Source organism: Mytilus galloprovincialis, chromosome 2 (genome assembly GCF_965363235.1).
Source record: "Mytilus galloprovincialis chromosome 2, xbMytGall1.hap1.1, whole genome shotgun sequence".
In the NCBI taxonomy this organism is placed as follows: domain Eukaryota; kingdom Metazoa; phylum Mollusca; class Bivalvia; order Mytilida; family Mytilidae; genus Mytilus; species Mytilus galloprovincialis.
Window position 1 is genome coordinate 872,915 of NC_134839.1, and position 72,089 is coordinate 945,003.

Sequence of the window (72,089 nt, forward strand, 5' to 3'; positions counted from 1 at the left end):
AATGTCTGTCCAAAATTGCAATAAAATATTGAACTAAAATAATTTGCTTTAAACTTATAACTTTTCTAATTTTTACTGAAATTAAGAATTTCACAAAAATAATAAAATCTGATCAAAGTGATACCATGACATTATGATTATTCTTTGTAATAAATTCCATTTTTTTATGAATGTGTATTTAGAATTATCTTAATTTTTTGTATGAGAATAATGTTCCTTGTTTCCCCTACGAACATATTAAATTAAAACAATTTTTAATATGACAAAAAGGAAAACATATGGCCAGGAATATCTGACAAGGATCTCAATTAAGGACTAGATCCTAACAACCACTTAACCTTTTATATAATATGGTACCGTAGACTCAGCTCTGTGATTCTATTCAAAGCAGAACCAAATGCATTGTACAATGAAAGTTCCAACCATGTACTTGCGTCCGAAGCTGCACATAACTCATTAGTGTACAAACAAAGATTTATTTCGTTTCAAGCCATTGTTTCCCTACTAAACTATTTATTCTATTTACTAAAATTGAGAATGGAAATGGGGAATGTGCCCAAGAGACAACAACCCGACCATAGAAAAAAACAACAGCAGTAAGGTCACCAACAGGTCTTCAATGTAGCGAGAAATTCCCGCACCCGGGGGCGTCCTTCAACTGGCCCCTAAACAAATATATACTAGTTCAGTGATAATGAACGCCATACTAATTTCCAAATTGTACACAAGAAACTAAAATTAAAATAATACAAGACTAACAAAGGCCAGAGGCTCCTGACGGGGTTAAACATGTTTGTGAGATCTCAACCCTCCCCCTATACCTCTAGCCAATGTAGAAAAGTAAACGCATAACAATACGCACATTAAAATTCAGTTCAAGAGAAGTCCGAGTCTGATTTCAGAAGATGTAACCAAAGAAAATAAACAAAATGACAATAATACATAAATAACAACAGACTACTAGCAGTTAACTGACATGCCAGCTCCAGACTTCAATTAAACTGATTGAAAGATTATGATTACATCATATGAACATCAGACACAATCCTTCCCGTTAGGGGTTTAGTATCATACCATCATAACATATATGAGAAGAACATAACCCGTGTCATGCCAACAACTGTTTTTTGAATAAATGTGTTTAGTTCCGATGCAAAGACCCTATAAGTGAATCAATATTAACACCAAAATATGCAATCTTTAATGACCTGACAACAGTATCGTAACTATATCCCTTCTTAATAAGTCTATTCAAAGGTTTTGTTAGTTTTTGAGGTGAATACTGACACCTTTGTGCTTTATAAAGAATATTTCCATAAAAAACTAGTACACTTGGTACAATCAAAAACCTGATAACAAAATGTACAAATAAGACCTTTGAAAAAGTAGAATAAATTGCTTTTGGAGTGTCAAAATTCGTTCGAAGTACTTGATAAATTGCATGCTTATAATTGGTGCTTTTGATTTTTCTGCCCTATATACCACTTTGCCTCATAGTCTTATTAAGAAAAATTCACACACCTCATTAGATAGTCATTAAGAAAAAGTCAGAATATTCAAACTCTTTTAGGTCATTTTTTTTTTTATTAGCAACAAAGGGAGCTTCAGTCAATATATATAAACAATACACCAACGTTTCATGAGAACTGCTGAAAGCTTTTTTGAGTTATTTTTGAAAACTAGAAAATACCACCTTTTTCTAATGAATAAAATCCCTGAACTCAATAACATAAAGTCTAAAATTAATAAAAATCGAAAGGGAGTTTACAACAATAGATATAAACATTTCAGCAAAGTTTTATGAGAACTGCTGAAAACATTTTTGTGTTAATGTCTAAAAATTGGAAAATCCCCCCTTTTTTATTAATAAAACCTGTTAACTCGGAAACGTAAAATCTAAAATTTATTAAAATTGAAAGTGACCTCATGTTAAAAGATATAAACAATTCACCAAAATTCCTTGCTTTGAAATATTATCAGAAAACTGAAGAAAAAAAAACACCAATTTTATTGAATACAAACCCATTACCCAGAAACTTGAAATCTAAAATTTATAAAAAAAAAAAAAAAAAAAAAGCAAAAAAGGAGCTTACGTCAATAGATATAAACAATTTCCCAAAGTTTAATGCAAATTGGTTAAAGAGTTTTTGAGTTAATGTCCGACATGTTGAGAACAGACGGACAACAGTATACCATAATACGTTCCGTTAACGAGCGTATAAAAAATATTATAATATATTGAGTTGTAATTTAAACACATTCTAGATACATAAATTAATACTAAAAACATAGTCATAGATAATGGAATGCATTACAAAGGATTATATCCGAAATAAGAAATACTGATTTGTCAAAGACTATATTGTTTTAATATTTCATTTACTGTTATCTGTTTTTGTCCATTTTAATTCCTTGTTATCTGTTATGAGCCAAATCAATTTGATGTTTTGCTGTTATTGGGACCCCCCTTGCCCCCCTCTTTATAGTTTATTTATATCTTTTACCGTTTTAGATTTTAAGTACATATAACTAAATATGAAGCTACACTAGTGCAAGTGCAAATTTAAAAAACCGCAATTTTAAAAATACACAAAGAAGAAGAAGAAGAAGAAGAAGAAGAAGAAGAAGAAGAAGAAGAAGAAGAAGAAGAAGAAGAAGAAGAAGAAGAAGAAGAAGAAGAAGAAGAAGAAGAAGAAGAAGAAGAAGAAGAAGAAGAAGAAGAAGAAGAAGAAGAAGAAGAAGAAGAAGAAGAAGAAGAAGAAGAAGAAGAAGAAGAAGAAAATGTTTCATAGAGCTGACAAAGTCTGCATACTTGCCAAGAAGAAGAAGAAGAAGAAGAAGAAGAAGAAAATGTTTCATAGAGCTGACAAAGTCTGCATACTTGCCAACTGTCACTATTTGCGGGGGATTTCCCTCATGGAGACTCTCAATTTGAACTTTTGAAAGAGCAATTTTGTCCACAATTTAAACAAAACAATTAATTTTACAATGACTGTATGCTTATAAAAGTATGAAGAAGCAAAAAAACAACATTAAAATGTACTTGCAGGCCCCCTTGCAGGTTTTTTTTAGGACTATGACAGCCATCTTGTACACAAAACCCCCATGGGCATTTTGAAAAGTTGGCAGGTATGAGTCTGCCTAATTTAAAAATCTCTTAAGCTGTTAAGGGTATACGTCAATAAGATATTTCATTCTTGGACAATATTATTTGAATGATATTGCATGTACCAGTCACAAGTTTAGTTTTTTTTAGAAAAAAAAATGACATGCACTCAGTATTTTATCTTTATAAATATGATTTCTTCAAGTCTAGTGATTATCAGTTGGTAAACCGTATATTTTCATACTGACTTTAAACTGCTTGTTTAATTTATTGATTGTTTTATATATTATGAAGTTTAATGAAATCGACATTTTTATCAAATAGTGATTCATCAAATGTGAAATCAAATATTTCAGTGAAAAAAATAGTACAGTAGTTCAGTTTATTTTAGTTTCTTGTGTATTCGTCCATTAATTGTGGAGCACTACCCAAAGGGTATAATTTTAGCAACTATCTACACCTTGAAACATAAGGAAACATTGATATCTTAAAACTTTTAAAAAAAGTACAGATCAACGTATTCCGTATTCATTTCGTATCCGTTTTAGTTTCGTATTTTATGTTGTTGACCTATATATTTTGGCGTCTACCGCTCAATTCAAATGTAAACAACTCTAGACTAGTCTTAAAAGTTATACTCTAAAGGATGGATTTAAACTTCATAACAGATTATCTAACGTCAATCGATGCAGATGTCATTCTTCCACTTGGCATTATTTTGTTTTTGCTCGTAGTACCATGGGGTCCAGAAATTTGGCAGAACTTTTTCACTTTTATGTTTGCTGTGAAAGGTTTCGCTTTACTCATATACCCAGAAGTAGTTGCAGGATATTTGGTAATATTTTACAAATGCTGAATTACAAAAGTTACTGGTCATATTAAATTGCAGAGGCGGATTCGGGGTGGGGACAAAAAAATGGGGTGTTCATGCCCCCCTTTTTGTGGGGAAAATTGCTGTAATCATATGGTAATATATATAGGTTGATAAAATTTTAGGGCAGCATTGCAGCATGACTGGAGCAGTCCCACTGTTATGAACATTTTTGGATCCGCCTCTGTATTGTTCTCATATATAAGATAAACTGATTAGCCAAGATATGTGTACATACTTATCATGTTACCTGTCCTGATTCAGTTATTGTGATAAGATTTCTACAGGTCATATACAAATGTACCACCTTAAGCATTTAAGCTTTGATGAGTACTAATTGGTGACATGTAGATGCTTCTGACTTCCTGTGCAGCATTTTGTTAAAAGATGGAAATCATAACCTTGTTGAGGTACATAGTTCATAGACGTTTATTCATGTTTCCCTACTAACTGAAATTATAATTCAATTTAATATAGAATTTATTGTCAAACATGTCAAAGGCTGAAAGCTAGTTGACATTAAAAAGCAAAAAACAATATTAAAGAGGTGAAACAGCTGAGTTTTTAAGTGGGAAAATGACAGGTTACCTAATTATATAAGGGTATGTGTTTCTATAAACAAGATTCAGAATGAAGTGTCTTAAGCATTTATATAATTAAATGTCTTTAATTCTCAGATCTGCAGTGACATCACAACATGTAACTGACCAATCAATGATTAGAATTTGTGTTATATAAACAATGTTGAGAGGTGATGCGGATAAGAATCCTCTTGATTTTCCATAGACTTCAATGCAAATTAATTAATAAAACATTGTAAGAGGTCATCAAAGCTTGGTATGGTATCTACATGATATATGCAATAAAAAGGTCTTAAATAACTCTCAAAAAAGTATGATGAAATCTGTCACAGTGTGTTATACATGTTACATGTATACATTAATCAGTTTATCTTACTAATATTGTTTGTTAAATTGTGGATTATAAAAAAAAAAAAGATGTGGTATGATTGCCAATGAGACAACTCTCCACAAGAGACCAAAATGACACAGAAATTAACAACTATAGGTCCCTGTACCGCCTTCAACAATGAGCAAAGCCCATACTTGTACCGCATAATAAGCTTTAAAAGGCCTGAAATGTCAATGTAAAACAGGCATATGCATACATAAAGTATCGGGGTTAAATTATATACATGTATTTTAACTGATCATTAATGCTTATTTCAAACATAAAACATTCAAATTATAAATGATGATTTTTCAGGATTTTTGTGCAGCATCTGTTGCATTCAGCACTGTAGATACATGTAAAGTATTAGTATGTACATTTTTCAGGTCAATTTATACATTTTCTGAAAAACAACGCTAACAACATATATCATGTATACAGTATATATATTTCAGATTCAAAACAAGGTTGATGCCCTCCATCTCCAAGAAATTAGATGCTTGGGTATAATTCTGCTTGCTGATGCTCTGTCACATATTTTAACCAGAAAGTCCAGTGACCCAACAGTGAAAACATCTCTACTTTGGTCCAGGACATTGGTAAGTCTATGAAACAACATGTACATGAACAAATTCCACAGCTGTGACTCATAGATGAAGACAAAATAACTTTGATAACAGGCAGAGGGTAAAAATTAGTAAACGGAGCTGAAGTACAAGCAAAATCATACAGTATAAAAAAAAATTGCCAGCAACTTTTGACAATGATTGAAAGCTAGCTCAAAGTACATGATCTGCTGATTGAGATAAAATGCCATCCAACACTTCACATGTCTAATACTTGTTGCTGAAGATGTCCTTTATAGTTGATTTCATATACATTTCATATATCTTGTTTATTTGTTTATTTTGTATTTGTATTTTGTAAATTTCGGCTGGTATCATTTCTGTATAGGAATTTACACCAATAAAATTATTTGATTTGATTTGATTTATACAGAAGCAACATCCTGAACAGACAGAATATTGCCAAAAGTAGATGAAAAATAGTATGAATCCAAATTTTATAACCAAGCTAAATATGATTTAGTGTACATGTAAATATCACTATGTACCGGTAACTTGCCAAAATGTCTCTCAAGTTAAGTACATGTATTTGAAATTTTGACTTTAATGGTTCAGAAAATACTTAATAGTCACATCCTTACATTTGTAATTTCAGAACCTTTTTGAAATATATAAATAAAAAATATTTTTCCATAACCATGCTAACAAAAGAATGTCCAAAAAAAGGTTACCAGGGCTATAATTTTATTTAAAAAAAAACATTGTAAATTGATTAAAATTTAGCTTATGAAGTTCAGAACAAATGTGAATGACTGTTTTGTATTTTTAACAGTACTTTGCTACCTTATCAATGTTGATGTACTTAACAATGAAAGCAGCACCAGATAACAAGAAGAATAACTTAAATTTGAAGGTAAGAACTATAAAGCTATGTATGTTGTATGAGAGGCAGTATGATTGCAAATGAGACAATTATCCATCAAATTTCAAATATTGAGTGGATGAAAGCAATTATAAGCAACCTTATGGTCTTCAACAATGACAAACACCCATACCATAAACAGTCAAGTGTACTACTTGTATAAGTTATTTATATCTATTTGAAGAAGTAAATGATAATATACTGTGTATCTTATACATGTATGTAAGTAGATTTGTTATATACTGTATTCATATTTTCTGATAAGGTTTGAATAATCTCCCCTTAGTTTTCTTTATAATCCCTGAAATTCTCATGTTTTGGGATGGAAAAACATGCCTGAAACATTTTTTTTCTGGTAAGCTCATATTTTTATACCCCACGCAACGGGATGCGGAGGGTATAATGTTTTTGACCCGTCCGTCCGTCAGTCCATCCGTCAGTCCGTCAGTCCTGTTTCTTGTCATCGCAACTCCTCTCAAACCACACAATAGAATTTCACGAAACCTTTTCAGATAATAAGGACATACTATGTAGTTGTGCATATCGACGGGAAATTGTGATTCAATTTTTTTCTAGGAGTTACGCCCCTTTGAACTTATTTACTTTAATGTACTACTGCAACAGTTTGTCATCGCAACTCCTCTCAAACCACACAACAGAATTTCACGAAACCTTTTCAGATAATAAAGACATACTATGTAGTTGTGCATATCGACGGGAAATTGCGATTCAATTTTTTTTCTAGGAGTTACGCCCCTTTGAACTTATTTACTTTAATGTACTACTGCAACAGTTTGTCATCGCAACTCCTCTCAAACCACACAACAGAATTTCACGAAACCTTTTCAGATAATAAGGACATACTATGTAGTTGTGCATATCGACGGGAAATTGCGATTCAATTTTTTTTCTAGGAGTTACGCCCCTTTGAACTTATTTACTTTAATGTACTACTGCAACAGTTTGTCATCGCAACTCCTTTCAAACCACACAACAGAATTTCACGAAACCTTTTCAGATAATAAGGACATACTATGTAGTTGTGCTTATCGACGGGAAATTGCGATTCAATTTTTTTTCTAGGAGTTTCGCCCCTTTGAACTTATTTACTTTAATGTACTACTGCAACAGTTTGTCATCGCAACTCATCTCAAACCACACAACAGAATTTCACGAAACCTTTTCAGATAATAAGGACATACTATGTAGTTGTGCATATCGACGGGAAATTGCGATTCAATTTTTTTTCTAGGAGTTACGCCCCTTTGAACTTATTTACTTTAATGTACTACTGCAACAGTTTGTCATCGCAACTCCTCTCAAACCACACAACAGAATTTCACGAAACCTTTTCAGATAATAAGGACATACTATGTAGTTGTTCATATCGACGGGAAATTGCGATTCAATTTTTTTTCTAGGAGTTACGCCCCTTTGAACTTATTTACTTTAATGTACTACTGCAACAGTTTGTCATCGCAACTCCTCTCAAACCACACAACAGAATTTCACGAAACCTTTTCAGATTATAAGGACGTACTATGTAGATGTGCATATCAACAGGAAATTACGATTCAATTTTTTTTTGTAGGAGTTATGCCCCTTTGAACTTATTTGCTTCAATGTACTTCTGCAACAGTTTGTCATCTCAACTCCTCTGAAAACACACAACAGAATTTCATGAAATTTTGTAGATAATAAGGACATACTATGTAGATGTGTATATTAACAGGAAATTATTATTCAGTATTTTTTCTTATACAATTTTTTTTTCTTAAACTTATTTAATTTCTCCAATGACAATGTGGGGACGTGGGGTATGTGAGCGTGCTCACTAAGGTTCTTTAATTTTTATAGAGTTCATTGTTTCATATCAATAATCATGATAATTCCAGAAAGAAACTAATTGCACAAATATCTTTAGGTACTTGAACAAGGCCTTCTATAATTGCCTCTTGGAATCTTTTGAAAATACATGTAACAACTGTACATAACAGACAAATGAAATTTGCATTGTCCATAACTTAAATCATGTAAATGATAAGTAAAGACATCTGCAAAGGAGAGACAATTAAAAGTTCTATTGGAGAATAGAAGTCCTGTGAATTTCAAGAAAAGAAGATAGTACAAAATGACTTTTTTACTTGTTTAAGTAAAACAATCTTAATGTCTAAGCATACTAAGCCATTAAAATAATTTACCTATACAAGTAAATAAGATACACTTGTATAAGTACATGTATCTTACAAATTTACTTGTATATATAAGTATACTTATATCTGCTTCTTCAAGTGAATTAGAATAACATGTACAAGTAGTACTCCTGTCTGATATAGTCAACTATAAAATGGCCTGGACATGAGAAAATATAAAACAATTCTAACGAGAAACCTAACAACCTGTTTAAATTTATAACAACAATTTATAATCTTTTGCTTGCATCTTATACTTTGAACCCCTAATTTTCATACCTGTTTATCATGGTTTATATTCATAATCATGAAAAGGAAAAAATCATAGCATTAAAACTTTTACTTTTATAAATATTATATATTACATCCATAATACTAAAATTATTTTATACTTCATACACTTTGATCCCACCTACCATGTCCTCTATTTTCAGTTGTATCAAGTGTCATGGCCTGCTACAGTATTGTTTCTTTGTGGATATTTATACTACTCCTTAGCAGAATCAGATTGGGGAGGATATTCAGAACAAAGCAGAACATGGAGAAATGTTAACATAAGGTTGGATTTCCTTATTTGGTTCCTCCATGGTATATTTTCCTTTGTTTTCCCACACATCCAATGTAAATTCCAGGTAAGATTACATATCAACATGTTTATTTGCTGTTTTTGATGCATTCAAATGGGTACCATTTTATATGTGAAATTGGTACCATTTATGTAGATAAACTCTTCATAGATAGGATTGAAATTTTGTATTTGTGCCGGAAGTGCGTTTCATTCACAAAAGACTCATCACTGACACTCGCATTAAAAAAACTTAAAAAGGCAAATAAAGTACAATGTTGAATAGAACAAGTAGTTTTTATTTGTTATAAGCATTTACTTACGTTAAAGAAATTTGTTATTCCTTAATAAAATTGAAAATGGAAATGGGGAATGTGTCAAAGAGACAACAACCCGACCATAGAGCAGACAACAGCAGAAGGTCACCAACAGGTCTTCAATGCAACGGAAAATTCTAGCACCCGGCGCCGTCCTTCAGCTGTCATGTAATGCATTATCATTCAAAGTAACACCACATAGTACACATACTTTTACATGATCATAAATGCATAAAAACTACCAAACCATGTATACACTATAAACTCATATTTTTTTGGGGGTCATCTGTATTACCTATACTTTTTATCTGAGTCACTGAAGGCCAAAGTAGGATCTGTCCGTCTGTCTGAAAGAAATCTTTCCTCAAACTTGTCTTGACTTCTTTGAAAAGGATTGAAATGATTTTTGGTATGGAGCTTTATAATGTTGAGCTGTATTATTAATATCTGCCCTGTATCTGCAACCTGTTTGCTAATAGGTTGAATTTAACAACACTCATTGCACAATTAAAATTTTTGTCAGAGTTTTCTAGTAATTTTAATATTTAGTCTGCACCTTTACAATGAACCCCTCCCCCCCAAAAAAAAACAATAAAAAAAACAAAAAACAATTCTGATTCACTGGCATATTTACACATCTTCTTAAAAAAAAAACTCTCATATTTTTTAATAAGTGAAACTAGTTTTTACATGAACATGTATTATCTAAAGAAATTTTTAGTCACTGTCATGTTATCATGAAGTTTCTATGAAATGATTTGTTATTCCTGAAATTTGCCTCAGAGTTTGGTAACAGAAAGTTATCTTTTGTTAGACTACCCTGAATGGTTTGGACACCGCTCATGGTTTCTTGGCCCGTGGACTTGGAGCTAGTTTCCTAATGTTAGCCATTACAGCAGGTCGCAGCGTCAACTTCCTGCGAGAGGAAGACAAGAAGTCCATACTGCTATCTCATGGTGTTGTATGTATATATATCTATCTTTGTTTTAATTTACATTTTTTTTACATACAATGTATGAAGAAAAACATTAAATATCATGTATCTTGTCAGAACTTTGAAAAGCTTACCGTACTGAAAAAACATAAGAAAATTGTTTAAAAAGCTATTATTTGTATGCTCTAGAAGTAAAGAAAAATAGTTTTGATCCAGTTACCTGATAAATCATTTTGTTTTGTTTCTAACTCAAAACTTCTATATCTGACGACATGAACCATGAAATCAGAAATAGAAAAATCTTAGTTGTTTTTATGCCCCACCTACGATAGTAGAGGGGCATTATGTTTTCTGGTCTGTGCGTCCGTTCGTCCGTCTGTCTGTTCGTCCGTCTGTCCCGCTCCAGGTTAAAGTTTTTGGTCAAGGTAGTTTTTGATGAAGTTTAAGTCCAATCGACTTCAAACTTAGTACACATGTTCCCTATGATATGATCTTTCTAATTTTAATGCCAAATTAGAGTTTTTACCCCAATTTAACGGTCCACTGAACATGGAAAATGATAGTGCGAGTGGGGCATTCGTGTACTGAGGACACATTCTTGTTAGATCTGTTTTTGACGTTTTCCACCAGGGCTTCCAAAACGGTCGTATATTCCGGACATTTGTATAATGTCCGGTAAAAGTCCGGCTGGGCAAAGCATGAAACGGTCATATACATTTTAGTTTTCAAGGATTTTTCGGTCATTTTAACATAATTCACGATCTTTTTGTTCCAACCTTTTGCCTTTAACATCCACACATTTCAGGTCATAAAAGTGACATGATGATTAATTACTATCAAAACAACCCCTACTTCAATACTTTCTAATTTTAATCAAGGCTAATTAATTGTTGGACAGGTGATATCTTCGTGTTTAGGTGACAGGTAAACTTATGTTCAGTACCGGACATCATATAAATTGATCGGTCTATTCACAATTATTTTCTTACATTTCAGCGGTTTGTAGCTCATTGATTTAGTCCAAAAGTTTAAAATTATAAGAAATTAGTTTATCTACCTGATTTGATGAAAAATTTTAAAAGTTTTAAATGAAAAATCATCAGAAATACGTTGAATGAACTAGAACATGTGTGCGCATGTGCAAAGGTGGGAAATTTAATTATGCATCCTTTATTTCTTCAAAATGCTAAAATTATCATTGATACCTGTATCTAAACATTCATTTCAAGTATTTTGTTGAAGAAATAATGGGAAAGAGCTTCTTCACTCAGTCATGCTTTGTAAACGTACCCAGATTTTACGTATCCATTTATGGTCCATGATTTACTATTGTCAAGTCAACATCTGGTTTTAGAAAAACGTGATTTTAAAAATGAAAATAAAGTTTTTGACATGTCATTTTACACAAATAAAGAGTCTATGGCAGATATGAGCACGCTGGTGTGCACACTTTGAATGATGCACTGCCAATTTAACAGTTTACATCCAAACATCAAATTCATATCAAAGTAAAGTTTAAAATCGTTTTTTAATCTAATGTCATTATCATTGGAATGGCCATCTGATTACCACAATTGCCTTTTGTGACTTAGTCTTAAGGTATTAAAATCGGGATCAGATATAAAATGTCCGGCTGCTCAAATGGTTTTTTTTGGAAGCCCTGTTTGCCACTGTCTGAAATTCAAATTAAATGGATTAAAGAGTTTTGGTGTATTTCATTTTATGTTCATTTGAATGACAGTTTGTTTTGATATAACCATGATAACCATCAGCATCAGAAATTTGTTTTAGTTTAATACATGTATGATCATCCAGTTCAAATAAAAAAAATATAAAATGAAAATATTTTATCAACTTACTGGTACCCGGCCTATTTTAAGAGTATCTGATTTTCATTTAAATTGTTTATGTCTAATTTGAATATAGATAACCACTTTAGTGATTCTATTGTTTTAGTTGCAGTAGAGATAAAAGTGATTGTTGTCTCTTCGGCACATCCCCAATTACCATTCTCAATGTTGTTCTATATCATAAAAATACATCACTCCTGCTATGTTGAGTGATTCCCTGTGAAAACAGACTGATGATAGCTTGTGTCTAATAGTTTCTGTATATCACCAGCAAGAATGTATTTTAACTGAATCATCTGGTACAGGGAGATAACCCCTGTTTTTAATTTCTTTTACAGGCTAATCTGCTGTTCCTAATGACCATGGCATTCTGTCAAATGTTCACCAAAGTTTTCTCTGAATGGCACCTGTACTATGGAATGAGTTTTGTAGCTTTGACAGCTGTAAATGCTTTCATTGGATGTGATCTTCCAAATATGGCAACATCTGCAAAATTTCAAATTAGAAAATTCTTTTCAACAAAGGAAGATTAATCTTATTCACCTGCATGTTTAAGATGCTACAAATGAATTATTTTGTGAATATTTATTTTGTGAATATTTTACAACACCGTCCTAATTATGGAATGTTTCTTGCTATTAAGAATGCCTACATAATTTTGGATGTTTTAACCAAATTTTTATTTTTTAATTAACAAATTTGATATAAGGTAGCAATTTCATACAGAAAAAAACAGCCTTTTTTATAAATTTTAAACACTTGTACATGTAGATTTTGATTTTGTAGTTCTAGCAGCTCATATTCCAATTATAATGAGTTTTTCCCTCTGTTGTCATCATATCTAAACTTAGGAATCTTTTTGAAGTGGAGATATACCGATAAAAATTATGAATACAAAAAATTATTTTCAATAATTGGTATATACATATATATATGTGGAAAATTATACTTCGTTGTTAATTTGATAAGGTAGATTCATATGTTTTCACATGTTTTAGGAAAGTATTACTCTTTTATTAGGTACAAAGTATGACTGAATTTTACAGTATATTGTGTTTACATTACAAATTCCACATTGACCAGTTAAATTTCATCTATTGAAACTCCTAAACTAAACATAATTCAAAATTTGACTCTTGCTTACAAACTTGATTGTAATGTCATCGTATTCTAACATATAAGGGAGATAATTATTTCACTTATGAAAGTCATATGCATTTGTATGTGTAGACACCATTGTGATTCAATGAGACTCAGTTTCATGCTGCACCAGGCATAATTGTTTTTGAGATTCTTTATTCAGTTGTATACAAATGCAATATTAATGACATTTTCATGTAACATATCTTTGTATCATTTTTGAATCTCGCATTTTATATGTATATTTGTAAATATTATATTCTATATGTACATGTAACAGTGATTAAAGTCTTCACGTATGCACATTGTAATCATCATTAGATTAGAGCAAATTATTCATCAAAATTTTCTTGTAAAGAAATGTATTTTAAAAATTGCAAGTTTTTATCATAAAAGTACATTTATATTTAGAAAGGAGCAATTATTTTTGGGATACGATTGCTTTCAAGCAATCTGTAGACTTATACCAGTGGCTCAGGACAATTCCCTCACGTCAACCGTTTTATTCTAAACATAAAGGACCATCTCAGGTTCTTATGATTGTCTTGATTTAAAAGGTAAAAACAAACAAAGGGATTGAACTTAAACAACTTTCCTATAATGTTCTTTTCATAATCTTCATGTTTGATATTTCCCTTGACTTATATGCGTGTTTTTAACAACACGGAAAATCAGAATCAAGCAGTATTTATATTTAGTGTTTTTATAAATTTAGAAACACGTCAGAGGGATTTCTCCAGTTGTGATAAAAATGCGAGAGTTCTCTGAATTCCGATTAATCTATTTCTGTCATATAAGTGAAGTGGAGTTTTACTTATATGTCAAAGTTATTAAACTGATATTTGATATTGTACTTCCATAAAAAATAAAGAACCTTTTAGGTTTAATACACGTTCTTACTACAGGGTTTGTTTAGGTAATTATGCGCATGCGTATAGTTTTCTTGACTCCAAGGGGTACTAGGTTAAATGGTTGCTCTGGATTCCTCGCTCAATTGATTAATTTATAACTCATGGGATCCTTTCTTTGTATATCTGCTATTTAGGTTCATTGTTGTTGCATAATTTTAAGTATATGCATCATTTAAATTAAAAGAAATGTAGTCCGTTACTTTCAACACCCCTTCAGGCGAAATGGAGTCGTCCATATTATCGTTTCGAGTTTCCGGAAGTCACTTCCGTGAATTCTGATTCAAAACATGTACAACACATTGAGAAAAATTGACTCGTTCTGTCGATAAACGTCGTATTATTTTAAAAACGATCGCAATTTAAACCGAGGAATGTGTATGAAAAGGAGTCATGATCACTGACCCAAAGGAAATTAAATATTCAAAGAGTTAGGCATGGGATTCCTCCTAGAATTAACGTAGGAAAATAGGTGATAAGATACGAAGTGAAATACTTCTCTCACTCTGAGTCGCAGTGACTGCTGTGGAAAGTAAACTTGGAATTGATAGTACAAAAATAAAACACAATAGGCCTACGTACATTGTTCATACACTTTTAACCGGGATTGGCTTTTTTGTAACTATTCAGATTACGTAAATATTACATTTTACATCAGTTGAATTAGTTTTGAAAATAATATTATCCAGCTACATGTATACATGTGTCAATGAAACAATGGCAATCGTATCCCTCAGAGCAATCTGCTCTTTGATTATTAACTGCTAACCATCCATGCACATGCTCAATTGTCTGTACCATGTCAGGAACTTTGAAAATTCATCAATGATTGTCACTTTGTATATCTGAATGTTGCTTTGTCCTTTAAATGGCATTGGTGTTTGTAGTTGCAGATCATGGAAAGTTTCAGTTCAAATTATTTACAACTTTGTTAAAAGCATTTTTGGGCTATGTAGAGCTTTTGTTGGAAACCATATATTGAATTTTAGATGTATTTTGTTTATTTGGATCATTTGGTTGCTTTCCCATTAAAATTGAATCCACAATTTCTTTCAGTCAAACTTGATTTTGCAAAATAACAGAAATAACAAAGTGAATTTTGTAATGTAAACAGCTTTTTCAGGGGGGATAAGTTGCTTAAATGAGTAAGTTTACATATAACTATTTTATTATTTACTTTAATTATGTATTACAAATGTTGATCCAAAATATATATGATGTCTTATAAATCAAGAATTACATTAAAGCTTGATAATATTTATTGTTGGTTAACATTAGCATACAGGTTTCAAGAAAGGGTCTTGCTGCTCTTTTAGAAAGGAAAAAAACAACAGTTGAATCAACAAACTATTTGTATGATACTGGTTATCATAGATATAAAAAACTATATTTCATAAATCATCTTTATAATCATTGTAAAATTTATGCATGTATGTTGATATTTCCAGAAAGGTTTGTTTTGGTAGAAATGGACTGATACCATATTTCCATGATGCATGTAATAAAAATCGTTTGTACCTACAATTTGTGTGTTTTACTTTTTCTTTTTTAAGCCAACCTGAACCAAAAGCTTTTATCATAACTGGCTTCATCATAAAGCATTTTAATAAAACTTCTTTACTCTGTAGCTATTTGGAAATTGTGACCAAATATCATGTAAATCCTGATCATGATCCTAATCAAGTGTTGGAACAAGATGAGGATGGGTAAATCAGTTCCTCCTCCATTGCCTTTCTAAATAAACTACCTATACAGCTTTTTTTTTTCTTTTTGTGTTGCTAGGTTGTTGTCTCTCTCTTTTCTTTTTATTCATATTACATTTACTGTAATGCTATCCAAGCGATAAGATCCAGTAATTATTAGATATAAGAAGATGTGGTATGAGTGCCAATGAGACAACTCTCATATCCAAGTCACAATTTGTAAAAGTAAATCATTATAGGTCTTCAACAAGCTATAAAATGCCCTAAAAATGATTAGTGTAAAACCATTCAAACGTGTCTATACTATATTAAATAAACGAGAAACACTTATGAACCACATCAATGAACATCAGATTATGGGTACATTGCAAAAAAGTGTATGAAAAATTGAAAGTAAGACATTTTAAATCATCATGACTTTGTAATACAATATATAAACTATAAATAAATGATCAAAAAGTCCCGGAAAAATATTTTGAAAGATAAAACATGGAAAAGATACTTAGGTAACATTCAAAAACCTGAATTTGAAAAAGACCATGGTAAAAAATGGGTGAAATAATAACAATATCCAAAACAAACACCAATCACCAAAGTTATGCGACAGGAACACAACCAAAATCAGAATGTAGATTTAGGACTCCAGACTGGTTATCAGCTTCAGCAGATACATAAGTTTGTCTTAATGTACTGTATTTGAAGATAAGTGAGTATTTGTAGATGATTTGCTATACATATATTTGAATTTCAGGAATCACCTTACATACTGCACAGTACAACAGGTAATCTTGAACACCAAACCCAATTTTACTCCTTAAAAAAGACGTACAAACCAACTTGAAGACGCATCAAGGATATACTATTGCCCATATAACATATTTTGACACAGCCTCAGGCATACAAAATGTGGTGAGCTATACCATTTGATTTTAGTGGTTTGGTCTATAAGGGATATTTATCATAGACAAAGAAACACTAATCCGTAGAGCAGCTGCCAAGGAGGTTCGGCGCTAACTTTGATCTAGGAAAAAACACTCATAATGTGGAAAGCAGTGTAAAAATGGGCTGGCTACTACAGGAAGCTACATCTGTTTGTTGGGTACTGCGGCGTGCCATTCAAGAAATCAAAAGAAAAACAACTCTTCAAGCAGGTTTTGTGTAATATAAAATTTAATTGAAATCGACTAATTTTACACTCTAATTTTTGATAGGAGAGATGTAGATACATATATATAAAATAAACCATGTTCCCAAATAGAGCTATCATTTGATTTTTATGAGGGGCGGAGGGTATTAGGATAAAAAATATTTTTCACTCAACTTGGTGCTGCCTTTCTTCTTCTTCTTCTTCTTCTTCTTCTTCTTCTTCTTCTTCTTCTTCTTCTTCTTCTTCTTCTTCTTCTTCTTCTTCTTCTTCTTCTTCTTCTTCTTCTTCTTCTTCTTCTTCTTCTTCTTCTTCTTCTTCTTCTTCTTCTTCTTCTTCTTCTTCTTCTTCTTCTTCTTCTTCTTCTTCTTCTTCTTCTTCTTCTTCTTCTTCTTCTTCTTCTTCTTCTTCTTCTTCTTCTTCTTCTTCTTCTTCTTCTTCTTCTTCTTCTTCTTCTTCTTCTTCTTCTTCTTCTTCTTCTTCTGATTCTGATTCTGAATCTGAATCTGAATCTGAAACTGAATCTGAATCTGAATACGGGAGTAGACTCCTAAGTAGGAGTGTAAAACTTCCCGGAACTTGTGTGCTATGTACATATGGACTTAATTTAAAATTATGACAAAAGAAAATTAGTTAACAATAACATATATACATTATGTACAGTGGCTTCGTAGTCAGTTAATAGAGGTTTCCCGATTTGCTACGTATCAGGTATGGTTGGTACGTAACACAACCGTTGGTGCTGTTTTGGAGGTATCATTTAATGCATGAGATTATTGTATTCATCATGATGAAAATAAAGAAATCGAATTACATATCAGCGAAAAAAACCTGTACAGTGGCTTCGTAGTCAGTTAATAGAGGTTTCCCGATTTGCTACGTATCAGGTATGGTTGGTACGTAACACAACCGTTGGTGCTGTTTTGGAGGTATCATTTAATGCATGAGATTATTGTATTCATCATGATGAAAATAAAGAAATCGAATTACATATCAGCGAAAAAAACCTTAATGTTTTATTTGATTACGATTTCACTGCTTCTTGAAAACTTGCTTGTGATTTTATACGATAAAATTTATTTTGTGCACAAGAGAATGAATCAAACAGTCCTTACTGGAACTGAGTTGCCTCGACCTTTATATTCTAAATATAGATTTGCGTTTCTGTATAGCTATGTTTTTGTTTTCTGTATATTTAGAAAAAGATTAGAATAAAGAATGTTTTCTTATACTTAAATATAAATTGAAATAGTTAGACCCCCCCTTTCGTGGAAAAAATTTGGTTGATTATATAGAGAATCACTGAAGCATGGCTGGAGCGCCATTCTTTTTATGTCAGTCAGCGCCCCTCCCCCTCCCCCCTTATAAAAAGTTCTGAATCCACCACTGAACTAGTACACGTGATAATGCAAGAAATGTGTTAAAAATTTTGTTGACTTCTCATTAAAATCAATTTTTATTAATTAAGCTATCTTTTCGATCTTTGGAGCAATATTTTTTTTTTAAAAACACACATTGTAATAATATCGATCTATCTTTTTTCTTATATTTTGTTACTGAACTTTTTAATAAAATTATTGGTTATATAACTTAATTTTATGACACTAACGAAAACGTTTTTTTTAGTCGAAATATTTATCATCACGATGTTAATTCATCTTGTTCGTTTATTATTATTATGTCAGTAGATATTGTCATTACATTGATATTGGTATTTATACTGCACTCGTTCTGTTTGAGCAGTCAAAATGCGTTGACCGTATGTTTCTATGTCATATACAGTCACTGACCTGATATCACTTTTCCTCATGAATATTTAAATAGAAATTGTCGAAATTATGTTTAATTATTCATACGACCTCTTCAACCTGTTCTTGTTTTCAATGTAAACAACGATGCGTTTAACGACTCAAACTTGTTTCTTTTTGCAATTTTCGGGAAAACATATTTCACTTTTTAATATTTTTTTGTTTGCAACCTATAAATCATTATGTTTTATGTTTATTGTTGATATTTTAGTCTGCAACGAATTCGTTCACCATTGATTGCGGTAATGATGTACATTTCATCGTGTTTTATATTTCTCCGTCTGTGTGATATGAGGCCTTTTTAAAGGGGAATTTTCCCAATATTTAAATAAAAAAAAAATAACATTAACACAATAAACAACAATTGAAAATGTTTTTTTTTTAGATTGCAGTATAAAGACAATAATAGTGCATTGACTTGACATATCAACGATATAAGGATTCGGCCCGAAACGGGGAAAATGCTCGGCACAGCCTCGCATTTCCCCGTTTCTAAGCCTCATCCTTATATCGTTGATATGTCAAGTCAATGCACTATTATTGTCTATATATTGTCGCGAGTAAATGGTCATAGATCTATGCCGAATTGATCAAACGACTTTGTCTTTTATTAACTTGATTCCGGACTACTTTAATAAACCTTGCACGGACAGGCTGTATTCTGATATTTGTTTTAAATTTATTTTAATATCATTATTCTTTTGTTATTGAGGTCAATTTATTTTGTTGAAATACATTTTATTTTTTCATGTTTTCTAAAAACTTACCAAAATAAATACAAAACTTTAACATTTTATAATGATACATTAAGTTATTACAAACAAAATCTATATAGGTTTTTAATTTGTTTTGTAATTTAGCTTCTTAATTGTGTCTATGTAGTTTCACGGGGAAATAACTCTTAACTAAACCTTTCGTACCAACGGTTACTTGCAACGGTTGCTTGAAAGCTTAATCGAGTGCACACAATATTGTTTCCTATGAATACAAGAAGTAATCACATGAAATTATTCCCAAATTACAGCAAAAAATTCTCAAAACAGTTCTGCATATGATTCCTAAAACATTCGTTGATATTAAGTGTAAACATCAATAATTTCCAAAAGTTAAATGACGGCTCCCACTTCGTACTACGGTTGGTACGGTAGCAAATCGGGAAACCTTTATTAATAAGCTGTTGTGGATCCTTCAAATGTTAGAGTGGATATGCCACTTTTGAAGGAATCCAGGGTGTCAGACATACCTATTGCTTCAGGTAGTGAATTCCAGTCAGAAATAGTGCGAGGATAAAATGAAAATTCATAGAAATCTTTAAGTTTGTTGATATTTGCCTAAATTTATGTTTACCCCTAGTACGTCTATCAGATATTGTTAAATTGTCCTTAGGAACTTCAACCAACCCCCAATTTATTTTATATAGCATAGTTAATCTAGCTTTTTTCTTCTTAATTCTCCAGGTGATCTGTCTTTATAATCGTTAAAGACAAACCTGGCTGGCTTACGCCGTACCTGTTTAACCTGAGTGATGTCGGTTGCTTTTTGTACGGATCCCAGACAGGGGAAGAGTATTCGACGACTAGACGGACAAGTGATGTATACATAAGGTTTTTAACCTTACGTGTGCAGTTTTTCAAGTTCCTACGAAGAAAACCTAAGGTTTTATTTGCCTTACAGGTAATATTGTTTATGTGTGTTCCCCAATCAAGATCATGGCTTAAAGTTACGCCTAAATATTTATTGTCTTTTACTGCTTCTAAAACATGATTGTGCAATAATAATCAAAAGCGGAAGGTTTACTTTTTTTTTTAGAAATATGTATAACATAACCATGATAACACTTTTCAGGATTAAAATTCATTTGCCAGTCCTCTTCCCATTGTACTAAACTAGATAAATCTTTTTGAAGTAATTGTGCATCAGAACTATTATTTACATTTCTATACAATAAACAGTCATCTGCAAAAAGTCTTGCATTGCAAATTACATGTTCTGGTTAGTTATTAATAAAAAGTAAAAATAATGTTGGGCTTAAAACTGTTCCCTGAGGGACACCAGAGTCAACAGCTAATTTAGCCGAAGATTTAATACCATTTAAGAGTACTTTCACTGGGGTAAAGCTGATGACCGTAACTGCATTCACGGTCATCCCAAGATGTCGGATGAAAAATTAGGTCAGTTTCTGTATTGTCTGTTAAAGTGTTTCTATATCATTTTCTTTACAAATCATACATTGAAACGATGTAAATTTATAAAAGAATCACTCGGAAATCACTAATTACTTCCGAGAAATGTGCATGAAACGGGAAATTCGATTTGAAAAAATCGTTAAGATGACCGTAAATCATAATCAAAATATTTTCAAGATGACCGTAACATAAAACAAGGATGACCGTGATTGGTAAAAAGATGACCGTAACTTGTAAAGGATGACCGTAATTTGTAAAGACTGACTAATTTATATAGGACGACCGTAACTTTTATAGGATGACCATCAATTCTAAGAAATATCCGTATTGTATTCAAAGCTTTGTCGTTGAGTTTGTCGATCTCAATAAGGGCTCGGTTAGCGGATATAAATATGTTTCATAAATTTCTTTTTAACCGGATTTTTGTGACAAAAATGTCGGTTATTGATTTGGGGATGTACGGCGGGCGGGCGGGCGGGCGGCAATCAAATGTTGTCCGTGCATTACCTCATGAACCGTTCAACCAAAGCTTTTAAAATTTTAATATGTTGTTACTAACAACTAAATGAAGGTCAAGTTCAATAATGGCGATTTTGACTTTTACCGTTCAGGAGTTATGGTTCTTGAAAGATTGAAAAATGGAGTTTCCAGTCGTGTCCGTGCATTTACGCATGCACTGTTCTACCTAAGCTTCCCAAATTTTAATATGTTGTTACTGATGACAAAATGGAGGTCAAGTTCAATAATGGCGATTTTGACTTTTACCGTTCAGGAGTTATGGTTCTTGAAAGATTGAAAAATGGTGTTTCCAGTCGTGTCCGTGCATTTTCTCATGAACCATTCAACCAAAGTTGTTTGTGTCATTTTGGTCTTTTCTGGATAGTTGTCTCATTGGCAATAATACCACATCTTCTTTTTTATATGTAGTATCTAAAGTTGGATGTAGAAAATGCATAACCTCCGATTTTTTTTTATCACGGACGGAGAACATATCAATCTTTTAGTTCAGAAATTTTTGTGTCTGCCCTTCCATTATGTGGATCAAGAAAAAATGCCCCAAAACAGGTAACGATTGTATCGAAAAGAGAAAAATCGAGTGCACCTTTTTATGTTAGGGCATGTTTGGGGTGTATATTTAAGAAATAATTCATGGGGGCTTGAATATATCGTGATTTTACCACGGGTTGGCCCTTTATGACAAATATTTTACCCCTGAGCGATAGCGAGGGGTAAAATATCGGCATAAAGGGACAAGCCGTGGTAAAATCTAGATATATTCCAGCCCCCATGAATTATTTCGATTCTGATAGGACACATACGGCAATTCTTTTGGATCGAAGCGCTCTAGGTGAAGGCAAATATTTGCCGTTCCCATAAATAAACGCACCAATAAACTAGCGTAAAAGAACGGAGCAAACTGCATTAGTGACATGCTTAAACTATTTAAAATAATGTATTTAGACAGTTTTGGATGAATTTGAATGATAATTTATTTATATGTCTTATATGATGTACAATAAAGGGCTTTTGCCACATTTTAGCATCATTTGTGTATGTTTCCTTGTGATGATTTTCGGATTCACAAGCGTGTATTTTCCCGTAAAATGCTTACATTCTAACGTCATTGTTCTATGACGTCGGGTATCTCATTCATAAAAAAGCATATGACGTGGAGTACAATCGGAACAGCACTGGCAATATATTCATATTTTACCACGGGTGTGTACTCAAAGCGTTTGAAGGACGTCATGTTAGAATTTGTCTTTAAAACGTACAAAGCAAGAGTATTTTATATAGCATCTCGCTTCAGATTCTATCATTATTATATATCAAAGCTACAGGTTGACTTTATAACGTAAAAAAATGACAGTACGAAAAGATGAAATATATGGGTCAAGTGAGATACCTATCTAATGAATCACAAAAACAGAGTAGGTGTGTTCGAATAGCTAATTTTTCTAAAAGTACTTGACGACAGTTTTTTAATTTGGATGATGAAAATGGATATCTTCGAAAAAATATGATTTTCTTGTGTGTGATAACTAGGGTTTATAATATTCAACCACTGAAAATGTTTAGTCTGCCCTTCCACGAAATATTTAAATAAAATTTTTTTAAATGCTTAAGAATTTTCAAAAATTCCATCTGACATCCGAACAGACAATATTTTTAAGTTGAATCAATGCAGACAAGATCATTAACTAATGCTCATTAGATAGTAGATACATTTGTCTTTTAAAATATAACTGACATATAACGATCGATCGTAATGGTGCTATGTGGATAAATTTATCAGTTTTCAAAATTGGCAGAGCGTCATCCCTACAATGGCTCCCATTTCTACGATTGTGAGCATGAACTTGCGTAATGGGGAGATAATTTTGAGGAAGTAGAATCCTGACTGTATGAATAACATTTCTGTATATATACAAATTGACAACGTTCCGCCTTGTGATACGCTTTTCGTACAATACTATTTTAAGGATCTACTTTGCTGGAGCTCACCTTCACTAGTTTATTCGAATGATATTTTCAAAATATTTCTGTTATTTTTTTTGCACGACAAGATGAAAGACGATATAATATCAATGGGTGTACATGCAATTTTTTGGCATTTTTAAAAATGTGTATTTATTATATGTCATTAAAAGGAATCCCAGAAACAAACAAAAATCTTTTGTCGAGCAGTTTAAGGCTGTGCACCCCATTTTTTTTTTATTATGCTTGTAAGGTGTCATTTTATCGCGCTTTTGTGGCATGTTTTCCCTTCCTGTTCATTTGCATGTCTTTTGGCAATCATTTGATACAAAAAGATAGTTATATAATTACGGATATTTCTTAGAATTGAGGGTCATCCTTTAAAAGTTACGGTCATCATTTACAAATTACGGTCATCTTAAAAGCAGTTACGGTCAGCCTTGTTATGAATCTCTGATTCTGTTACGGTCATCTCGATTGTGATTTACGGTCATCTTGGCGATTTTTTCAAATCGAATTTCCCGTTTCATGCACATTTCTCAGAAGTAATTAGTGATTTCCGAGTGATTCTTTTATAAATTTACATCGTTTCAATGTATGATTTGTAAAGAAAATGATATAGAAACACTTTAACAGACAATACAGAAACTGACCTAATTTTTCATCCGACATCTTGGGATGACCGTGAATGCAGTTACGGTCATCAGCTTTACCCCAGTGACTTTCTGTTGCCTGTCAGCTAAAAAATCATTTATCCAATTTAAATTTTGATTCCTTATACCATAAAAGTCTAATTTCTGAGCTAATCTTTGATGGGAGACTTTTAATATCAAATGCTTTAGAAAAATCTAAAAGTATAACATTTATTTGATTACCATATGCCAATTATTTTTCTAGATCTTGTATACTGATAATAAGTAGGGTCTCACAAGACCTGTTACTTCTAAACCAGTGTTGACTGTCATTTAATATGTTTTATTTGTAAGATGTTTTCTTATGTTGCTTGTTAAAATGTGTTCCAGAATTTTGCAACATATTGCAGTCAATGAAACTGGTCTATAATTAATAGTGTTATGCTTGTCACCTTTTTTAAATATTGGTACATCATTAGCCTGCTTCCAATCGTTTGGGATTTACCATCATTTAGACATTGGAGGGCAAGACTTTTCCTACTCAACAAACCAATGTCAACTTTGAAGGAATTCAAGAGAGATTGTCTTGATAACGGTTTCGGTAAGTCCTTTGCTAGATATTCTAGTTAACTGATGTATAGAAAACTTTTTTTGGGACAATAACGTGGATATTTTTCTTCGAAGTTTTGATGTTTCATAAAACTAATATATATTCACAAACCAATTTTTTGAGTAAATAGGAATAATGCTGCCCGTCTTTTCATATGTCGATAAAGCATTAATCTACCGTAACGGTATTGATCCTTTCATTTACCATCCCATCTGGTCCACTAATTTTCCCTTTGTTAATATCAATCAATTTTAGATTTATTCAATCAAAGTTGGGACCATTTATTCATATGTCTTAGAATTGAATGAGATTATTTTTTACATTTTTTTAAATCAACTGTTTATTACAGGATTTTTGAAATTTTAGTTTCATCAACATGTTTTATAGTTTTATCAACTTCAATATCTACAAATAAAGATTGGAAAGAAATAAAAAGCAAAAATCATCAGCAGAAAAGATCAACAAATATTTCCACATGATTAATATTATCAGTTAACTCTTTAAAGAATTATTGCCCTTTAATGGTGAATTTTACCAAAACATGGCTATTGTTGAAGATGCAAGTGAGTCTCTAGTTCGAACTTGTAAAATACTTTGTAACAAACACTTTAAATAAATTTCTTTAACATCCATTGAGAAATTGCAGATGTGAAAGACCTTAAATAACCATTTGTATATATAACTGACATTGCAATGGGCAACATCTTCTTTTAAACAAGTCCAACAACACTAGGCAGTTGTCAACTAAATTACTGTAATTCACTTTTATATCAAATTATTTAAATGGACAATGCCGCATTTCCTGTCGAATTCATGTTCACATATTTGATTTATAACATACTAAAACGTATATTCAAATAGCCTAAATTAGGCCGAAATTAAAAATTGTTTGATTTTAACTATAATAAAAATAAATTTTGGTGTTTTTATTTGATATGCTAAATCTAACCATGTTTTAATATTATGGACATGAGGCCATAATAGGAAAAATTAAATGTCCCATTTCCAATTCTTAAATCTTTTTATTTTGCCAGAAACCAAAAAAAAAAAACGAGTAGTACAAATTTCAATGAATCATTGGAACATATCTTAAAAACCTTCAAAATGGTGGTTTGGTGATTAATATGAGTAGGTTTTCCATCTTAACTTCAGTATTGTATTTCAACTATTTGATAAAAAAAAAAGTGCAAAGTGTTGAAAATTTGTCTAAAATGTAAAATTTATTTTGTCAGGTCTTGAACATCTTCAAATGCTTCTGGGAGATAATAAAGAACTGCCAGTTAGAAGACAGTCAATCTTGACAGACGTTATCCAGGCTTATGAAGATCCACAACTGGTAGGTCAACGTCTTGTCATAAGGTTTGAGGGTGAACTTGGACAGGACGCAGGTGGTCTGACAAAAGATTTATTTTCTGCCTTTTGGGATGCAGCGTTCAAGACTTATTTTGTTGGAGAAAGATGCTGTGTACCTTTCTTGTCCATACACAGATTTTCCGAATCTAGTATCTTCCCAATACTTGGCAGAATTTTGACCCATGGAACAGCACTAACAGGTGTATTTCCGATAAGACTTTGTAGATCATCAGTATTTTCAATAATACACGGTACACCATGTGAAAATGAAGAGATGTTGCTCAGCGACTTATTAATGTATCTTACAGATTTCGAGCCACAGGTATCAAAAACAGCTCTAGAAGATTTGAATATTAAGCTAACTCCAAGGACGATAAACCACTTAACAGACATGTTCATCAGATTTGGTGTTTCTATTTTACCCAAGGCAGATACCTTCCGACAACTGATGGTGAACCTGGCACGGTCAGAAATCGCTATAAAACCATTATTTCTATGTAAACAGATTCGGCAAGGAATACCATCTCTTCATATGGACTCATTTTGGAGCATTCTTACAACATCATACCTAAAAACCTTGTACCAGAACTTAAACCCAACACCGCAGACAGTAGTGGATAAGCTACAAAGTGATAAAGAAGACCTCAGACCTCAAGAGGCTAACACACTATATTACTTAAAAGACTTCGTGTACTCACTGAATAGTGATGATTTTGTCCTTCTCCTGGTATTCATGCCAAGAGACGACATTATTGTAACCTTCACTTCAATACTCGTTCGGGAATGTTGCGTGTTCCAGTAGCACACACATGTGGGAATACCGTAGAGCTCTCCACCACTTACGAGACCATTCAAGACTTTAAGAGAGAGTTTCTTTTAGTTCTGCATTCTCAAGAGGCTTTTCAGATGAAAATGGCATAGCCTCATATACAAAATCAATAGACTAGATACAATTAAAATGTCATCAAAGTGAGATGGTTAGCGCTATAAAACCAGGTTTAATCCACCATTTTCTACATTTGAAAATGCCTGTACCAAGTCAGGAATATGACAGTTCTTGTCCATTCGTTTTTGATGCGTTTTGTTATTTGATTTTGCCATGTGATTATGGACTTTCCGAATTGATTTTCCACTAAGTTCAGTATTTTTGTGATCTTACTTTTTATCTATTGAAAGTTCAACATTTAAAAGTACATGAATCTTTGTTTTAAATGGTTCCGATATTGCTTGTTTGCAAATCTGTTAAACGAACTGAGAAAATATTTATTCATAAATTTATGTTTGATTAATGTTCTTGTGTTTTAAAGCAGCTTTCGTAGCAAATATGTTTGAAAATAATCTGTGATGTATTTATTTTATTTATTCAAACATTATCATGTGGAATTAATAAATGTTATTCTTTATAAAAGTTTTTTTTTAATAGTTCCTATTTTTTGAATCTAGGTTTCTGAACCAGTCTAAACCACAAAGCTTAACAGTAAACAATGAACAAGAGTGTTCAAATGCTTAAATGTCTCGTCTGCTTAGTCATAAATATAAAGCGTTACTATAAGTACATAGAAACCATGTCAGAAACACATGTACACTTTAAAATCAATCCATACACCAAATATAGTTGATTTATTATTTATATCTTTGCAAGAACCAGACCAAATCATGAAAACTTTGTATTTAGCAATGAAACGTAAAATCGAGGTTAAATGAAACTTGCTAGACTGACATATAAAACAAGAAGATTTGGTATGGTTGCCAATGAGACAACTCCCCATAAGACCCCAAAATGACAAATGACATGTACATCAGAAAATATTGTTATACACCAAATATAGTTGACATATGGCAAACTTAATTAGACAAGAGCGCTTACGCAAAAATTATGTCGATAGCCATAGATAGAAAGCTTAACTACAACTATCACATTAACTTAATATGGTCCAAGGAAATGAGGTCAAGGTCATATAAACCAAACGAGAGATACATGTTTACCTTATAACAACCATTCAATACACTAAATGAAGTTGACCTTTTGCTTAACCAAGAAAACTAAATATTGACCCGATGAAGCATGTAAATGAAGTCAAGGTCAGCTGGTTTAGGGTCCAGCTGAGGTACGCCTCCGGGTGCGGGAATTTCTCGCTGCCCATTGGTGGCCTTCGGCTGTTTTCTGCTCTATGGTCGAGTTGTTGTTGAGCAATGAACTGTGAAAATGAGGTCAACGTCAAATAAAACCCGCGAGACTGACATGTACATCATTAAACATTTCCTATACACCAAATATAGTTTACCTATTGCATATAGAATTAGAAGAAAAGAACAAAAATTTAACTATGACCACTGAACCATGATCATTAGGTCAACGTCAGATGGAACCTGTCAATTGGACATGTACACCTTACAATCATTCCATACACCTATTGCATACAGTACAAAAGAAAAAGGACAAAAAAAAACAACTTAACTTTAACCACTGAACCATGAAAATGAGGTCAAGGTCAGATAAAACCTGCCCATTGGACATGTTCACCTTAAAACCCTTCCATACACCAAATATACTCGACCTATTGCCTCTCATGTATCTGAGATATGGACCTGACCACCAAAACTTAACCTTGTTCAATGATCGAGGTCAAGTGAAAACTACCTAATGGGCATGGGGACCTTGAAAGCTACACACATAGCAAATATAGTTATCCTATTACTCACAATTAAAGAGAAATTAACATTACAATATCTTAACTTTTTTTCAAACAGTCACTGAATCTTCAAAATGGGGTCAAGGACAAATGACATGTGACAGACGGACACTTTTGAACATCAGACATCTATATTCAATATTTGAAACATCCGTTACTTCCGACCGCTTAAATTTACATCTCATATTATTAATAAGATATCATAGAGAAAACCATATCAGGTGTACGACAAGCCGTTTTGATATTTATTGATATTTATTCTAACTTCATGATATCTCATAAACTTGATAAGATATCTTAAATAGTTTATAAGATTATTTAAACTAATTAAGATATCGTATAAACTGTATATATAACATATGTTATGAACAATATAAGATATCTTTTAAATTATATCAGAAATCTTATAGACTATATCAAATGTCTTAAACTGTTTTTTAGATATTGTTCAATAACTATCGAAAGTCACTGGTTTTCTCAGGGCACTCAGGCTTCCTCAACCAATAAAAACTGGGCCCTACGAAATAGCCCTTAAAACGGTGCTTAACGTGGCGTTAAAACACAAAAAATCAATCGAAACATTTATTGAACTACCTAAAATATCTTTAAACTTTAAAACATATCATCGGTTATGAAAAATATAAGATATCTTTTAAACTATATAAGATATCTTATAAACTATATCAGATATCTTATAAACTATATAAGATATCTTAAACTGTTTTGATATTGTGCAATAACTAAGAACAAATAGAAAGACAGCTGGCCAAACTACTAACATTGTTTTCGTTTAAAAATTTGTTAAAACATGATAATTGACCGCATGTTGCAATATATGTACGCACTGTTCACTTTTATTATATCTTTGCATGGTTACGTTTAAGTCTAGCTGGGAGAGATTTGTAATTAGATTTGAACCAGCTTGCATCAAGTGCCATTATTTTAGTACTTTGTGCCTCTTACCGATATTTTGAGTTCAAATTGCAACTGATGATCACTGATATTCAGTTTGTTCTTATGTTGTAAAGAGTCCCGCTATCCCAGGTTAAGGGAGGGTTGAGGACTAAAAAGAATGTTTAATAATATTTAATATTAATAAATGATTTTTTAATATTAATAAATAGGGAATAAATTCCGCAACGGCTTGCCATAAGTATCAATAGATTTTTGGAAAAAGAATGTCAAAAATGGAGACAATTCTTCTGCAAAATTATGCCAAAAATATGCTGGCAGATTATCAGGGCCAGTGGCTTTGTGTGGATTTTAAAAGTTTTTAGGTAACTTTAATAAACCGTTATTACTAATAAATATGTCTGGCCGATATGATGATAGTGGGGTGGGGACTTTATATGTACCTTTATAAAGTTATGCACAAGTAATAAATAATACAGTAATATTATAGTAGTTTCTTTCCCCTTACTTTTATTCACCTGTCAACAATCGTGCAAAGAAAACGAATGCTGACCTGGTATTTATGTCTCTGCTTAAACGCTTGCACGCAAACTCTACTGACTATTCAGATGGCACTGACACTCGTTCCCCTCTAAACAAAAGGATGAGTTTAACAGAAAATGACATCCATGCCCAGGAAGGGGGAGGACTATGCTGCAACGGTAGTCCAAAAATTGCCATTTCAGCTGACATTCCCACAGATGCCAGGACTTGGACAGAAAGCATTCTTTCTCCTCTTAGAATTAATCAAAAGTTTGACATTTCTTTTAGCTCATATGACATTTTTGGTAGGAAAGAAGAAGAAAACACAAGACCAGATCCAAGACACCGTGCAAACCTTGGCTGTTTCCAAATTGTAGTTAAATCATTGATGGATTTCGAGGCTTCATCTGTTGACAGTCTTACATCTCAACAAATAGAGGAGTCATATAAGAAACTGAAAAGTATAAAACAATGTCAAGATATTCAAGAATGGCTGGATATTGATTACATGCATACTTGTACTTCTAAAACTGATTTAACAGAAATGTGTATTCGGTAAGATAATAAATTTTAGCTGTCTATTATATAAAAAAATAATACAGTTCTGAGACATACATGAATCACCCCCTGCGTGGGTCTTACAAATAGTTGTATTTATCAATTTAGAAATTGAAATCGATTGTTCTGAGAAAAAAATGATTCATATGATATTTTTATAAATTTGTTTTGCTACAAATTATGTCTTTATTTTCTCAATTGCATTGTTTATTACTTACTCGACGCTACCATTCTACAGTATGGTTTTTCTCTTTTAGAATATATACCAACTTATGAGGTGAAAAATGAATCAAGATTAAGTCTAGTACTACCTGTACTACATTTGTACATGTACTACATCAATGAATATGTATTGCACCAAGGTTTCTTCTTGTATAATGTTCAGTTAGAGAGCTGAAAATTCAAAGAGAACAAAAAATAAATAAACTGTCAAATTTTACATTGATAGGATATTGGAGAGAGTGCATCAATTCATGTCTCAGCTGTTATACATGGTCAAGAAAAGAGAAAACAGAAAAAGTCTATCAGGAGGAATGTTCTTACAACTTTTTGCTAGATATGCTAAAATATTTGGCCTTGAAGTAATGTGAGTAGATTCTTATATACATGTATACAGATATATATGCATTTACACCAAGATGTACTGCATTTATCTTACTTTTTAATAACATATGATCAAACTGATGGAAGACCCCCTCTCTAAAGTTAAAGAAAAATATTTAAAAAATTGAGAATGAAAACGAGGAATGTGCCAAAGAGGCAACAACCCAACCAAAGAGCAGATAACAGTCTAAGGCCAACAATGGGTCTTTTTTATACAGCAAGAAAATCCCACATCCTGAGATGGATCTCAGCTGGCCCCTAAATAAAAATGTGTAATACATCAGTGATAACAGACGTCATACTAACAAACGTTGACTAAACTCAAAAACATATAAAAGAACTAAAATTAAACAAACATACAAGACTAACAAGTGTCAGAGGTCCCCGACTTAGAACAGGTGTGGTAAAACATTTTTTGTGGCATCACAACCTCCTAAACCTTTAGCCAATGTAGAATAAAGAAATACGTAAACAATTATATATACAAATGTACATGTACAATGTATAGTAATAAGCACAGTAAAACTCAGTTTAAAAGAACTCTGAGTCCAAAGTAAGAATATAAAGGTAACAAAAGAAACTATTACAGTAAAATGACATTGATACATTGTACATAAATCAACAAAGGACTACTAGCAGTTACTGAAATGCCAGCTCAAGACCTCAATTAAACTTGTTGAAGGAAGATGTCTCAGATATTTCAATGATTAAAAATCCATATAAAAATGTTAAAAAAAATATCTGTTGAAAGCAATATTTTGCATTTGTGTTCCAGACTCCCTGGTAACTTTAAAAAAAAACATCTTGTAAATTGCTACATTTATAATGATATAATCCTAAAGAGAAAATCAGGGAACACTTTTAACATTCAGGGAAATTTGTGCCCATTTATTTTTTTCCGAAAAATGTATGATACTATCACTCTAAAATAAATGTTATATCATCTCACTTTAGATATCATGGTACATGGTATATACTTTAAGCCTAAATGTTGATCTGGTATAAACCTTAAAATCACTAGAAAACTATAATAGAAAGATACAATGTAGACACTGTGAACCACAAGAATTATCAGAATACAAAAAATACTTTTACAGAAATTATAGTTTGAAGCATAAAGATATATATCTTTATTTTATTAGTTATAATATTCTAATTGAATTGTATTCATTTTAGGAAACGATCAATTAGTCCCAAAGAGGGGTTTATGGTATTTACCTTAAAAAAAATTCTGATCAGGCAGATAACAAACAAAAAAATATTCTGAATGCAATTGAAAAAAAAATTAATTGATTGCTTTGAAAAACTAAATCATTTGTGCCAAAAATTAATCTGACTAAGAAAAAACACCCCCCTAAAGTTAATAATTGCTCCCTCTTGCAAAAATGTTAGCTGAGCAAAACAGACTTTAGTTTAAAACATTTTTTTAAGGTGTGTTCCAAATGTTCAAGATTATGAATTAAAAATTGGCAGCACCACAGTAACTGCTGAACCAGATGCCATAGTGATAGACCCAGTACATGAAAATGCAGTCATTGCTGTTATACAAGTATGCATAGATAACAAATCTTGAATTTGGACTAAGCACATGTTTTTGTCATTTGCTATAAAATGTCATTTGTGATTTCACTGAGACATTATATAAATGTTTTTATTGAGAAATTAGATAAAATTCAAAATTTAGCCTATTAAACAGTTTAAACAAATATCAACAAAAGCCTTATCTAAAATATACTATCTTGCATGTATTAAAAGAGAAACACTTGCTTGCTTCCAACCCTATAATATAAAAAAGAAGATGTGGTATGATTGCCAATGAGACAACTGTCCATAAGATACCAAAATGACACAGACATTAACAACTATAGGTCACCGTACTGCCTTCAACAATGAGCAAAGCCCATACCACATAGTCAGCTATAAAAGGCCCTGATATGACAATGTAAAACAATTCAATGTTGGTTTTTACAATGTTTATTATCTTGCCATTTGTATGGTAATATTGAATTATATTTTGTTTTAATGTCTAAGAATACCATTCCTGAAATAGATCTATTTTTTTAATATTTCCTCATGAGAATTATCAGATATATCTGATAGAAAAAAAATGTCAGGAATGCTTATTTATAATTTTAGATGAGAGAAAACAATTTAACAATTTCTTATTTCTAATTTCAGATGAGCAACGAAGACGATCAAACTGTCAGAAATTATCCAAGGAATTTTCAAGCTAACCATATTAGATCAGATTTAAAACATGTAAAAGGACAACATCTTGCTCAAATGTTAGCTGTTCTACCTGAATCAGCATTTAATTGTAAATTTAGTAAACCAAAGCGTCTGTATGGATTTATAATTCATGGAACTGAGGTAAAAATCACAACAAAAAAACTGTTTCTATTTGCAATCCTAAGAAGTTGGTAGGAATTACATACTTTTACCCTGTTTAAAGTTGTACCATACAGTAAGAGGGAAGTAATAACATGATTAAGGAATAGGACTTTACTTGGCCTATTTTCATACTGTTCATGGTGTAAGCTAAAATGACATGATGTTGTTAAAAACTCCCTTTAACCAATTTTGATTTTGTTTTGTTTTGTATAGTTATGATCAGACCAAAATGATGTAATAACTCTTTTACTTAATATTACAACTATGATTTGACTATTTACATAATGTTGAAAATTACTTTAAAGAATGTTGGACTTACTTTAAGAAAAAGTGGTCAATTACAAAAATTGGAAACCCAGGAAAAAAAGCAAAATAAACTGGTATGATAAAAAATTTTTTGTTGTTGATAAATCAACTAAAATAAGAATATTCCAGGGCTCATTTACATAAAGTTTATAGATGTTTAAAATGACTATAAATAATGTTGGACTTACTAAAAAAAAATGGTCCATTAGAATAATTGGGAATCCAGGAATGAAAGCTAAATAAACTTCTATGATTTACAAAATAAAAGTTGATTAATCAACAAAAATAAGAGTAATCCAGGGCTCAGTTTGCACTCAAAGACGCAAAGAGGTTTCCATGTTATCTTCAAACAATAACAAATTCAAACTTAACCAAATTTTTGTATATCATTTTTTTAAGTTGTGTATTATTACTTGCGTAACCACCACCTTTAAAATGTTAAAATAAACATACACAGTGTCAGTAAATCTATATTTTTAATGTTGATCCTATGCATTGCTTATTTACAGTTATACAGCTGATGGAATCCCAACATGTTTTGTGCTATATTCATTTTTATACGCCCGTCAAAATTTTGACGGAACGTATTATGGTATACAAATGTCCGGTGTCCGTCCGTCCGTCTGTCTGTTTGTCCGTCTGTCCGGTGTAAACATGTCGCACCGTAACTTGAGAAAGACTTATCCAAATTTCATGAAACTTAATACAGTTGTTTCTTATGATGGTCAAATGATCTGTATACTTTTTGGTGAAAATAAGATTTAAACTTTTTGAGTTACGGCACTTTGTAACTAAAACAGGGGTGTGTTTTTTTCACATGTCGCACCGTATCTCAAAAACGCTTCTTGATTATTGCTTAAAACTTTACACACTTCTTTGTTATATTAATCTAAAGATCTGTATACTTTTTGGTGATGACTCAAAATTTTATTTTTTAGTTATTGAGTATTTTGTAAAAAAGGGGAGGGTTTTTTTTACATGTCGCGCCGTATCTCAAAAACAATTTATGATTATTGCTTGAAACTGTACACACTTCTTTGTTATACTAATTTAAAGATCTGTATACATTTTGGTTCAAAATTTTATTTTAGTGATATTTGTAAAAAAAAAAACAGGGTGGGGGGGGGGGGGGGGGGGGTTCACATGTCCCGCTGTGTCTCAAAAACAATAAATGGTTATTGCTTAAAACTTCCTCAGAAACTATTTATGATTATTGCATAAAACTTCCACACAAGACATCAGGCGTATCATGTGCTCATGGCACAGCTGTTTATTAATCTTGTCTGAAGCCTAACATGAGTTTGTTTTAAACTTCTATTTAACCCCTTTTGTTTACAGAATAAGCATAGATATATATGACCTTATTGATGGGAAGTTATTTTTCCAAGTAGGTGCCGTATAGAGTTTGATCTCTCATTTCCATTTACCCCAAATATTCTGTTGTTCAAATAGATAATTCTTTCTTATATAATTTGAATATTTAGATAACAGTAACATCATTATCCTTGCTAAATAATGGATTCCTGGATGATTTGAAGGAAGGATGTCTACCCCAAGAGAATTGTGCAGAAATGAAGTACAGCACAAGTTGTAACATATTAACACAGCAAGGAAGACTTGGTCTACTATCTACACTGGTGGAGATGTCAGCATCTCAGTACATGTTGTAGTATGCTATCACTCACTACAAGAAATGCTACGTTTAAGGAAATGTTAACAGTACAGGTTGTGCTATTTAATCCAAGGAAGGATGATTTGCCTTTGTTTCATTTTGGATTAAGTTTTTATAGCTTGATCTTTAACATAAATGATCGAACCAGATAAATTGATTTCCCATACTCTGAATTCATTTCTATTGTGCGATTCAAAAACAGTGTGATTCACAAAATATACCCAGCAATGTGGGCCAAGACTCAAAACTACAGTAAAACCATAATGTATATCAAACATTTGTTTGGTAATTGGACATTAGTACTACGGCAGTACTCTGGAAAATGGTTGTTAGTTATCTGTGAATTTTACTTGAAATGTAATTATTTGGAATATTAAAAACATAAAAAAACAATACTTGTATACACTACCAGTTTTTATAATAGTTTAAGAAAGTTCTAATCATATAGCTGTTCTTAAAAGTTGCATGATTTGTCTCCCTTTCAATGTGTTTGTTTCATAATTCCATTCCTATTTGTAGTAGCTCATAGACATAGTATGTACTACAATCAGATGATTCTATATGGAATAATTTATCTCTGTTATTTCTGGAATACAATCAATGTTGATGTAAAGGGGTGCAAACATATTTCAAGTTCTTATTCCATATGACTGAAGAGGTCTAGAATTAATGTATGAGATAAAAAAAAAAATATAGCCCAGTAGGTTTTGGAAGCAAGAACAAGCAAAAAGGGGCTTATAAATCTTTTTTTTTACTTGTGTTGCTATTTACTATTCTTTTTTCCTGGTTGTTGACCAGCATTGTGTAAGGCTTGATGCTATTGTAACAGAACTTCTGTCATTTCCACTGCACAGCCACAAGTGCAGTAAGTTATTACAGTTATCTTCATCCTTTGAATAAACGTTTTAAAACCGCCTTTAAGTTCTTATCTTGATCAAGGGCTTCATTAGAAACTTTCAATCACATTATTTCCATTAAAGGTTATTCATCAATTGTCAATCCGTTGTTAGGTAATATAGCTAAACATCTTCCAATTACAATTGTAATAGCTTGATGCAATGTTAGTTCGAACTGTCAAACTTGACTGATGAATAATGACTTTATTTGATGTAAAGAAAAAAAAAAATACCAAACTACCAAAATTCAAAACAGAAAGTCCCTAATCAAATGGCAAAATCAAAAGCTCAAACACACCAAAAGAATGGATACCAACTGTCATCTTTCTTACTTTTTTATCATCTTATGTTAAAAGTGGTGGATTAAACTGGTTTTATAGCTGTCTAAACCTCTCACTTGTATGGCAGTCAGATAAAATTCCATTATATTGGCAATGATATGTGAATAAAACAAACAGACATAATAGGTAAAAATGTCAGAAATAGGGGTACGGTAGTCAACATTGTGTTATAATCTTGATCACTATAAGTTATAAAAAAACAAACAAATATGTTGACAAAGAAATACAAAAAGGTATATAGATTAGCACATAAGATGGTCTAGAAATCCGGAAATTTGACAGTCAAAACATTACGACATAAGAAATGATTTCAGCTTCCCAATTGTGAACTTTTCATTTCTATGTAGCAACATTCCAGCAGCACCTGCATACGGAGTATATATCTCACAATTGATACGATATTCCCGGACATGTATTTCCAGTCATGATTTTCTTATATACTATAAGCATAGATGTAATACCCATAGATGAAGCTTGCCAAAAGTTCCCTACTGTTCTCTATTGTTAGATACAAAGAACCATGACCAAATTGACTGTCTTTGATGTTTTATGTGTGTTGTACTCAATCAAGTAACTCTAGTCATATCTCTTATCTGTTGATCTCATTGACCAGTGCAGCATAATAGATTTTCTTAAATGTCTTCTCGAGTTCTGTCCCTTCTGTTGTTAATATATGTCTATTTTTAGCGCACTGGACAGACAAACAGAATGGTCAAAAAATGGAAGAAATCGATCAAAAATTGCGCATTTTACGAGGGAAATATTGAACTAAATTAAAAAATGTATTTTTTAGGCTTGTGTCTTTATATTTCATTAAAACTGTGTTCCTGTTAGTTTCTGAAAATGGGAATTGCACCTTTTTGAGCTTCTGAAATACACCTTTTCTTTGATATGCTTCATTAAGGTGTCGAATTTGGGGAAAAAATAATAAGAAAGTACATTATTTTCCTTTTTTCATCAGGTTTTCTAGTTTTAAAAGAGAGATTGTCTTTTTTAAATCATTTTTGTATTTTTCAGAATAAGTCAGTTACTAAATCATACTAGATGAATTTTATATATTTTATGGCTAATTACAAAAATTATAATAATTTCATTCAAGTGGTTTATGAAATATGTATTTATAATTACTGTAAAGAGTTTGAAGTTTAGTGAAATAACAAAACATACAAGGCATGGAAAATAATTTTTGGAGCATACATATTTTCAACTTGTTTAATGTTTTCTACAATTATATTTTCAATAAACTTTATAAATAATAGTAAACATTATTAATTATAAGATAGAGTTAAATTGATATAAAATTTAAACACAGGATCAAAACAGAAGTTCTGCCTAAAAAAGAAAAATATTCACATTTATTAGTTTCTTTTCGAGAATAATTTGTAATATTGTTTTATCTAAACAAATATTATTTTTTATAATCATGTCAATATAAAATACATATTTTGATTTTGTTTCTTCTCTGATTTTAATAGATATAGGAAGATGTGGTGTGAGTGCCAATGAGACAACTCTCCATCCAAATAACAATTTAAAAATTAAACCATTATAGGTTAAAGTACGGCCTTCAACACGGAGCCTTGGCTCACACCGAACAACAAGCTATAAAGGGCCCCAAAATTACTAGCGTAAAACCATTCAAACGGGAAAACTAACGGTCTAATCTATATAAACAAAACGAGAAACGAGAAACACGTATATATAACATAAACAAACGACAACTACTGTACATCAGATTCCTGACTTAGGACAGGTGCAAACATTTGCAGCGGGATTAAACGTTTTAATGGATCCAAACCTTCTCCCTTTTTCCGAAACAATAGCATAACATCACAACATAGAAAAACATACGATAAAATATCAATTGGCAGACTTAACTCAATCAAAAAACGTATGATTACACAATGAACGAATAAATTCGATCTGCGATATCTGAATACAAATGCACAGTTAATTAAATATTAGAGACAAACATTTATGACCAAAAGGCTAACAAACAAATTCAAACACACTGAGAAATATTTAACCAATCAATGTTCACTTTAGAAAAAAAACCGGTTTAATTGCTAAGTAACTTTTAATTGTCAGTTTTCTATTGTCATGATTGTCAATCTGCATCTGAATGACCAACTGGTTCATGTCATTATCAGATAAGTGTGAAAGCCATTACAACGCACATAGAACCTTTGCAGTCAGGGTTGAGCTTCATCTATGGGTATTACATCTATGCTATAAGCAATATGTCAATTATAGTTGGCGTATGCAATAATTATATATAAAAAAACATGTCTGTCTGGCAGGGTTCATATGACTTTTACCTCATTTTTATGGATCATATGTCAATATGATCTTTTTAGCTCACCTGGCCCGAAGGGCCAAGTGAGCTTTTCTCATCACTTGGCGTCCGTCGTCCGTCGTCGTCGTTAACTTTTACAAAAATCTTCTCCTCTGAAACTACTGGGCCAAATTTAACCAAACTTGGCCACAATCATTATTGGGGTATCTAGTTTAAAAAATGTGTGGCGTGACCCGGCCAACCAACCAAGATGGCCGCCATGGCTAAAAATAGAACATGGGGGTAAAATGCAGTTTTTGGCTTATAACTCAAAAACCAAAGCATTTAGAGCAAATCTGACATGGGGTAAAATTGTTTATCAGGTCAAGATCTATCTGCCCTCAAATTTTCAGATGAATCCGACAACCCGTTATTGGGTTGCTGCCCCTGAACTGGTAATTTTAGGGAATTTTTGCTGTTTTTGGCTATTATCTTGAATATTATTATAGATAGAGATAAACTGTAAACAGCAATAATGTTCAGCAAAGTAAGATTTACAAATAAGTCAACATGACCAAAATAGTCAGTTGACCCCTTTAGGAGTTATTGACCTTTATAGTCAATTTTTAACCATTTTTCGTAAATCTTAGTAATCTTTTACAAAAATCTTCTCCTCTGAAACTACTGGGCCAAATTAATCCAAACTTGGTTATAAGACAAAAGCTGCATTTTACCCAAATGTTCTATTTTTAGCCATGGCGGCCATCTTGGTTGGTTGGGCGGGTCACCGGACACAATTTTTAAACTAGATACCCCAATAATGATTGTGGCCAATTTTGGTTAAATTTGGCCCAGTAGTTTCAGAGGAGAAGATTTTTCTAAAAGATTACTAAGATTTACGAAAAATGGTTAAAAATTGACTATAAAGGGCAATAACTCTTAAAGTGGTCAACTGACCATTTTGGTCATGTTTGACTTATTTGTAGATCTTACTTTGCTGAACATTATTGCTGTTTACAGTTTATCTCTATCTATAATAATATTCAAGATAATAACCAAAAACAGCAAAATTTCCTTAAAATTACCATTTCAGGGGCAGCAACCCAACAACGAAATGTCCGATTCATCTGAAAATTTCAGGGCAGATAGATCTTGACCTGATGAACAATATTACTCCGTGCTCTAAATGCTTTGGTTTTTGAGTTATAAGCCAAAAACTGCATTTTACCCCTATGTTCTATTTTTAGCCATGACAGCCATCTTGGTTGGTTGGCCGGGTCACCGGACACACTTTTTAAACTAGATACCCCAGCGATGATTATGGCCAAGTTTGGTTAAATTTGGCTCAGTAGTTTCAGAGGAGAAGATTTTTGTAAAAGTTAACGCAGGACGACGACGACGGACGACGACGACGGACGCCGGACGCCAAGTGATGAGAAAAGCTCACTTGGCCTTTCGGCCAGGTGAGCTAAAAATGTGTGGCGTGACCCGGCCAACCAACCAAGATGGCCGCCATGGCTAGAAATAGAACATAGGGGTAAAATGCAGTTTTTGGCTTATAACTCAAAAACCAAAGCATTTAGAGCAAATCTGACACGGTCAAAATGTTTATCAGGTCAAGATCTATCTGTCCTGAAATTTTTAGATGAATCGGACAACCTGTTGTTGGGTTGCTGGCCCTGAATTGGTAATTTTAAGGAAATTTTGCTGTTTTTGGTTATTATCTTGAATATTATTATAGATAGAGATAAACTGTAAACAGCAATAATGTTCAGTAAAGTAAGATTTACAAATAAGTCAGCATGACCAAAATGGTCAGTTGACCCCTGAAGGAGTTATTGCCCTTTATAGTCAATTTTTAACCATTTTTTCGTAATCTTTTACAAAAATCTTCTTCTCTGAAACTACTGGGCCAGATTAAACTAAACTTGGCCACAATCATCATTGGGGTAACTTGTTTAAAAAATGTTTGGCGTGACCTGGCTAATCAACCAAAATGGCTGCCACGGCTAATAATAGAACATAGGGGTAAAATGCAGTTTTTGGCTTATAACTCAAAAACCGAAGCATTAAGAGAAAATCTGACAGGGTTTAATTGTTTATCAGGTCAAGATCTATCTGCCCTGATGTTTTCACATGGATCGGACAACCCGTTGTTAGGTTACTGTCCTGAATTGGTAATTTTAAGGAAATTTTGCCGTTTTTTGTTATTATCTTGAATATTATTATAGATAGAGATAAACTGTATACAGCAATAACGTTCAGCAAAATAAGATCTACAAATAAGTTTTACGTGACCAAAATAGTCAATTGACCCCTTAAGGAGTTATTGCCCTTTATAGTTAATTTTTAACATTTTTCATAAATTTTTGTAAATTTTTAGAAAATATTTTCCACTGTAATTACTGGGCCAAGTTCATTATAGATAGAGATAATTGTAGCAACAAGAATGTTCAGTAAAGTAAGATCTACAAACACATCACTATCACCAAAACACAATTATGTCATGAATTTATCTGTGTCCATTGTTTAATATGCACAAGACCAAGGTGAGCGACACAGGCTCTTTAGAGCCTCTAGTTGGTTATTATCTTGAATATTATTATAGATAGAGATAAACTGTATACAGCAATAATGTTCAGCAAAGTAAGATTTACAAATAAGTCAACATGACCAAAATGGTCAGTTGACCACTTTAGGAGTTATTGCCCTTTATAGTCTTTTAGAAAAATCTTGTCCTCTGAAACTACTGGGCCAAATCTAACCATACTAGGCCACAATCATCATTGGGGTGTCTAGTTTAAAAAATGTGTCCGGTAACTCGACCAACAAACTAAGATGGCCGCCATGGCTAAAAATAGAACATGGGGGTAAAATGCAGTTTTTGGCTTATAACTCAAAAACCAAAACATTAAGAGCAAATCTGACAGGAAGTAAAATTGTTGATCAGGTCACGATCTATCTGCCCTGGAATTTTCAGATGAATCGGATAATCGGTTGTTAGGTTGCTGCCCCTGAATTGGTAATTTTGAGGAAATTCTGCTGTTTTTTTGTTATTATCTTGAATATTATTATAGATAGAGATAAACTGTAAACAGCAATAATGTACAGCAAAGTAAGAACTAAAAATAAGTCAGTATGACCAAAATAGTCAATTGACCCCCTAAGGAGTTATTGCCCTTCATAGTCAATTTTTAACAATTTTCTTAAAATTTGAAGATTTTCAATAACATTTTCCACAGAAAGTACTGTCATAGATAGAGATAATTGTAAGCAGCAAGAATGTTTAGTAAAGTAAGATCTACAAACACATCACCATCACCAAAACACAATTTTGTCATGAATCCATCTGTGTCCATTGTTTAATATTCACATAGACCAAGGTGAGCGACACAGGCTCTTTAGAGCATCTAGTTGTGGTTTATTTTATTTCTCGGTAAATGTTAGTGAAAGGTCACTATATATGGGGTATGACATGATTGTTTATGAAGGCAATAGTAGTATTCCGCAGTTCCATTTTCATAAATCGATTCAGTGACAACAATTCGTGCATAGGCGGATCCAAGTGGGCCCCTGAGGGGCCCGGCCCCCCTTTCGTGGGAAAAATTTGGTTGATTATATAGGGAATCATTGAAGCATGACTGGAGCCCCCCCTTAGGTCAGTCAGTGGCCCCCTTTAGGAAAAGTTCTGGATCCGCCACTGTCGTGTCACAAACCATAACCGAGTGAAACACATCAAATATAAGAGGAACAAAACGATACAACAGAAACCCTGAACTGCAACAAAAACAAACTCCAACATACATAGAAACGAATTATTTTATAACAAATTTCATACATGTTTGTCTGGGCTTTCTTACACTGATACCCTTGTTACTGAAAATTAATGATGTTAAGTTTACGTGATATACTAGTATATACTTAGTTAAACCTTCATAATTTTGACTTCCAACATGCATTCGATGATAATTAGAATAGGAGAGACATTTCAGCGTGTGCACTCTTGTATTAATAAGATTCTTATTTCATTTGGTGGACGCCTATTTATTCTGTCGAGGATTATGCCAGGCAATGGGCTAAGCGTGAGAAGGAAGACGTAGACACTCTTTCCGAATGGATTAAGGCAGTGAGGTTCTGGATACAAATCAGAATTAAGAAACTGAATGGGTCAATCGATGCCCATGCTACGTCAATCTTTAAAAACCCTAATGTTTCTAAACACTTATCCTACCTTCATGACAAATATGTTGTTGTCCCCGCAGATAAAGCCCCAAACAATATCGTTTTTGTGTGTAAAACTCATTACATTAACTGCTTGATAAACGAATTAGGTATTGACAATTCACTTGGAAACCAAACATATACCCTCACGACACTTACCAAAGAGGAAATCCTGGATAATCAGTATGGTCTGTTCTATGTTCCTTTGGAATTTCAACCAAAGATGATGAACTGGATCTTCCATCACTGTATTGAATACCTAAACCGAATCAGTGTCCTTACAAACAACGGGATATTGCTGGGTCTTCTAAGTGATCCACGAAACCTCTTTCTAAATTATCAACATCTATTTTATCAGTAATCAAAGACGGGTTCCAAGTTATTGTGAATCTGCATATTCTAGAGGTGGCGTGAATCAGATGTGGATACTTAAAAATTCCAATTCTCTTTCATCTTGTAATAGTATTAAAACATTTGACTTTTCTACACTTTATACAAGTATTCCACATTCCAAACTAAAAGACAAATTGAAAGAGTTGGTATTGCTTTGTTTTATAAAGAAATAATGGCCAACGAAGATACAAGTATCTTGTCTTGGGAAGGGACAAATCCTACTTTGTAAAGGATCACTCTGATTCAAACAAAAAATTCTCTGAAACTGACATTATTAAGATGCTTGATTTCTTGATTGACAACATATTTGTTACGTTTGGAGGACGTGTTTTTAAACAGACTATCGGCATTCCAATAGGAACGAATTGTGCCCCTCTTCTTGCCGACTTGTTTATTATTATGAGGCTGACTTCATACAGGAAACTTCTTACGAAGAAAGATAAGAAGTTAGAAATATCCTTTAACTCTACTTTCCACTATATAGATGATGTTCTTTCACTAACTAATTCAAAATTTGGTGACTATGTCGAATGCATCTATCCCATTGAACTAGCGATAAAGGATACAGCAGATACAGTTAAGTCGGCCTCATATCTTGACTTACATCTAGAAATTGACAATGAGGGTCGATTGAAAACAAAACTTTAGGACAAAAGAGATGATATCAGCTTTCCAATTGTGAACTTTCCATTTCTAAGTATCAACATTCCAGCAGCACTTGCATACGGTGTATATATCTCCCAATTGATACGATATTCCCGTGGTTGCATTTCCTTTCATGATTTTCTTGATAGAGTGTTGTTACTCACAAGGAATCTATTAAATCAAGAGTTCAAATGGTGAAATTGAAATCATCTCTTCGTAAATTTTACGGACGGCATCACGAGTTGGTTGACCGTTATGGAATAACCGTTTCACAAATGATATCGGATATGTTCCTTACGTCGTAACTACAATCCCCTTCCCTTTCATGAATGTGACCTACCGAATTAGATAATTTACCGGATTTGTTATAACATAAGCAACACGACGGGTGCCACATATGGATCAGGATCTGCTTACCCTTCCGGAGCACCTGAGATCACCCTTAGTTTTTAGTGGGGTTCGTGTCCTTTTCATTTTTAGCCGTGGCGTTGTCATATATTTTCGATTTATGAGTTTGACTGTCCCTCTGATATCTTTCGTCCCTCTTTTAGTTATTTTGTTTTCAGTTGTAAGTTAAGGCAACAGTAGTATACCGCTGTTCGAAATTCATAAATCGGTTGAGAAAAAAAGCAAATCCGAGTTAAACTAAAACTCAGGAAAACACATCAAATATATGAGGAGAACTACGACACAACAGAAACACATTAAAATGTAACACACACAGAAACGAACTATAATATAACAATGACCATTTTACTGACTAAGTACAGGACATTTTAAGAAAAAAATGGTCGGTTGAACCCGGTTTTGCGGCATGCCAAACCTCCCGCTTTTATGGCCATGTTAAATATAACATTAAAATGACAACATTACATGACAGGACTACAATATAAATAAATGGGAGAATATATAGGACAAAGGAATAAAGCAACAGTAGTATAGCGCTGTTCGAAATTCATAAATTGAGAAAAAACAAATCCGTGTTACAAACTAAAACTGAGGAAAACGCATCAAATATAAGAGGAAACCTACGATACAGAGGAACACACGAATAATGGTTAACAAAATGTACCAGGTTTAAAATTCAATACGCCAGACGCGCAGTTCGTCCACAAAATACTAAACAGTGGCGCTCAGACGAAAAAAGATCGAAAGTCAAAACAAGTACAAGGCTGAAGAGCATCGAGGACCAAACGTTCCAAAAAGTTGTGCCTAATATGGCTAGGGTCTTTTTTTGCCCGGGATAAGAACATCCTATTATTTAGAATAGTTCATACTTTTGCAAACAGTATTGTTTTTATAAAATGACTATATAATAGATATACATGATAAAACCGAAGTGGTGACTTACTATGGAATAAAAACGGATACATAAAACAACCTAAACCAGCACATAAAAATCACAGCCGAGTTAGCCAAAGCGATAAGCTTAGCGACGTCACCTTTTAATTTCTGAAACTTTCCGTAAAATAGGATAGAATTAGGATAGAATTAGGATAGAATTCAAGATTAGGTTTGTAATACTGATATAACATTTATTAATAACAATGAAAATTACAATACTAATCAATTAGTTGACCCAAATTAAAATCTAATAAATGAACTGGGTGATTAATTATCTTTACCATAACACACGAATACAAAAGAAAAAAATAAGATTTACAACTACAAACGATAAGACATTTGACAAAATCCGATGAGAATAACAAAATTTAATATAACATTAAAACTAAATACATGAATTTTGGATAGAAAAGTACCGCGACACGTATTATAGCAATGCGAATTCACACTCAGCAAAACAGTCACAATCGAGAATAAGTCATATTCGGTAATTAAAAGATCAGACGACTTAATGAAAAACCACAATCTAACACGTGGTAAAAATGTCCTTAGTTAGTTTGGACAAAGACACATAGTATGGATCAACCAATTCGTGATGGTGTCAGTAAAATTTACGGAGTGACTCTTTTTAAGATAAATATTTTATTAATAATGCAACGATTTGAATGGAAGTTAACTTGAATCTTTAATTAGGGTCAAATGTAAATATCCAGTGAATTATATCTGCCAGCAGGCTAGACTGATTAGTAGTACATATACCTGTGTATTTGAATATCCAAAATTGCATCTGTCCAGATTGTTGCCCTTCCTTTCGTAAGGCCTTACATTTAATTCAGTTATCTTTGTGAAACTTCATTTTGGTCCATTTTTCTACATATTGCTGTTATCCAAGGTTGATATGATATCATATTTTCATTTTCTAAAACTTGATAAGAGTTGAAGTTCAGTTTGATTGTCGAGCAATACATCGGAAGGAATAAAGGTTTAAAACATAAAACTAAGTAATTCTGAAAACTTTTTCAAAGTCACTTTTTTTATTTTGTGTATTAGATTTTAGCAAAACATAGTAATGATCTCATCTCCGATTAAGCCGTTTGAGCTGGTGGAGTAAAGAAAAAACCATTAAAGCAAGCATTTAAAATAATAAATATTCTTGTAATAATAGTCAAACATAATTATAACAAATAACACTATGAAATAACAATAAAGTTTTAACACAAGCTAAAAAAGAAACGAACTTGCATAAGTGATGAATATGTAATACTACAGATGAAATTTAATATATGAAAGTAAGCTGCTTGCTAACATATAAGTCTGAAATGGTCGTTACGGTCTGAAACTTTAAAGACAACATAAACATCAATCTATTGCTAAAAAATATATTGCTTCAATTCTAGTGGATTATTTTGAACAATTATTGAATAATGTCGTTCTTAAACTTCCCCAGGTCTGCATTTACACATGACGTGTCTTTGTTCTTCTAACGTTAACAAGATATCACCGGATTGATACAAGATACTGCATCTAGATGTGAATTACTTTTTCAGATCCGGATAATATATGAAAGTAAGCTGCTTGCTAACATATAAGTCTGAAATGGTCGTTACGGTCTGAAACTTTAAAGACAACATAAACATCAATCTATTGCTAAAAAATATATTGCTTCAATTCTAGTGGATTATTTTGAACAATTATTGAATAATGTCGTTCTTAAACTTCCTCAGGTCTGCATTTACACATGACGTGTCTTTGTTCTTCTAACGTTAACAAGATATCACCGGATTGATACAAGATACTGCATCTAGATGTGAATTACTTTTTCAGATCCGGAACTGTTGAATTTGCCGCAAGATTGCTTCATACATGTCGAGTTTGGTCGAAATGCGCAATTCATTTTAGTAAGGCGATGACATTATGATTTTCGTATTTTCGTATATTTGATATTTGGATATATATGATTGATTTTTGAGAAGCTTGGACAACTTGTCATGTAACTTATACGTGATAATCAACTTTTCTATTCTAACCTATTTATTCCATACCTCGCGATACAGGTTTGTCTGTATCGTTGAGTTTTGATCATTCTGCATTGAAGTAAACAATTTTGTCTGAGACCCTTGTTTGTTTCATTTTGACATAGTTTAGTTCATAGATGTCTTTAGAGAGCCAGTTTTTAGCACGGAATCTGTCGTATATATATATATATATATATATATATATAGTCTATGGGTAAGGCTATCGAAAGGTATGTTCGTCGACAATCTGGTGCGTACGATGTACAAAGCGAACAAAGATTTTAACGTTTGTAGAACTAGAACAAGCAATAGAAAGAAATGTTTAAAAATTGTATGCTGCTCTAATGCTTTCGCCAGCGTTGTCTAAAATGTATTCATTAAAACACAAATAAAATAAATTTAGGTTCTCAATATCAAAAGGCATGGGAGTCCGAATGTTATATTCTTTTATACAATTTGGATGTTTTTTCAGTTCTTTAGGGGTGCATGTTTTCAACAGAAATTCAATACTATCTGAAAGATGAAATTTTGAAAGCTATTGATTAAGACCAACGAAAAAATACCTAGGATTTCAAAAGATTCAATAAAATTAACAATACTAAAATTGTATAGATATCGATGTCAAATTCGAGATATGTAACTTTTTGGATACTGTGATTTAAATATTCTTGAGGGGTTTTCCGTTTTGAATTTTCCCCGGAATTTAGTATTTTTGTGATTTTACTTTTTAGATACTTGGTTTAAAGAGGGTGGTAAAGGGTTATTTTCGTGCAACGTGATTGCCGTTTTTTATTTGACGTTCAACGTGTTTTTACTTTTTTGTTTGACGTTCAGTCGTGCAAGACAGGTGCCTCGTTCAACGTGTTCTACTTATTTAATTTTACGTGCATCGTGATTTCCAATGCTTATTTTACGTACTATGAAGTTCAAACACTAGGCAGGGATCGTCTTTTAACCACAATGTCGAATTCTTCGATATAGAAATGTTGAGTTAATGTGCAATGTTGGTATTCTCTAAATCGATTTTTGCGTGGCATTTTGCAATTTATCAAAATATCAAATCCTCATTGTGAAAAAAACCCAACATAATGATTAATAAAAGGTATTCGTAGATTTCCGAACAGTTAACATTTTTCGAAGTCGAAAATTTAACTTTAACTTTTTTTTTAACTTAACCCACAATTAAATCTTTTTAATCTTGGGAATATCGAATACAACAGTCAACATTTTGAAATTTGAAAAAAATAAAGTTTAAAAAAAAAATTGTTATCGTCCGTTACATGTTATAATAATTTGTTCTCTAAAAAAATGAATTCAAAATTTTGACTTTAATCAGACACAATTAAGATTATTTTTCAAGTACAAATTTTAAAGTTAAAGTTTGAGTTAAAGTCAAAATTGTAAGATTTGAAATGGTAAATGTTTTATAAACCGAAATGTCATATCTAAGAAACCCAAATATTTGCTAACTTTCATTAAATTTTAACCATATCCCCGTAACGGTTGTGTAGTCTTTATTATATTTTCATAGTTTTTTCAATGTTATTATTTTTGAAATGACATCTTTAATGATGTGGGGAAAACCTATTTTTTCATAAAAAGTATTCAGTCGATGCTTTCTAAAATTATATATAGCTGCTTTGGTATTGAACTATTGTTATGCATTTAAACTTATTTGTAATGGATTATATGTTGATGTAAGCAAGAGTGAAAGAAGAAGAGATTGAACTCTCAAAAGTTCTTTCAAATTATCTTAATTTTAGTTAAAGATAAAATATGAACACAATATTTTTATTTCTTGATACATGTATATTCCTTCATCAACAACGCTCGAAGCCAAATATTTGAAAGCCAAAGGATGTATAAGAGCCGAAATAGTTGAATTAAATGTACTGCTTTAAAAAAATCAATACTCACATTAAGATATATTTTGATACATATAATTATGTTTCTTTTATCATTATAATAGTTTTGTTTTAGTAATGCTTGTCATTTATTTTTGATATTTATCATAATCACATATTATCTAAGATTTTGAAGTAGTAGCAATATATTTAATAGACATCATTATTTGAAGTATTTTTACCATTTTTAGTAGAAGTTTAGTTGTTTAAATTTATTTTATTTTGAATGTAATTACTATTTTTTGTATTGTATAAGATAAAGCATACTTAGACTTTAAAAATATAAATATATATTGATTACCATGAGTACAGACCCGTCTCTTTAGGTATTATGTTGGATAATGTATCGGCACGAGTATTGTCTGTCTCAAATCATTTCTTACAATGAAGCTATAAACAATAGTTTTGCCTTTTTTCTTCTTCAGCGATTTCAGCTTATTTCTTGTGATTCATGATCGGTGTCAATTGCAATTTTCTCTACACTGTTTTGCTAACCATATTTATCTCCCCTGGGGATCGTCATCTGACAAAAGTGTTACATTTTAAGGTGTGAAACAAGGGCATGAGTTAGGAACAAGCGCACAAAGGACCCTGAAGAGGTGTGTAATTAATGGCGCTGTTAGAATCGGAAGCCTCGGTGTCATATCTTATTAGATTTGGAAAAGATTCCTATGATAATTCTGTAAAACTGGTTTGTGTCTGACATTTATAGCACCCCGTCGCTAACAATCATTTATATTGATTTAACAAACAATAAGACATGAACAGCAATAAATTTCGTCACGAAGATCTTAGTGAATATTATTCCTTGTCCGTGTTTAGTGCTAATAACATGATTTACAGTTCAAAATGCATAATTTACTTAGATTTTAATTGTTAATGTACAGAACATTTTACTGTGACATTCGAGACGTTTTCAGTTTTGTCGAGGAAGAGTACAGTTTAGTTTTCACTGACAAAAACAGTATATCGTTTTCTAAGTTTAGAAATTAAAATCAAAACGCAATAGTGCATGGAAGGTAGTAGTGTAACTGTCTTGAATAAATGTTATAGTATTGTTTGTGCTGCGTCTTGTTAATATATATAATAACATTAACGGTACCAATTTTCCTGCACCAGATGCGCATTTCGACCATACATGTCTCTTCAGTGATGCTCGTGGCCAAAATCTTTGGCGTATGTTTGTTCGTCTTGGACATGATTCTGATTCGTAACCATTGTGATCCCATTTTATCTTCAGTTTCCTATTTAATGTTTTAATTTTCACCTGACATCATTGAAATATCGATCTTATATTTTTATTGATATCCAATATATAATTGAAAAGTTTTTTTTTGTTTGTTATGCAGATGAAGGACGATGTCATCCTGGTTTGCCCATTTTTAATTACTTGCAAATGTAAACATAACGGGGATTGTTGTTTAAACTATTATAGTTTACATCTGAATTATAGTCATATTTTTGGGCGTATTACGATTCCGCATTTTTAGCTAAAATCCAGATTCACGTTTCCGCATTTTCGTGCATTACTTTTCCGAAATAAATAGATACCACCTTTTCCAATTTTTACCTGTATTTCACCTGTGAAAATGGTAATAATGATATATATTTTTCTTAATTTGTATTTCATTATGATAATATAATTCCTTCACCAGGTAGATAATATTTAAATTTAACATTGTGAGTAGTCACTATGTGGAAATATGTGTTGAATTCCGTTTTTGGTTATATCTTTTACATTCATTTGCACATGTTTGATTTATTTTTGGGACACTCAATTCCATGTTCTTATTAGGTTTCGGTCAGTATCTCCATTTGCATATTATTCTTCTTTGAAAATATCACAGTGTTTAAACTCCTGGTATTTAAGAAAGTGTATTTTGAGTCTAAGTGCCAGTTGATGTATATTTCATGGATATCGTACAAACAGAAGCAAACCGAGGGAAGAAATGTATTATTTATAATGGTTACACGGTACAGATTGTCAAATACCTTGTGATTTTTAAAGAAGAGGGACGAAAGATACCAGAGGGACAGTCAAAATCATAAATCGAAAATAAACTGATACAACGCCTGGTTAAAAATGAAAGAAGACAAACAGATAAACAAAAGAGCACATGACACAACATAGAAAACTAAATAACCAACACGAACCCCTCCAAAAACTAGGGGTGATCTCAGGTGCTCCAGAAGGGTAAGCAGATCCTGCTCCACATGTGGCACCTGTCGCGTTGCTTATGTTAAAACAAATCCGGTAGATCACATTCATGAAAGGGAAGGGGATTGTAGTTACGAAGTATGGTAGAGAAGTCAGTTGGCTACAACTTCAGTTTTCCGCGTTGACAAATATGGAAACTGTGCTAGATGTAACTGTATAATAGTATACTGACGTTTAATATTTTATCTGTGTACATTAACTTTTAGTGCTGAGCATTGACTTTTAATTGATACATGACGATGTTTGGTTTTTATCAATTTAAGTTGATGGTCTCATTTTAATTATAAAGAATAATCATTTTCGAAGTACTACTTCCACCTCCCCTTTGGTGAGAAAGGGGGAACAGGTTTACCTGGCAAAGGGAAGAGCCATACATTGAAAATTAAAATGCAGAAATGTAAATAACCTTCAACAAAATCAATGTAAAAACAATGCGGAAAATAATACTATAAAAATGCGGAAACGTAGGAATTTTAATGCGGAAACGTACTTGCCAAAATGAGGGAACGTAAAACGCCGATATTTTTTTCTTTTTATTTTACCTGTAAAATTTTAATATACAATATTCTGCTATCAAATCAAGGAAAATGCAAAAATATTTTAAATTTGAACTAGTTTTTAGCAGGCAAATGTGTTGATTTTGTCCAACATAAAAAAAAAAAGATAGACAAAAATGCTTATATTTTTTTACAATTAGCCAACAAATAGTTTTAGTTGTTGGTACATTCTGAAAAAAGTAAAAGTAAAGTAACGAAACTAAAGATTAGTATAAATTGTCATTAAAATTTCTTTTTATTAATTCAACTTTGTTTTTATTCTAATAACCCTTTTCAGTAATTTGATATACACATATTAAATTAATATTCACAAACGTAATATGTTACACAATTTGATCAGTAATCTGTATCCAAGCTAGCAGTTTTACTACGCGTTTTACCCCACCTCGTTGAAAATGTTTGGATTACAACTTTAATAGACATTGGTGAAGCTGACAACAAACACGCTTTCTATGAAACCACTACTACCCAGACAGACCATACATCACATGGTAGGATGGCACAACAAAATTAAGGAAAGAGTTCAACATGCCCACCCCATCATCTACGAGATCATTGAATTACTGTACAAGACCCAGGAACTAACAGAATGTAATATTATCCAATATGCAGCAGAAGTAGCCCTCCCACCGAAAAGACGAAGATAAAGAGTAATCGACACAAGAATCCAACTACTGAAAGACAGATACCAACAAGAACTTATCAACGTGATAGAATACTCTAATACTACCATCTTTTCCATTTGAATTGAACAAATTATAAAAATATTGTAATTTGTATCTTTGTGAATATAATGTTTGTGAATTTTGCAATATATATATATATATATATATATAAGATTGTATTTCCAATTTTTATACATATATTGCCATATATTACATATGTTATTACTGACAGTGCATTGTGTATTTCCTTATGTAATGCATTTATAAACTTGATTCATATATTATATAAATTATGTTTGTAATAAAAGAGAACTTGTAATGGAGTATTTATATCATGGAAATCATTTAGAAACTAATGAATTATTAAGACATCATTATAACTGAATGTTATTGTTTTGTCATAAGTTGTATATGTATGTTAAATGAACTGATTGAATTGATAATAAATTGTTGAGAGAAAAAATATTTTATTCATTTATTTTTGTTTTTATTCAAATGAAAATGTTTAATGAGCATACAATTTTATAGTCTGTTCCAATTTATGAATATAGTTTATCAGTGTTTTCTATATTATGCATATATTCAGCTTTTTACCTCACCTGGCCCAAAAGGCCAAGTGAGTTTTTCTCATCACTTGGCGTCCGTCGTCCGTCTTCATCCGTCGTCCTCGTCGTCGTAATTTTTTACATTTTGAACTTCTTCTAGAGAGCCACTGAATGGAATGAAACCAAACATAGAATAAATGTTCCTTATGAGGTGCTGACCAAGAGTTGTTACTTTGTAGCCAATCCATCATCCAAGATGGCCGCCAGCGGGGAACTTAGTTTAACATAGGACTTTATGGGAAATGCTTACAAATGACTTCTTTAAGATAACCTCTAAATTGAATGAAACCAAACATAACATGAATGTTCCTTATGAGGTGCTGACTAAGTGTTGTTACTTTGTAGCCGATCCATCATACAAGATGGCCGCCAGCGGGGGACTTACTTTAACATAGGACCCTATGGGAAATGCATACAAATGACTTCTTTAAGAGAACTACTGAATGGAATGAAACCAAACATAACATACATGTTCCTTATGAGGTGTTGACCAAGTGTTGCTACTTTGTAGCCGATCCATCAACCAAAATGGCCGCCAGCCGGGGACTTAGTTTAACAAAGGACCCTATGGGAAATGCATACAAATGACTTCTTTTAGAGAACCACTGAATGTAATGACCCCAAACATAGCATGTATATTCCTAATGAAGTGCTGACCAAGTGCTGTTACTTTGTTGCCGATCCATCATCCAAAATGGCCGCCAGCGGGGGACTTAGATTAACATAGGACCCTATGGGAAATGCATACAAATGACTTCTTTTAGAGAACAACAGAATGTAATGTAACCAAACATAACATGAATGTTCCTTATGAGATGCTGACCAAGAGTTGTTACTTTGTAGGGGATCCATCATCCAAGATGGCCGCCAGTGGGGGACTTGGTTTAACATAGGACCCTATGGGAAATGCATACACAAGTCTTCTTCTAGAGAACCATTGAATTGAATGAAACCAAACATAGCGTGAATGTTCCTTTCCTTATGAGGTGCTGGCCAAGTGTTATTATTTTGTAGCCAAATTTTATCTTTTTTTATATGATTTTAAAAAAGTAGAGTCAGGTGAGCGATACAGGCTCTTGAGAGCCTCTAGTTTTAATTGTGCAATTAAAATGTTTACTCCTGTTTTGCCCACTTTTGGTTATAAATTGTAAAAAATAATAATCATGTTTGTCAATCTTTTTTTGTTGGTCAAAATCAACACATTTTCCTGCTAAAAACTATTTCAATTTCAAATATAAATTTGTTTTGTACATTTTTCTTGATTTAATAGCAGAATATTGTATATTTTATAAAATTTTACAGGTAAAATTAAATTTAAAAAAGATATAAACTATAATTTTTAAAACAACAATCCTCCTTATGTTTAAGGTACCATATTTACATATGCAAGTAATTAAAAGTGGGCAAACCAGGATGATACCAATTAAAAGTGGGCAAACCAAAAGTAAACATGAAGGACAGATACCGATTACAGTGCGCAGACATATTTATTTCGGTGAAAAAAATAATCCTTATCACCATAAACACCATTTAAATAACATCAATTGGCACAGGCGTCATCACACGGCGCGCAAAATTGGACACAATGTATCATTATCAACTACACAGAGTTGTTATACAGTAAGAAAGACAATATTTCAAAATATTTGATATTTAGACAGATTGATATGATATAATCAGGAAATAATGACGTCAAATTTAAGCAAATTTTCAAAAAAATCTTTTAGATCAATGTCCGTATAAATAATGGTCAGTGGTGATAAAATATTTCAAAAGAGGATCGAAAGATACCAGAGGGAGAGTCAAACCCATAGATCGAAAATAAACAGACAACGCCATGGCTAAAAAAAGGAAAAAAGACAAAAGACGAAAAATAGAACATAAGACACAACATAGAGGGGTGATCTCAAGAGCGTCGGAAAAGTATCCATAACCTTTCCACATGTGGTTGCGTCGTGTTGCTCATGTTTAAACAAACCCAGTAAATAGTCGAATTCGGTCGGTCACATTTGTAAAAACTGCACGATCATTTAAACTCGTCCAAGAAATGAATGAACGAATTAAATATTTAGCTTTGGATGTTATTAGCAAACAGCAAGCGATCAACTGTTTTCCTCTAAATAAATAATATTTAAATTCCTCTTGTATAATAGAACAAGTAAAAACGTTGAGAATTAGAAGGGATATTGGATGGTTTAAAGGATCGAGTTTTCCTCAAGAAACTTTTATACTACAATAACGGACAGAGCTACGATGTATTTCAGTTTTTATTGGAACATGACAAACACCATCAATTCTGAATAAAAGTCATGAAACAGCCTTATAATGCTCGGTCAAAGGTGTACCATATCAAATCAATTATATAATTAACCTCAGCAGTTGTCCAATGTTCATCGAGGTTTTAATAATAATCAAAATGAATTAATACTAATAAAATTTAAAATCAAATATCATGAAAATGATATAAACAAATAAAATCACGACTGGTTTTAACACGGGTGAATGAATAATTTCTACCCTATTACAAAAATTATGTGATTTCGATGAAATGACATGTTCATTAGGGATTAGGCAGATCCGCTGAGAATAACATTGAATGTATTGAATTGCCGATGACACGAGATTGAGGCTACAGATCTCGTTGTTAAAGAGAATCAATTGACAATAATCCTGGTTTAGGCATTTTATAATAATTGATATTTTACAAATTATTGGCATCTAACTAATTAGATTAATTTTGTTGCAAACTTGCAATTGACTTTGATTATAATTACATGTTATTTGCCTCGAGAATATTACTTCATGGAGTGCTTTAATTAATAATTAGACTGGCTATTCTTATTTATTTATATGCTTGTTTGTTTCGGTATTTTATTTGTTGTTTTTCTCTGTACCTGATGCTTTTAAATTCAGTTATTACTAAACAATAGTGAGCAACATTGATAATAAATTAATTTACTTATAGATATTATTAAATATATGTATTAATTTGCTGATTTATAAATAGTACGGGAAGTACGATTTCTAAACTACTCTTCGTGGTACATAGTAACTTTTAACAGTCATCATCATCAGCTGTAGTACTTCTTTTAATTTCAGTATATCTCTCAAATGACAAGTCTATTTGGTTCTCTGAGCAATATTGACTCTAATTATTGATACCTTCTCTATTACCAAGGATTCTAATAGTTTCATCTTAACTCCGAAGATGCACGAATGCATATTTTCTATACAAAAAAAAATTAGTTCGGACATCAAAAATAAAATAACAAAGAAATAATTAAAATTATGAAATATTTCTTGCGATTGGATGCAGAGATGTACCTGTTGGTAATATAATTTGCCATCGCATGTAGAATGTAAAAAGTAAAATCATAAAAAATACTGAGCTCTGAGGTAAATTCAATCAGAAAGTCCTTAATCAAAGGGCAAAATCAAATGACAAAACACATCAAACGAATGGACAACAACTGTCATATTCCTGACTAAGTACAGGCATTCTCAGATTTAGAAAATGGTGGATTGAACCTGGTTTTATAGCGCTAAACCTCTCACTTTTATGACAGTTGCAACAAATTTCATTATATTTACAACGATGCGTGAACAAAACAGGCATAATAAATAAAATAGTCTAAATGTGGGTACAGCAGTCATCACTGTGTTGCAATCTCAAAACAAACAAACAATCATTTACAAAAAAAAAAAACAAAGGCACCAAATTAAAAAACACATTCATTACTTCGCGTGTCTGACGTATGAAAATGTAAACGTCACATAGGAAGAAATTTTGGCGTTCAATATTCAAAACAATTATAATTTCACATGCCGAATGGTGGTATACAGGGATAAAAAATCAAAATTTATGTTAGAATTAATTTCAGAAATAGTCCGAGATTTAAAATTGTCCAGAAGTTCTTTAGAATTTTTAAGAATCCATATATGGTTAATACCTCTACGCGAGTACAATACTTGTGTCGTTTGTCGCTCAAAGTATTTTCAAATTTATTATAGAGCAATAATATAATGACAGTTGGAAAGCAAGTCCTTGGAAACGTCCGTTGTCGTCAAGCTTTATCAGCAACAATAGCAGGGGGAATTAATTAGGTGGCGCTACAGTCGTCCGTAACGTCAAAAAGTCCGCCAAATCAATCGCCTAAAAGATTGACGTTTAAAGTATTTTTTGCAACTTGTCATGCTTTTATTACCAATAAATTTTAAAATTTGTAGGTTTTGTGACCAATATAATTTCTTTACGACATACAAACATTACAAAAAATAGCTTGTTATTGCTATTCCTTTATCCTGTCAGTTCTAAAAAAAATTAGCCATCTTTTTTGTTCGCCAAAAAAATCGATTTTTCCTAATTTGACGTTTGCGTATCCAAATACAGAAAAGAACGGTTATAATCTTAAATGAAACCGGGAAACCTATTTCAAATTTATACACTGTTTTGAAGCCATCATTTTTTACTTTTATACATAAATTTTAGTGACCACCAGCCATGTCAATTTTTATCTGGTTTTAGCTACGTTTCTACTTCAAAGCAGTAAAGTTTAGCTTCTTTTCATTGTACCTGTTTCAAAGTGCTTTAAAATACTGATTTTATTAAAGACATGAATGAAATTTTGATTAAAAGTTGTGGATTTTCACAATTCCATACGATACTTGTATTTTAAAGTAACTAAAACCCCTTTTGATCCCCTACACAAATTGACGGTGACATTGTTTTCTTTTTTCAACATACGTCATGTAACGTTTATAACAAAATATGTGTCAGGGTCATGTGCATAGTAAAAATTTACACATTGGAAAAGTGAAACAACAAACAAAGATCTTCTTTATTGCGTTTAAAGCTAAACGTCTTGGAAAATTCTGACAGATCTGACAAACTATTGATAGCCTACTGTATGGATGGACAAAAGCACAAAAATAGCAATAGAAAATGCACTGCAAAGAAAATTCTGTAGGAAAAAAACATATGAAAAAAGAAAATGAAGGTCAGTTAATAAAATCTTGCTTATATTATTATCTCTTTACTTAGTAAGCTATATTTCCATTCTCAATTTTATAGTAATAAGAGCAAAAACTAGCTTATCAAGCCAAGTCAGCCAAACAAGAAGTTTAATTGTAGAGATGTGTTCTTACAAAATTGAATTTATTCAAATGGCAAATTCTTGTCAAATTAAAGCATCTTTGATCATTATTGAAGTAAAATGCACAAAATTTGTCCCACCAGTTTCATTTCATTTCCTATTACTAGTATTCAGGTAAAGTATATACAATACTTTGTTTATAAATATGTAATTATTTAAAGAAGCTGATACAGCAACCTGTTCAAGAGAAGAAGCCCCAAAAAGTTTACTTTCATAATCTATAAAATACCCTGAGAAATAAGACAAAGGGCTACTGTGCAAGCTAATCTAATAGTTTAATTTTACAATAATAATGATTCTGAAATTCAAAATTGTGTCACTTTCACTTTATATAATTTAAAGCATATACTTTTTTTACAGAATTTCTGTCAATATTTTTGGTATAAAACTTATAAATCCCTTTTTTGTATTTTACTGTTCAACTAAGAAACATAGGCTTGAGTTTAAAGGCTCTCTTAATTTGAAAAAAAAATGTTGAGACTCTTGGTCACACTTTATAGATGAATATAAAATATATATGATCAGTACTATTTATTTAATAATTATATCAATTTTCAGAAAGATAATTGAAATTGTATAAACTGTTTTATTGCATTAAATATAATCAGAAGTGTTTAAAAAAATTCTGCATGTAGTATATTTCATCCGCCAGATCTAAATTCTTTCAATATAGCTAGGTTTTTAATTTTACATGTAGGTGTCATTATCCACATTTCTGAATTGTGTTTTTTTTTTTTACTGCAGTAATATTTTATCTTTTAATATTTACATTTAATTAGTCCTTCTCTGAAAAATAGGGGGAAGTATCTCTTCTTTATATTATCATAACATAGTTATAAATCGAGTTTCGTTTATTTTCTTTCTAATTTTTGTAAAGTAAACTCCTTTTTTAATTTTTATGCATTTTGCTGGGTTTTTATTTTTGACTGGTGATATTAAGGGGAGATAACCACTTGCACAAATCGGCATAAAAACCACCGCTTCGGTTTGAAATCAATTTGACGTTTGCGTATCCAACATTCTATTGCCGAGATATTGATATCGAGTGTTTGTCTTAATGAGATGCTTTATTAAATTTAAATTCAGCCCATCATTTTTAGTTTCCTCGTAAATATTTAGATCTTTCGTTCAGGAGACTTGACAATTTTCACCCAAACTCCAAGTTTGCAGATAAAATAAAGAATAAAGGACTTTGATTTGATGTGTGAGCTTTGACGAGAATAAACTATGGATACTCAAGATTAGTTAGGTCAATAAGTTTTTATTACGACAATAGTATTCAGTGAGTTAAAATGAGGTTTGTCTCATCCGTTTTTTTACTGAATTTTCACGGTCACGTGTGTTGTGATCCCGAGTATATATACAAGATCAATATATACCTTGGATGGTCGTTCCTGCAGTCAGGAACGGCCGATTGCTCTTCTAGTGAATTCGTCTGCTGTATAGCCATTAAGTTTCAACCGGAAGAGGATGGTTTCTGGGAAGTTCTTTGGACATCTCTAGATGGTCTGTCTGATGACCTAAAACTAACCCTCCGGATACTACACTCCCCCCAGTTTTATAAATAAGGCCCCCTTTACTGAGGGGGCCCTGTGATTGTCGCCCAAAATCAATAAAATACGGAAATAATACCAAGTTTAGAGAAAATATGCATCAATTTAAAAAGTCCCCCTAACAATTTTTAAAAAGTGTAAAACCTATCCCCCCAAAACGGACCCTTTGTATCCATGGGTCTACTGATTAACTAAAAGATAGTACAATGGGTTCCCAACTAATTGGGAACCCAGACAACTGTGAATTGTTATAGTCTGGATCGTATGCCAACTCTTCCCCGTCTTTATACAAACTAGAAAATTTTAGAACCAGGCCATTTAATGGTTGCATGTCCACTATATAGTTTGACCCAGGAGGTTGTGCTGATCCATTCTCTGTCGTGAAGAGTCTGGTCTCATTTTTCCTCACTTGCACTGTATTTATACCTTTGTTTAGGTTGGGAATTCCAGGGTCCCACTGTCTTCTGTTGGGACCCGATCTAACTGTGCTCACACAAAAGACTGACGTCTCACTGTCTACTGGTGGCGGCTGCTGCTGATTGAAATACCTGGTGCCAACATTATCTGTTTTGAAAAGTAGCCCCAATCCCAAATCGGGGCTTTCTGGATTAATGTATACAGATTCCTTGTTAACAGCAGATTTTAAAGTTATAACTTTTTCATTGTTGAGCGGACTGTTGCTTTCTGTTGTTTCTCCCGTTGAGGAATGGTCCTCAAAAGTGAGGGATGTATGACTGTTTTCAGTATTGTCAGTCATTCCTCCGTCAACAACAGGCGTAGGAAACACTGTGACTATCTTCTCATCACTGGCCCCTTCTACCAAAGTGGTATGTGCCTCACCGTCTGAGGTGGAGTCCCAACTTTCTTGGGCCTCCTTATCACTAGCCAAAGTTGTCTCTATTGTGGCAGCAACCTTTTGAATGCTACTGTGATTCTCAACTGCAATAATATTGGCTACTGAACCCTCCTGGTCGCCTGTGAGCAATGCTGCAGTAAATAAGTTGCCTTGGGGCGCCTCACATTTCTCTTCTAATGGTATGGCTGGGGTATCCACCATCAAGGAATACCCCTGGTTGGCCCTTATTTTCCAACAACCACTGTCAGAGTCCTTTATTAAAGTGAACCTTCTGTCCACATCAACCTTGATCAGTTTATGAATATCAGGTAAGGAGTACCCGTCAAAGCCTGGGTCCCTTTTAAGGATTTCCTCAACCAACAAATAATCCACCTGGGAGAAGGCTGTGGTCCAACTCCGGTGCACCATGCCCCAATATGTTCCAGAGACATTTTAATAGGTAGCAGTCCAATCCGCCTGAAGGAGTTGCCTCTTTGTCAGAATTGGAGCACTGCTCTGATTCCATCTCTGCTCGAACCTTCACCAACACTCTAGGTTCTCTGTTCCCCTCTCTGTCCCTGGCACCTACCCCTGGGCCCACTATAGCTGCCTCCGCTACTCTGCCTTGGGGTACAGACTCAACTACTGAGAGGCCTAACTTCATTTGCGGGGACTCACTCCGGCCTCCTGAGTAGTCCCGTTTAAGTTTAATGGTCCTGTTTCTGTTCTGCTTGACTGAATTGTGGAGCTAACAGTTCTATCCTTCTCCTGTAAATCCAGACAGTCCTTCTTAACATGCCCCTGCTTAAGACAATGGTAGCACACTCCCTCCCATGGAGGCCCTCTATCAGTGGAGGGACCCCCTGAAACGGACTTACCTCCATTTGGGCATTTCATTTTGGAATGGCCCCTCTCCCCACAGTGGTGGCAACTTTCTGTCCCTGTCTGTCTGCCAGGTAAGCAGCTTCCTGCAATGGGGCTTGTGAGGAGTTGCTTGAATTGGTCCATCATGTTGTCTAATTTTTCATGGACTTGACCAAGTTTGTTTTCAAACTTCTTATCAGACTTTTCTAACTCCACTTTCCATGTACTGACTGGGGCCCTCTCAAGGGACATGGTATCCCTTACATGGGGCCCCTGATACTCACGGAAGGCCTCATGGTGGTCTCCATACTGCCCATTAGTTACCTGTCTAACCTCACGCCTATTTGGCTTACCATATATTGCCTGTGTGTTATGTTGGAATAGCCGTATTTTATCTATGGCCTCCTCAATACTTTGGGGCTGAAGGTTAGAGATTTGCACTCCCAACTGTTTGTTTTCAATGCCCTGGCACAGTCGCATTACGGCTTGCTCGTACATGTAATCGTCAGGGAGGTTTCTAAATGCCCTGGTGGCCAAGGACAACACCCGATCAGCCCAGTCCTCGAGAGACTCATCAGGGGCTTGCCAGGCATTGTTAAACTGGGCCTGGGCAGTCTCAGGGAGCGCCTTGAAACCAAACCGCTTGTGAAGCTTCTCCACAAGCTCCCTATAACTCACCTCCCTGTCTCTTTCTGTTATGAGGGCATAATATTCACTGGCTTTTCCCTCAAGACACCAGCAAAGTTGGTCCTTGCATTCCTGGGGACCCCATTCACAAACTTCCGCATACCTTGCAAATTTTGTGAAAAAAGCCTGCCAGTTGCCCATCCCGTCATACTTAATATTTTTTGGGGCATTGGTAACTTTAGAGATGCCACCTAAAGTTCCTCGTAGCCCACCCCTGTTGTCAGGTCCCCTTGTGTTTTCTATAGGCCTATCCTCATTATATGGTACTGGGTAGGCCTGTTGTCCATAGCCCACCCCTGCGGTGACCCCTTGTGGGGGCACCGCTGTATACCCTTGATTATACTGGTTCTTGGGTTGCCTATCCCATAGTCATGAGATAAATTCTGCCTTGTGTCCGCACCCCTATTGTCTTGCCTCTTGCCATACTTACTGCAGGCCATTTCATTCTGTCCCCCACCAGTGTAAGCTGGTTGGGTACAGGGTGCTGACCCCTGACCTGCATAGTTGCTTGCGTGACCCATGGGGTGTGAAGGTGTGCCCCAATAGTTTGGGGTAAGTTTGTCCCACGCACTGTCTTTACCTGGACAATACGGCTTGTTCCAAATACTACCCCTGTACATGTGGTGAGGGGGACTACCTTGGTTTGGGTCACCAATAACATGGTGACTCCACTCTTTTTTCTGTAACTGTTCACTGTAGCCCCCATCCCAATTCCCTGTGGGTTCAGGTCTAGCATTAGCATCACCGGGATATGAACTATATTCAAGAAAGGCAGAGTCCATCTGGCTGTGCCCTTCCAAGGGCCCGGGACTTTGCCTCTGGTGCCATGCTTCTTGCCTAAATGCAGATTGGCCTTGTACTTGGGAGGGTGTGCCCTGTGGGGCAATGTGTCCCCTGTCTAACATCTCACCATGCCTGCCTTGGGCCTGAGGTGGTGGCCCAATATTTTGGCCACCTCCATTCGGGCTGAAGTCTAGCCTGGATAAGAGGCCCCTTGTTACTCGTAGGTGGGAGATAGTGGACAAGTCTGACTCTGTCACAAAGCCCTTGCCCTCCCTAATGTCCATTATTTGCTCCCCAGTTTTTATGCCTATACCTGGGAGCTGGAGTAACTCTCGAAAGCTACAAGTGTTTAGGTTTACAACCGACATTTGTAACTGTAAATCACTGAACAACAATTTATAACAAAGTTTTTTTTTATTTAAAGAATAAACAACAACAAACAACACACTCAATACCACAATTTATTTATTTAATAACACAAATTCGGTAACCCGTCCTTCTGGTCTGCGGTTAACAAAAGTAAACAAAACAATAACACAAAGACTGGTAACCCGTCCTTCTGGTCTGCGGTTAACACAAGTAAACAAAACAATAACAATAACAATACGACTGGTAACCCGTCCTTCTGGTCTGCGGTTATCAGAAGTAAACAAAACAATAACTTGTCGACTGGTAACCCGTCCTTCTGGTCTGCAGTTACCGGTGACTGGTACCCAGCTGTCCCTTCAGGGTCAGCAAGGTAACCTGACGTCTACTTGCACAAGCCTTTCTCCTAAACAACCGTGAAGTATTCCTCCAAAATACTCCACGAGTGCCTGAAATGACTTATTCCCGCGCTGGAATAAACCAAATCACCTTTCCCCTCCTGTCTTACTATATTTTTTTTTGCCGTACACTACCTGCACGGCAAAAACATAAAAATACTCAATAATACGCAAAAATCAGGGGTTCTACCGCGCTGCAAAACCCCTGAATTGTTATGTAATATTCTCTACCAGAGTATTACACAACAAAAACGATCGGCAAAGGTTTCCCCCGAATCCTTTTCCGCTGGAAACACTGTCGAAGCGAACGTCGCCTCAAATCACAAAATGAGCCCTTAATTGCAATGCTCCACGCAAATAAGTGCTCGCAGCGCCAATGTTGTGATCCCGAGTATATACAAGATCAATATATACCTTGGATGGTCGTTCCTGCAGTCAGGAACGGCCGATTGCTCTTCTAGTGAATTCGTCTGCTGTATAGCCATTAAGTTTCAACCGGAAGAGGATGGTTTCTGGGAAGTTCTTTGGACATCTCTAGATGGTCTGTCTGATGACCTAAAACTAACCCTCCGGATACTACACGTGACTCTATTGTTGCTGATAAACTTGGGGTCAAACCGTGACCTGCTTTCCAACTGATGACATGATAGAACAATAACATAATGACGAGATCTTTTAAAGTACTGAGTCACGTTATAAGTTATTTCTCTTTGTGGCATGCACTAAAGCATTATATGTCATTATATATCAGACATCACATCCTAGATAGTCCTAAACATGGTAACGTGATGTATATCAGACATTATAAACCGAAAGTTCAAAGCATGCTAAAGTGGTATATGTCGTTATTCACAACCGAAAAAAGAAACTATTTGTATATCAAATTGAAAAAATTCGCATACTTTCTTTTGTAAGAAAAATGAAATTTTAAAAATAACAAGTATATAATATATAAAGTACATTAAAATGAAAATTTCGATTTCACAAAGGCTGCTTATCTTGATTTTATGATATATTGGTGAGATATTCAAGGAATTTATCGTTTCCACTTTGACTGGACGGTTTTGCGTATTTATACATTCTAAACAACCAAACGGAAGTTTCTCTTACGCAATGGATGTTATGCCGTAGTGGAGAAAATTAATATAATCCTATCCCCTTTTCAGTCAATAAAATAAAGTGAAAGGATGGAAAATATAAAATATGATATTTAATAGTGAATACTAAATTGCTGAAAGAGTAATCAAAACATCACTCACAACTAAACGAGCACCAATCTGTAGTTTTTGCTCTAGTGTCGGACGATAGAAATACATGCAGCCGACCATATTTCTATTAGCTTAGTCAACCCTTAAATTAGCAACCATGGCCGGGTCACATTCGAAGTGATTGATAAAATACAAATGTATATGGAATTTATAAGCACAAATTATCTTTTTTTAAAGCAGGAAAGTCCAAAAGATTATTACGAGAAGATAACATACTTTTTCATTGTCACTCAATAAAAACAACCATTTTGTAAAACTGCTAAATGATTGCGTGACAGCATTCAAATCAGGATTTTACGTGGTTTCCTAACAAAACTTTTCTAATACTACTGTCATCTTTTCTCGAGTTGTGTCACTCATAGAAGTGTAATCGTGTCAAAATCAATCCTGGTTGGAATAAAACCCTCAGAAGTATCAGAATATTCATTTTTCAACCTACCTCAAAGGAATAGAATAATTTCCATAAAAGTTGCTGTTTTGTATACAAAAGAATCTCTTGCCCAATATGTTTAGAATGTATAGACGCCCATCGGTCAATGTATACACTATATATTTTGTTGCAGTTAAAACTGCTATTTAAACAAAGTAAAGTTTGATTTAATATATATCTATTTGCAATGGCATGTATTTGGAATTCATCGCTTATAAGAAGTGTTACAATCAGGACTCCAGTGACGTTTGAAGAAAACTGTTAACGCTGAATAAATTAGAATATGTCGCTTTTATTGATGGTATTTTACTTGAGAAACATTCATCCTAAGAAATTCGTTGTCACTCAATATAAACATAGCTGATATGACCAGGATATAAACTGTGCATTCTAACTCTTTAAAGGATGTGAACATTTTTTTCATTCTAGAATGAAAACGTGAAAAATAGAGTAAAAGACGAAAAGGCGTCCAGCCAGAGCTTAAATAATACACGCACTTTCACATTGAAAACCACTGATGACTAGAGCCAATGTTTTAATTTTCCACTATTTTTTTCACATGCGTTATTACATTTTGTTGATAATGTTTTTTTTGTAAAAACATTATCAACAAAATGTAATAACGCATGTGAATAAAATACATGCAAAAATTGTGAGTGATTTAGCAAATTATTTTATACAAACACTGTTAGTTGGTTTAAACTGAGGAGAAACTCGTAAACGTCCGGAAGTTCTCTCTGTGAAAGCCAAAATAAATTTTCAAGGTTAGGATTTTTCAAGCCTGTCAAAGCCGGCCTTTAAGACCTGCGGATGACAGGTTATTTCTCAGTTTTTAGAGCAAAACTGTTTTTCTTCATTTTGGGGTTTTCTAAGTCTTCGCAAATGAACCTTCAAATGGTACAATATCAGTCTCAATATTACCCTTAATAAAGTTAGCTAGATATAGATAAATGCATTGCCTCCTTTTACGAACTAGACGTTTTTTTTCTATATTTCAACAATCATTCATGTTTGAAAAATATATAAAAAAATCACAATAAATCTAATTGTTCATTCAAAGCAAAATAAATGTAAGTGTTTTTCAGTAGGAAAATAAACCAACCAATTATAGGACTAGATCTAGTTTACCTCAGTTTTCTTTGATAGAGTGAAATTATGTATTAATATACATTTTTACAATTTCAACAATGTTTCAGTTTGACGTGGATATTGAAAAAATACTTTAAGATAATTACTTTGAAACTATACATATTCATTACATGTTAGAATGATTTGAAACCCCATATTTCGAAAAGTAAAAATCAAATGTTCATGTCCGCAATACATTGACGACAAAACAGAAAATTCTCCACAATACGAACGATGGCATACCATGTAACAGAAATCAGAGGACATAAATGACATTATTCAAATCACGAAGATTCCCCCGACATTTGCTTTCATGTTTACAACCAATCAATTTAAATTAGATCCGTCTCTGCGGTCCTGTGACCGGAAAATGATTTGATATAGTATGTATTTATGCAATCTGTGATGTTTGTGTTATATCATCGCTTCAGATATGTCCCTTGATGTCCTTAATCTTTACGAGGCAGACCCAGTCGTTGACACATATACAGATTTAGTGAGCATTACGTGGAACATAGTAAAACAATATTTTCGTAAAACAATCTGAATATGTGGAACAACGACGCGCATGTACAATGTAAGACCTGTTGGTGACCTTCTGCTGTTGTTTTTTTTTCAATGGTCGGGTTGTTGTCTCTTTGGCACATTCCCCATTTCCATTCTCAATTCTATGAACATCATCTTGGGACTTAAAATGGGGACTAGAGTATGAGTAAAGGTATATTGTGTTCTAGTGGTCAAAATGGAATATAATTATGTTAACATAATGGCATTAGTCCTTTTTCTTTGGGTTCAAGTGCTTTTCCAGCTAGGTTCACTTGTTTTCGTGTTTAACGTATCATTTATTGTAATTGTTACCGAAGCTACACTGTTAAAACAAACAACTGCCATGGCACCAAAACCAATAAATATATATATATGTTTATGCCCGCGTCACACTGTCCCGATTTTTATGCCCGCGTCACACTGTCCCGATTTTTATATACGATGGACACCCGAATGCGAAAATTATAAGTTCGTACGAAGTTGGTCCCGATCTCGTTAAAATACCAAAAAGTGACCGAAGCAAGTACAATGAATAACGAAGTCTATACGATGGTGCCGAAATTATATACGATAGCAAAAGATGGACATACGAAGGTTAACCGAAGACGGGTATTTAAGCTTCGTATCTCAGCCGAAGCCTACACGATGGATCACGAAGGCTAAACGATGGATTACGAAGGCTAAACGATGGATTACGGTGATGGTGCGATGGCCATACGATGTCTAAAAGATACGAACAGAATTTCGACAACATATCGTTTCTGTACAAGTCTGCCATGCATGGCGGGAAATCGATCTTTTTGTCTAATTCTTATAAAACTTAGTTTATTATCCCCTCGGCTTCTACGTGTAAGTTGCGTGTAGATGAAATTGTAATGGACACTCTAGAACCAAAATGATCAAAACTTTGTATGGTGTTACTCGTTAAGAATATCTTAAGCGCTATTGACTTTAAAGTTCAAAGGTCAAGGTCATAGTGGCAGTTGTAATACAAGGCAATATCACCCTTGTGGACACTCTAAAACCAATATGCTTCAAAAGATTTTAACCACATTTGGTATATTGTTCCTGCTTGTAATGATCTGACATTTTTTACGTTCAAGGCCAAAGGTCAAGGTCATGCAGATGGACTTGTTTTTTCTCCTTGAAATAGCATAATACACAGGAAATTGGTTGCTCATTTTTTTACCTGCTGGTTCTAAAGACAATATTAAAGGTATTTCCAGTTACTGAATGTTTTGGTTGATTTCTAAAAAAAAAGTTTATGTATATATGCATATTCAATTTACCATTTTCTGCATTTGTCATATACAAATATAGTGTCCATATTTGTCCCCAATATGTTACATACGAGGGGATGCCACGCTCGGCATTGCCTTGTTTGAACTGTAAAATGTGTGCACTAGTCTGAATAATCACCCATAATTATGCCCATGTTTACTGATCTATCTTAAAGGTAAGGTAATGGGTTCGTTGATCCCTTTTATTCAAAAAGAGCTCTTTCCAGGAGAATATCATAATAATATAGACAAAAGGAAGGATGTGGGGAAAGCAAAAAATGCGGCAAAATATGACATATAGAAAACAAAATGGTTATGGAGTAAACATTCGTGTGACAACAACTCAGACGATACCTAAAAAATTAGAATAATGAAGAAAAAGTTGGTTTCCCTATATACGTGTACCTGCAGTGTTGGTGTACGAGGCGCGTTTATGATTTTCATTATGTTACTTGATATGAAAAATTGACAAAAAATAATATTTTTCTTGTAAAAGTAAATCCTGAGCCTGTAATAGCTGCTCTTCTTGTTCCATTTGAATTATAGAAACAACGCTGTCGCCTTTCTTGTTCTCATAGAATCATATGATATGAGCTCCATGTTTTGTGAACGTCTTTCTTAACTGTCGTATTAGACTGACCAGTGCATATCGCGCATGGAACTTTAAATGTATTTTAGCGCGAAAATTAACTTACATTTAGCTGGATTTATTGCCGTCGTAGTTCCATCTTGTCGCCTTCGTACTTTTATTCGATGGCAACACGACTGGATTACGAGGTCTTCACGAAGTCGTGTTGCCATCGTAAGACCTTCGGGTATCTTCGTGATTCATTCGTGTAGACATCGTAATGTCAAAACTGCCCGATGGAAACGATGGAAACACGAATGCAATACGATGTGCAAAGATGCATTCCCGGTGACATTACGATGGTGAGGATGGTGAACCGAACTCAATACGAACCCTCAACATCGGACGCACCTTCGGGGATTTTTTAACGTGTTAAAAAATTTAGAACCCTTCCCGAAGTTGTCCCCGAAGGCTAGAAAAAGTGGCCGATGGTTAAAGATGGTTAAAGATGGCACTACGAATAGCCCGATCTGGATACGATCAGTCCCGATTTTGAAAATTTCCATTATCGTGTTGCCATCGGCGTAAAAATCGGGACAGTGTGACGCGGGCATTACGGCGATGGCAACACGATTATGGAAATTTTCAAAATCGGGACTGATCGTATCCAGATCGGGCTATTCGTAGTGCCATCTTTAACCATCTTAGAACCATCGGCCACTTTTTCTAGCCTTCGGGGACAACTTCGGGAAGGGTTCTAAATTTTTTAACATGTTAAAAAATTCCCGAAGGTGCGTCCGATGTTGAGGGTTCGTATTGAGTTCGTATCACCATCCTCACCATCGTAATGTCACCGGGAATGCATCTTTGAACATCGTATTGCATTCGTGTTTCCATCGTTTCCATTAGGCAGTTTTGACATTACGATGTCTTCACGAGTGAATCACGAAGCTACCGAAAGGTCTTACGATGGCAAAACGACTTCGTGAAGACCTCATCATCCCGTCGTGTTGACATCGAATAAAAGTACGAAGGCGACAAGATGGAACTACGACGGCAATAAATCCAGCTAAATGTAAGTTAATTTTCGCACTAAAATACATTTAAAGTGCCATGCGCGATATGCACTGGTCAGTCTAATATGACAGTTAAGAAAGACGTTCACAAAAGATGGAGATCATATCATATAATTCTGTGAGAACAAGAAAGGCGACAGCGTTGTTTCTATTAATTCAAATGGAACAAGAAGAGCAGCTATTACAGGCTCAGGATTTACTTTTACAAGTAAAATATTATTTTTTGTCAATTTTGCATATCAAGTAACATAATGAAAATCATAAACGCGCCTCCTACACCAACACTGCAGGTACACGTATAAAGGGAAACCAACTTTTTCTTCATTTTTGTGATTTTTTATGTATCGTCTGGAGTTGTTGTCACACGAATGTTTACTCAATAACCATTTTGTTTTCTATATGTCATATTTTGCGCACTTGTTGCTTTCCCCACATCCTTCCCTTTGTCTATATTATTATGATATTCTCCTGGAAAGAGCTCTTTTTGAAGAAAAGGGATCAACGAACCCATTACCTTACCTTTAAGATAGGTCAGTAAACATAGGCATAAATATGGGTGATTATTCAGACTAGTGCACACATTTTACAGTTCAAACAAGGCAATGCCGAGCGTGGTATCCCCTCGTATGTAACATATTGGGGACAAATATGCACACTATTTGTATATGACACATGCAGAAAATGATAAATTGAATATGCATATTTGCTACATAAACTATTTTTTTAGAAATCAACCAAAACATTCAGTAACTGGAAATACCTTTAATATTGTCTTTAGAACCAGCAGGTAAAAAATGAGCAACCGATTTCCTGTGTATTATGCTATTTCAAGGAGAAAAAAACAAGTCCATCTGCATGACCTTGACCTTTGGCCTTGAACGTAACAAATATAAGATCATTACAAGGAGGAACAATATACCAAATGTGGTTAAAATCTTTTGAAACATATTGGTTTTAGAGTGTCCACAAGGGTGATATTGCCTTGTATAACAACTGCCATTGTGACCTTGACCTTTGAACTTTAAAGTCAATAGCGCATAAGATATTCTTAACGAGTAACACCATACCAATTTTTGAGCATTTTGGTTCTAGAGTGTCCATAACAATTTTATCTACACGCAACTTACATGTAGTAGGCGAGGGGATAATAAACTGTACACGACGTCTTTTAGACATCGTATA

General features: G+C 33.3%; 3 protein-coding genes across 3 annotated transcripts; all 3 read left to right on the plus strand.

Annotated features, from left to right (window-relative positions):
• The first annotated feature begins 3,690 nt into the window (after positions 1-3,690).
• Positions 3,691-12,856, plus strand: LOC143062640 (uncharacterized). Its single transcript, XM_076234325.1, has 6 exons — positions 3,691-3,941; positions 5,384-5,527; positions 6,327-6,407; positions 9,043-9,240; positions 10,305-10,451; positions 12,613-12,856. Exons 1-6 carry the CDS (start codon positions 3,753-3,755, stop codon positions 12,805-12,807), a joined length of 954 nt encoding a protein of 317 aa, XP_076090440.1. The 5' UTR covers positions 3,691-3,752; the 3' UTR covers positions 12,808-12,856.
• A 12,568-nt stretch (positions 12,857-25,424) lies between these two features.
• On the plus strand, positions 25,425-27,746 carry LOC143061965 (uncharacterized). The gene is made up of 3 exons (XM_076233821.1): positions 25,425-25,446; positions 26,116-26,701; positions 27,680-27,746. The coding sequence occupies exons 1-3, from the start codon at positions 25,425-25,427 to the stop codon at positions 27,744-27,746; spliced, it is 675 nt and encodes a 224-aa protein (XP_076089936.1).
• A 2,603-nt stretch (positions 27,747-30,349) lies between these two features.
• Positions 30,350-36,286, plus strand: LOC143062641 (uncharacterized). The gene is made up of 5 exons (XM_076234326.1): positions 30,350-30,918; positions 31,370-31,507; positions 32,956-33,073; positions 33,703-33,894; positions 35,706-36,286. Exons 1-5 carry the CDS (start codon positions 30,404-30,406, stop codon positions 35,889-35,891), a joined length of 1,149 nt encoding a protein of 382 aa, XP_076090441.1. The 5' UTR covers positions 30,350-30,403; the 3' UTR covers positions 35,892-36,286.
• The last annotated feature ends 35,803 nt before the right edge of the window (positions 36,287-72,089 follow it).

Excerpts from the sequence above, each read along its gene's own strand:
- LOC143062640 (XM_076234325.1), top strand. The coding sequence starts at position 3,753 with ATGGATTTAAACTTCATAACAGATTATCTAACGTCAATCGATGCAGAT. Across the intron at positions 9,241-10,304 it reads ACATCCAATGTAAATTCCAG|ACTACCCTGAATGGTTTGGA; the intron begins GTAAGATTACAT and ends ATCTTTTGTTAG. Across the intron at positions 10,452-12,612 it reads TACTGCTATCTCATGGTGTT|GCTAATCTGCTGTTCCTAAT; the intron begins GTATGTATATAT and ends TTTCTTTTACAG.
- LOC143061965 (XM_076233821.1), top strand. The coding sequence starts at position 25,425 with ATGGCTATTGTTGAAGATGCAA. Across the intron at positions 25,447-26,115 it reads GGCTATTGTTGAAGATGCAA|GTCTTGAACATCTTCAAATG; the intron begins GTGAGTCTCTAG and ends TTATTTTGTCAG. Across the intron at positions 26,702-27,679 it reads CTGATGGTGAACCTGGCACG|GTTTCTGAACCAGTCTAAAC; the intron begins GTCAGAAATCGC and ends TTTTGAATCTAG.
- LOC143062641 (XM_076234326.1), top strand. The coding sequence starts at position 30,404 with ATGTCTCTGCTTAAACGCTTGCACGCAAACTCTACTGACTATTCAGAT. Across the intron at positions 30,919-31,369 it reads TTAACAGAAATGTGTATTCG|GATATTGGAGAGAGTGCATC; the intron begins GTAAGATAATAA and ends TTACATTGATAG. Across the intron at positions 33,895-35,705 it reads TTATAATTCATGGAACTGAG|ATAACAGTAACATCATTATC; the intron begins GTAAAAATCACA and ends TTGAATATTTAG.